This window comes from Leopardus geoffroyi, chromosome C1 (assembly GCF_018350155.1).
Source record: "Leopardus geoffroyi isolate Oge1 chromosome C1, O.geoffroyi_Oge1_pat1.0, whole genome shotgun sequence".
Taxonomy (NCBI): domain Eukaryota; kingdom Metazoa; phylum Chordata; class Mammalia; order Carnivora; family Felidae; genus Leopardus; species Leopardus geoffroyi.
Window position 1 is genome coordinate 217936151 of NC_059328.1, and position 71060 is coordinate 218007210.

Genomic DNA, 71060 nt, shown 5'->3' on the forward strand with positions numbered 1-71060 from the left:
GTGTCTCCCTCTCTCTGCCCCTCCCCCTCTCATGCTCTGTCTCTCTCTCTCTCTCTCTCTTTCCACAATAAATAAACATTAAAAAAAAAAAATCCCTAGACTACATAGACAGGTGCCAATCATATGGATGGTTCTCCAGACCCTTGAAATTATGTCCTTTTCCAGAAACCCCCCTCTCCCTTCCCTGCCAGATAGATGCCTCTGGCTCTCCCCTGGCTCCTCAAACTCCTGCTCCAGCCCCCACCCCTATCTCCGGGCAGATGACCTCACCCACCACACCCTGGAGAAGGCAGGGGTGGAAGGAAGGGAGTGCCCTTAATTCCCTTCCCAGCATCCACCCCACATTCTGCCCTCTCCCTCCCTTCTTCCCAGGAAGCTCACTTAATGCCTGTGCTCCTGACCCTCCAGTGCCATCAGGGGCTTTGCTCATCACGTTCCCTGAAGATGCTGGTTAGCCTGTCCATCACCCTGTAGCAGCTTCCCAGGGCTGCTGTCACAAAGTACCACAAAGTGCACGTTAAAACCGCAGAACCTTGTTGTGTCAAAGTTCTGGAAGTCCGAAGTCAAGGTGCCAGGAGTGCCGTGCGCCCCCTGGAGATTCTAGGGGAGATTCTGCCCCTGCCTTTCTCTTAGCTTCCATCCTTGGTGCTCCTGGGCTTCTGGAAGCATCCTTCTAATCCTGCCTTTCCCCCGTGTTCTCCCTGTGCTTCTGGCTCCACACAGCTATCTTTTCCTAAGAACACAGGTCATGCTGGGTGAGGGCCCACCTACTCCAGCACAACCTCGACTAATTATATCTGCAAGGACCCTATTTCTAGATAAAGTCACATTTTGAGGTAAGGGGTAAGGACCTCAACGTACCTTTTTTTGGGAAGACACAGTCCACCCACAACATCCTCCAAATCCATGATCCCCTCTGCTCTGGGCCCCAGGCCATGACCCCCGTGGCCTGGGTCCTTTGCTGCGCGTTCTTGCCCTCGGTCTTTGGCTGGGTTTGTCTACAGGAGCCTCCAGGAGATGGGAAGTGAAGGGAGACCAGCATCAGGCCTTTCTTTCCGTCCTTCCCTCCATCGAGGCTGTGGTTCTGGGAGCAAAACCATGTCCCCTAATGCACGACTTCTGCTGGGCACCCACCCCTCCGAGGTTCCCACTCTTGCCCAATGGGGATATCACGGTTTCTTGCTCTCTTGCTTTCGGGTCTGAGTGTTTAATGACTTTGCCCTTGGGTGTCTCAGTGGCCCTTCTAGTTCCCTTGAAGCCGCCCAGAGTTCTCTCAGTATATCCCCTCCTTAAGTTCTGTCCACAGTCCCAGCTGGGTGAGGTGGATCTTGTAGGAGACGTCATATTTCAGCCACGCTCTGTGTCCCCTCTTCCACCAAAGCAGTCTTGAGTATCTCACAGAGTAGACATGCTCCTTACCCCAAAACAAAAGAAAATTTTAGAATCTTCCCTGATACCCGGTCCCTCTGACACTGCTGTCCCCATCATTTCTGCCCTTCACCCTAAGCCACTTGTAGGGCTTTTTCCTCCTGTTGTGTCCGCGGGCCGCCCTCCCACTGACCCCATTCAGTGCAGCCCAGGCTGCGTCCCTACAGCTCACAGAGGCTCGCTTGCTTCTTGCCTGTGAATGGCCACCCCCAGTCCTGCCTCCCCAGGGAGAACCTGCTTGCCGAGGTGCCTCACGGAGGTTTCCTGATGCTTCTGTGGTGCTTCACAGTGGCCCTCATCCGTTGCTTTGATTTACACTCTACCTGCGTTCTGCTTTCCTGCAGAATCCCTTGGCTGTCCGTGGGGGACGTGTCACTCCGCCCGGGCTGCCCGTGACAAAGTACCGCAGACTGGGCTTGACTGACAGAAACTCACTTCCTGGTTCTGGAAGCTGGAAGTCCAAGGTCAGGGCGCTGCCTGGATTGGATTCTGCTGAGATCTTTCTCCTCGGCCTACAGGTGCCTGTGTTCCCGCCCTGTCCTCAGCTGGCCTTTCCTCTGTGCTTGTGTGTCCCTGGTGCCCTTGAGGATGTCTACCTTTCTTCTTCTAAGGATGCCGGTCAGACTGGAGCAGAGCCTACTCTAACGGCCCCCTTTTAACTTATGTTCCTCTTTGAAGGCATATAACTGTCCCCAAATACGGCTACATGCTGAGACACTGGGGCTGGGGCTTCAACTTACGGCTTTGGGCGGAGGCACAATTCACCTGTAACAGATGATCGTGTTGTGTGTTGGTTCTGAGTTCCTTCTATGGGTCCACGGACCCCTTGCTCTGTGTGTCCGGTCCAGACCTGCTGTCCGACACCCACAGCTGTGTTCCTACCCAATCTCTGGCCACTACGTATGATGCCTTCTCAGGAATTCAATCAAAGCAGCCTGCCCACGCCGGCCCCCTCCCTCCCCCTGCCCCCAGCCTGAGGAGTTGAGATGTACCTCCTGCCCCCCTCCTGGCACTGGCCGGAAGAAGAGGGACAGCATCTGTGACACCAAAGGCACCTTTTGGGGCCTGACTGTCCAAGGAGGCTGTTAGGACGCCGGCTCTGCCCTTGACTCTGGGTCCCTTCTGAGATGGCCTCTGACCTGGCAGGGCTGGCTAGACTCTCGCGGCATCGCTGAGTAAGGTCCGGATCTCCAGCTCACTTTTCCTTGGGCAGGAGTGGGGCCCACTGCCTTGCAGCCTGGCTGGGTGGCCCGGCAGTGGACTCTGCCCCAGATGGGGAGCGCCGGGCCCGGGCTTTCCACATGTCCCTGCTGTCCGGCCCCAAAGCGGGCCCCTGCACGGAGCAGTGACTGCACAACCCCACCCCTGCCTGTGACACGCATGCCTCCACTCTTGTGGGCTCTCCTTAAGAAAGGGCCCTCGTCCTGCTTCCTGGACACCCGCCCTTGACCTTCTAAGGCCTTTACGTCCAAGTCAGCTTGGGCTGTCCTAGCAAAACAGGCAGACACGGGGGCTTAAGCAATAGTTATTTTTCTAGGGGTGCCTGGCTGGCTCGGTTGGTAGAACATGCGAGTCTTGATCTCAGGGTCCTGAGTTCAAGCCCCACGTTGGGTGTGGAGCCTAGTTAAAAAAAAAAAAAAAAAAAAAAAAAAAAGAACTCTAAGGATAAAACAATAGTTATTTTTTTCAAGCCAGGAGTCAGGATCAAGGTATTGGCAAATGTGGTTTCTGGTGAGAGCCCACTGCCTGGCTTGTGGACAGCTGCTTTCTGTGTCTCCTCACATGGCCCTTCTTTGGTACACATGGGGTGGTGGGGGTTGAGGGAGAGAGAGAGAGAGAGAGAGGGAGAGAGATTATCTCTGGTGCCTCTTCTGCTTGTAAGGCCACAGCCCTATGAGATTAGGGCCCCACCTTGTGACCTCATTCAACTGTAATTACCTCCTTGGAGGCACTGTCTCCAAATGCAGTCATGTCTCGGGTTAGGTTTTCAATGTGTGAGTTTTGGGGAACGCGATTCGGCACTTAGCAGAGGCATTGGGGCTTGGGGGCTGTGGAGGGGGTGCCCGGAGTGGTGCCCTGAGCCAGGAGCCCGAGGAGCCGCGTTCTAGAACGAGCTCCATCACTTCTCAGCTGGGTGACCTCGGCCACGACCATCCACCTGTCTGACCCGCCGGGAGGTGCCCTGCCCATCTCGTGGGGCTGGGGTACCATGGACGGAGGCTGGCTTACAGCGGGGGCAGGGGTCGCCTGCATGAAGAGTTGTTACATATCCCACATCACTTCTGAAAGTGAGGTTTGTTGTCAACAACGTGAATATGGTGAAATCACCAGAAACACAGACTTTACCATAATAGCACTTCTTTCAAGAAAACCCTGTCCCTAGAGGTAGGGCCTGGTTGCTGACACTTGAATACCTTCACATTTCCAATGAATACAGTTCTTTTTTCCATTTGACTGGAAGCTTAATAATCTTACAGTTTAATGAATTCCAGATGAGAGGTCTGAAACACCAGGGCTGCGAGCCCGTCCTAGACGTTTCTCGGGTTTGCTTGGTCTCACAGGGTACACGTCCTGACATTTCTGCACACTAAACAGGAGATAAAAACCCCAGTTTTAACCATTAAGAGAAGTCATAGTCTCCCGTAATGGATGTGACTGACATTTCTGGGTCTTGCCATTACGTGGAAAGTCTAGCAGAAATGAAAGGCCTCCGAGAACCCAGCAGATCCCAAGGGCCATGCTTCTCCGTAGGCTTGTTTGTTTTGCATGTTGTTTTCTGAAATAATCTAAAATAATCTAATATATCCATTTTCCATCAAGTCCTATGAGGGATATGTCAGGTCTGCCTGGATTGGGTGATTCTGCTGTGATAATACAAGTTTATATGTTGTGATAATAAAAGCACCCAATGTGACGAAGGGCCAGCCAAGGACGATACGAGTGAGATCGATTACAGAGCTGCAGGGCAGCTCAGATGTGTGGTGGCTGCCCGATGTTTCAGTATGGGTCTCAGGTTAGGGTTAAGAGCTGGGTCCTGGGATTGCCTGGGTGGGTTAGTCGGTGAAGTGTCTGATTCTTGATTTCGGTCAGGTCATGATTTCATGGTTGTGGGATCGAGCCCCACGTCAGGCTTTGTGTGGAGACTGTTCAAGATTCTCTCTCTCTCTCTCTCTCTCTCTCCCTCTCTCTGCTTCTCCCCTGCTCGTTCTCTCTCTCTCTCTCTCTTTAAAAAAAAAAAAAAAAAAGAGTTAGGTCCTGGGACCCGCCCCATCGGCGACATACCTATGGGCAGTTCTTGTCATTTATTACCCACGGTGGCACCAATATCTTCCAGCTCAGCTACAGAATTTCTCTCCTATTTTCAAAGAAAATTCAATGGGAATTCTTTGTTTTTAATGATAATTCCCTTAAGTTCATTTTATTATTTTATTATTTTTTAAATATAATCTATCGTCAAACAATCAACAAAACTAGAAGGCAACCGATGGAATGGGAAAAGATATTTGCAAATGACATATCGGATAAAGGGCTGGTATCTAAGATCTATAAAGAACTCACTAAACTCCACACCTGAAAAACAAATAATCTAATGGGAATTCTTAAGGGTGGAGGGGAATGAAGTCCATGGGCTCCAACTGCCATCTTTAAATGCAAGGCTCAGAGCCAGGTTATTATTAATCCTGGTCATTTTCTTAGCGCACCTGACTACTTTCCTTTCTCATTTCTGCTTGGTATTTTTTTTCTCAAATCAGGTTTATTGTGCATGTTTGAAACTTTGGATTTGTTGTAGAAAGAAATGGAAACATGATGAGAAACAAAGCCAACATGGTTCCCCCATTTGTTTGTGTGATGGTGATTTTCAAAATAAAACGAGGTTTGTAGATGGCACCTCCTTCATGAGATCTTTAAACCAGAGACGTGTCCTGAGTGCAGGTAGGAAAGGCCTGTGCTCCCAGGCATAAAGAGAGGGGAGAGGGTGCCGTTCCTTTGGGCCACCAGGCCCCCGGGGATGACAGCCTTAACTCATGGGGTACCTGTGGTGTGCTGAGGTGACTTGTCACTATTGTCCCTCACGTTCTTGGGCCCTTTGCAAGATGGCGTGCCTCTGATTTCTCCACCAGCGTGCCTGGCATGATGCTGTTAGCATCGGGCAACACGTCTGCTTAATTCCAAGACCTTTGTTTGTTTCTGGTAGAATGGGATGGGTTTTCTTTTTGATGGGACCTGGGACGAATTAGAAAGAGGTGGTTTGTGACTGGCTGATAAAGGTGTAGACTTACAGGGCACCTACTCATGGCCAGGCACTCTTCTATGTGCTTTAAGGACGAATACACACGATGTCACGTGAGAGTGGAACCCAGCTCCTCCTGTGGATGGCATTAGCACATGACGCATGTGGAACGCAGGTTGGCGGATTCCATTCTTCGCGATGCATGTCCAGGGATGTTCGGGAGCTTGGAACTCAGCCCTGTATCACACACACTCATTTTAGAAATTAGCGCCCAGGGCCAGATTTCATGTTCTCGCAAACAGAGCACACCCACAAGTACACAAGTAGAATCCACAAGCCACGGACCACCTGTGGTCTTAAAGGGGCAGATTGAGGGAGACAAGTTCAAGGGGCTTTCTTCTGGTCGCCGTGATAAAAGCTACTGGTAACTGCAACAGCTGATGGGAAGTAGGGCTCCGTGGACGCATCAGTCTTAACAGTAACGAGACAAGGAGCCGTGAAGGGCCAGCAGCAGCTAGAAGGCCGCACTAGAGGGCCAATGGGAGAACCAGCCAGCGGAAAGTGTCCCCCCCCCCCCCCCAGATGCAGCTGTTCTCAGTCTTGGACTCAGCATTGGGGTTTTTCTTTTTTCTTTTTTTAAAAAAAATTTTGTATGTTTATTTATTTTTGAGAGAGAGAGAAAGAGACAGAGAAACAGAGAGAGAGACAGAGAGACAGAGCATGAGTGGAGGAGGAACAGAGAGAGAGGGAGACACAGAATCTGAAGCAGCTCCAGGCTCTGAGCTGTCAGCACAGAACCCAATGTGGGGCTCAAACTCACAAATCTTGAGATCGTGACCCGAACCGAAGTTGGACGCCCAACTGACTGAGCCAGCCGGGTGCCCCAGCATTGGGGTTTTTCAATAAAGAAATCCTCATGTGTTGTGATTCCACCAAGGTTTTATTAAAGCCACGTCAAGTTGACAGTGAGCCTCTGGTCCTGGACTTGGTTCGAAGGCATGTGGGAGCACGTGGGAGTTCAACGATACCTACTAGCCCTTTGAAAGTAAGCCTTCCTAATGCTCCGGTCTTGCGACGTAAGCTCCGTGGAATTACCGTTCCACTGCCCAAAATTATGTAACTCATTACCTCCAGCATCAGTCACCATTATGAATCAGCCCGGGCCTTCTGGCCTGTTCCTTGGTGGTAGGTGGCTTGAGCGAACCCATTACGTCCAAATCTATTTTGCTAACAATCTCAGGCGAGCAGTGCCCTGGGGCCAGACAGGCCTCTTTTCACACGCTCAGTGGTGAGTCGAGAGGGACAGAGGCTGCCCTGCTGTCGGGGTCACTGTCATCTCGAGTTGGAGGAACTCCTCAGGAGTTGGGCCATTCACTTGGGTGAAGCTGGGGAAGTGAAGCCGGCTGAACAGAAATATCTGTAGATGGGGAATGAGCGTGTCGCATTGCCAACACCCTTGGTGGTGGTTTCACGGCTTATCCACCCTGGTTCTCTCCGCCACGGAGTCTGGCAGGCTTGGCTTGAGGTCCCGACCCAGTGCTCACAGAAGCTCTGCCAACCAGCTGGGGTTGGCTCCAAGGGTGAAACTCGTCAACCACCTTGCCCTTAGGGGTCCAGCACTAAAGCAGTCTGAACTTGGGGTGCCCGGGTGGCTCAGGCGGTTAAGCATCCAACTTTGGCTGAGGTCACGATCTCACGGGTTCGTGAGTTCGAGCCCCGCGTCGGGCTCTGTGCTGATGGCTCGGAGCCTGGAGCCTGCTTCGGGTTCTGTGTCTCCCTCTCTCTCTGCCCCTCCCCCACTCATGCTCTGTTTCTCTCTCTCTCTCTTTCTCTCAAAAATAAATAAATGTTAAAAAAATTAAAAAACCAAAGAAGCCTGAACTTGGGGGTGTTTCTCCCATTGGGTCATGTGAGGGCGGGGACTGGGGACCAGACGGCTTGGCCATTGCCTGCTGATCATGTTAAAGTCTGGTCTTAGAAGCACATGTGGCCGAGTGTCTGACTGGTGGCCACGTGCTGTGGTTCTCCTTCCGTGTTAGACTGCATGTTCCCCGAGGGCAGTCTTGCGCCTCGCTCCCCTCTCCACCAGCCCCAGAACCTGCACTCAGCATGGGGGTCTCAGGACACACACATTGAGGGAATGGGCTGGAACGGGAGGCCCACGGAGACGCGGTGGCCAGTTTACTCAAGGGAAGGCCTCAAAGGATCATCATTTACTGAAATTCCCATCTCCTTTTGTGTTAAAAAAAATGTTTTTTTTAACAGTTATTTATTTTTGAGGGACAGAGAGAGACAGTGCGAGCAGGAGAGGGGCAGAGAGAGAGAGAGGGAGACACAGGATCCGAAGCAGGCTCCAGGCTCCGAGCCGTCAGCACAGAGCCCAAGGTGGGGCTCGAACCCACGAACTGCGAGATCATGACCTGAGCCGAAGTCGGACGCTGAACCAACAGAGCCACCCAGGTGCCCCATCCCCAATCGTATTTTGATTGTCCCCTTTCAGGCCTCCCAAACGTAGCTTCCTAGTTAGACTCTGCTTCCTGGCCAATAACCGGCACGCCTCTAATTACCAGTACCTGTTTTCTGCTGGCAGGTTAGTCTGCGTTCCCAAGGCTGATAAGGAAAGCTTTACCAATCTTTGTTGGAGGCCAGTGTCCCGATTGGCAGGCTCTCTGCGTCCGTGCATCCTCTGTGGAATCCCTCTGGGAGGGCTCCGCCTGGCACCCTCATGCTCGTGGAGTGCACGCCCGGGGAGGGCTGATGTCTGGGCCTCCAGGTGACGGAGTTTGGGGATGTGTTAACCGCTTCCTGCTTAGGGACAAGCCGGTGCTGCTTGAGAGCACAGGCGATGAGGCGGCTGTCGGTAGAAGGCATCCGACCGCAGGGCAATGTGTGTCCGGTGACGCTCAGCGGGGGAGGCCCGGGCGTCAAGACACGTCGTGTCCTTGCAGCGATCCGCACGGAGATAGCACGGAGGTTTCCGCTTTGACCAAAAAGGAGAAGAAATGCTTTTCTGATGACACACAGAGGACAGGGCTGTGGACGTGTCGGATGACCTAGGTCAGGGGAAATGCCACGTCGCATCTAAAGTGATGGCGTTTCACAAGCAAAAATGACAGCCTCGAAAAACCAGTCACGTAGGAGCAGGGAGGGTATGTTTGATGAAGGCAGGTGTATTAGAGGCTGGGGTTCCGGGAGGCTGGGGGCACGGATTCGGGGGTGAGGGGCTCGGCTGTGGATGCATCCACAGAGGGGTGGTGTGGGGAACAGAGGCTGTGTGGCGATCCTCTCTGGACACAGCTCACTTCCTCAGAACTCAGTGGAAGAAGTGATTTCCAAGGAGTTCCATTCTATTGAAAGAAAGAACTTTCTCTCTCTTTTTTTTTAATGCTTATTTTTGAGAGAGAGAGAGAGAGAGAGAGCACAAGTCGGGGAGGGGCAGAGAGAGAGGGAGACACAGAATCCGAAGGAGGCTCCAGGCTCTGAGCCGTCAGCCCAGAGCCCGACGCGGGGCTCGAACTCACGGACCGCGAGATCGTGACCTGAGCTGAAGTCGGACGCTTAACCGACTGAGCCACCCAGGCGCCCCCTCAAAGAAAGAACTTTCTAACAGCAGGAGTGGTCCTAGGATAAAATGGGCTTCTCTGTAAGGGAGTGAGCTCCCTGTCACTGGATGTGTGCAAGCAGCCTCACGGCAGGGAAGCAATTCCACAAGCCAGGCCCGGGGGCTGTTGCTGCCACCCGTGCTCCCCGCGGCAGCACCACGCCTGACTCACACGTGCTGCAGGATACTTGCCCCGGCAGTGATCTGACGAACAGCACATATCTGGAGACGCATCTGGTGGCCCGGGTGTCCCTTCCCGGCCCGCGTACTCTGGCACCGTGAAATCCAGCCCCTGACAGAAGAGGCATGCATTAGTTCCCTGTGGCTGCTGCAACAAATTACCGCAAACTTAGTGGTTGAAGCAACACACGCTGAATGTTCTGGAAGTCACAGGCCTGCCATCAGTTTCATCAGGCAGAAGTCAAAGTTCAGGCAAAGCGGCCGCTTCTGGAGGCTTCGGGGAGAGTCTGTTTCCTTGCCTTTTCAGTGACTAGAGGCCCGTGGTCCCTCCTTCATCTGCAGAGGGCATCTCTTCAGCCTCTCTGTCTGCCCTGCCCTGGCACGGTGACCTCTCTCCTCTGTGACCAGACCTCCTCCTGGCTCCTTCCGGTAGGAACGCTGGAGGTGACATGTGGGGCCCACGCAGACGGTCCGGGAGAATCTCTCCATCTCCAGAGACAGTCACAGATTACAGGGATGAGGACGTGGGTGTTCTTCTTGGGGGAGAGCCTCGCATGTTGTTTAGCTTGCCGCTGGGATCCCTGACCACACGGTGAGCGGCGGTCCCGGGGCCGGGGTGGGTATGGGAAGGGGACGCTGGTGGCTGGGCTGGAGAAAACTCAGGGCTTGGCCTGACTTTTCCACCGCGGCCGTCCTCAGTGCCTCAGACGTGGCTACAGTGCCTGGCGCGACGTAGGCATCCAAGTACTTTTTGAACGAGTGAATAAGTGAAGGAGAAAATAAGGAGCTTTCTACTTACCGTGGAAGAGTGGACCGCTCAGCATCTTCCCCGTGCTGGGCTCTGTAAATCCCCGTGGGAACCCGGGGCGGGGGGGCTGGGCATGACCTGTGCCAGAACTGGGAGCTGGGCCCCGGCAGAGGCCCCTGCACCTGCTCTGTTTCAGAGGCTCGGGGCCACCCCCCCCAGAGCACGGGCTTTGTGCAAGGTTGCATTGAACCCAGAGAAAAGGTGAGGCGTGTGGACCGCATACTGATGGGGATTTGGCAGGCAGAGGGGACAACACTGTGAGGTTCAAGGCTTTGGGTTTCGTCCCACTTTCTGAAGGAGAAGACGAGAGCCTTGGTGCTGAGCATTCATTCCTGTAAACCAAGGAGCGGATTCCACGCCAACAAGCAAACTCTTTACTATTCAGAAAACAGTCCCCCTCTCCGAGTCCTTCCTGCTGCTGAGACACAACCAGAAAGTCCCCGCGTTCCAGCTGTAACCCACGCCTTGCCGCTGAGGAAAGGGCAGACCTGGGGCCTCGCAGGGCGAGCTCCGTTCCGAACCGTCTTTCCTGCGCTCTCCACCCAACAGGCTGTTTATTCACTGGAGCCGCTGGAGCCCTTCACATTTCATTATGTTTGCTTGCAAAATAAACGCACAGGGAAACGTTCAGCCGTCCCCTGAGTTGCCCCTGCGGCAGGGGCCCCGATGAATGGCAGCACTGTCCCCGCAGAATGTTAGGAGGGCTTTGAGGCTCTCGCAGACCAACGGATGCTGTGAGACCCAGGGCTCCTGAAATTCCTCTGTCCGGTCAGCAACATGCACGTGTCGGCCCCCCATTCAGGGCTCTGATACTGGGTTTCTCAGAATTCCGAGAACATTATTTATTTTTCAGGGCCTGCAAGTTAGTGCCAAGTAAGCTGTCTGTGAGACTTCGTTTACTCTCCAGCAGGGGAGAGCCCAGGCTGTAGGTTCGTTCACCGAATCGATGCAGTACCTGGGGGTGTCCCCCATGTGTGGGGCCCTGTGAAGGCAGAGATGGAACGGGTCCAGCCTCTGTCGGCCGCCGCTGGTGGGTGCACGCGTGCAGAGGGTGCACGCGCCCTGGGTGCGTGGAGAACGGAGTGTCTGTCTCCCCGGGCGAGTGCAGGAAGCCTCAGATCTCAGGGCATTTGGTGGGATCTCGAAGGAGGAGACACGGTTTGGCTTTCCAGGAAAGAGGTACGGGACGAGTGGGGCCTTGGGCCCAGTGGGAAGGCAGGAGGACCCCTGCCCTCACCCAGAAGTGTGTTCCCCGGTCCCTGGAGGGCGCCTGGTGGGCAGGGAGAGGGGAGAAGCAGATGGGGAAGAGCGCCAAGGGTCGGCTTCTTGCAAGAAACAGGCGGTAGTGGAGATGTGTAAACAAAGAGTAGCCTGACTGACGGGGGTGGGGGGACAGCGTGGCAGGTGAATTGGGACAGGAGAGCCTGGAGGCTGGGAGGCCCCGGGAGTGGTGTTCCAGCTGCCGGCTGGTGCTGGGGGGGAAACCACGGCTCGGCAGGGGGGACGCGGGACAGGATGGCCTCTCGAGGTGCTTGCTTGGAGGGTGTGTTCCGGACTGCATTGTGTCCCCCCCTTGATTTATACGTTGAAGCCACGATCCTCAGTATCTCAGAATGTGACTGCTTCTGGTAACCGTAAAGAGGCAATTAAAGCACGGCGAGGTCTTCCGAGTGGGTCTGGGCCAGTTTGACTGGTGTCCTTGTAAGAAGAGGAGGGTAGGGCGCAGACACACGGGGAAGATAAGCCGAGGAGCCTCCGCGGGATTGAACCCCACTGGCGCCCTGATCTTGGACACTCGGCCCCCAGGACACTCGGCCTTCATCACATTCAGCCTCCGGGACACTGGACCTTCAGGACACATGACTGTTGTTGACAGCCGCTGGGGTTCTTTGTTTCAGCGGCTGAGCTGACGAGCGCAGGGTGGGGGGGCTAGACTTGGGTCCTGCCTGTGCACCGTGAGGGCACCTCTGCCACTTCTGAGACAGGTGGTGAGCTTTGCTGTCGTCTCAGGGACGCAGGGAGAGGAACAGGGTTTAGGGGGGAGCGTGGGGTCAGGTGTGAGGTCTGGGAAATGGATCTAGGAGGAGAAGGAGGCTCCGAGAGGCTGGGGGGTGTCGAGAGGAAAGGGCTGCAGGGGGCAGGGAGTCACGCAGGGAGCTGGAGTGGCCCAGTGACGTTGGGGCCGGGCCGGGGCGAGCACCGAAGGCAGCACAGCCGTGGGTCCCGTCTGCAGAGCGGCAGGACGGGCTGAGACCGGGCAGCGAGGTGACCAAGTGAGGGCATCGGGAGCACTCTCTCCTTCCAAAGGAAGGAAAGGGAACACCGCAAGAGCCCTGAAGGAAACAGGCCACAGGAGGAGCCTCTCCAAGGTGTTTGCCCCGGGCTCTGTGAATAGGGCTGAGGGGGCTCAGCTCAGCTCCCTGGCCCCATCCCCCCCCACCTCCTGCCTGCCAGGGGCTCATCCCCCGGCCACCGCCCTGTCCTCTCTGCTACCCAACCCGCAGGCCAAAGCCTATCTTGAATCCCCGCCCTCCTCTTCTGGCCAGTCCGATTTTCCCTCTTTCAGGCCTATGGCCTTTACGCTTCTGTCTCTGATTTTGTCACCTTCCTGCCTCCCTGCATCATCACGGCCCAGTCTCCGGGGGACTCAGCGCATCTGGTATTCTCACTGCCACAGCTCAGACGCCTGGGCGGGAACGGGCCCACCAGCACCTGAAGCTTCTCTGGTCGGGAACGGGGATAAAGGTCATGCACTTTCCCGGGCATCCGTCTGAGCTCTTTCCCGCATGGCGTCAGTGCTCCCCCGGGGAGGACACAGCCTCCAGTGATGGGATGATACTTCCCTGGAAGGGGCCTGGGTTCTATCTCTAGTCGTAACGACAGATGCCGCCTCTTGTATCTAGCTCGGGTAGGACTCGTGGCAGGGCGTTCGCAGGTGGACTCATTCTGCAGCGAGTGTGAATAGACTGTGCCCCACCCCCCCCACCCCCCATGCACAAATGGGGAGCGGGGCTCAGAAGGGCTCGTGTTGTTGCCTGAGAGCACACGGGGGCGGGGAGGAGGGAGAGTTGGCACGAACAATCCAAGTCTGCCTCGTCCTGCAGCCGCATGAGATTCCGAGATTCATCGCCCAGTAGGTGCATTGACACATGGACAAGATGGGGAGATACAGGCTGGTGAGAGGGCAGATCCGACCTCGAGAGCTGCCGGAAGCACGCCGGCTGGAGGGTTTCACGAGGCCTGACCGATGTCCCCTGAGCTCACAGGCAGAGACCAGGTGTAACTGGATTCCCTCTCAGAGACCACGTGGCCCCAGATCGGAGACCAGAAGCACGGCTGCCCCGGCAGGACCCACGTACTACCACGGAGCTGCTTCCTCGTGGGTCTAGAAGGTCATTGAATCTCCCAGGGATCCACCACTGAAGGTGCCGGAGGCTTCATCCTGGGAGGGGAGGGATGGAAGGCTGTCCGGGGGTGACGGGGGAGAGTGTCCTCACCCTCTTTCCTTCCCACCTTCCTTGTAAACGAAGAATAAAAACACTAAAAATAAGGAGCAAATAATAACTCAGAGAAACACAAGAGGAAACTAAGCTTGGAGGAAAGCCGTGGCAGGGTGAAAGCTAGGAGAAGGAGCTGGAACAGGACGGCTCCAGTGATCTAGGATCTACTCAATACTCTGAGGTGGTCCAGGGGGGTCTCGGGGGGCCCTGGAGCCTCCGCCTGGTGGGATGCAAAGCCAGCTGGAGGCTCGTGCGTTCAGCTGCAGCCAGTTCCGAGCGAGGGACGGGCACCTGGGCCTGGGCGTCCCCTCCTGGCCCCTCGAGGCTCCTCTCTGGCCCTGGTGGCTCGGCCTCTGCGGGAGGCCTGCTTTGTGCTTGGCCGCACAGACGCCGGTCAGTCTGAGGCTGCTGCGGCAGGGGCACAAAGCCCCCGTCTTCTGGGCCAGGTCGCACTGTGCCGTTCCCTCCGGCCCTGCCCTGTTCCCTGCCGCCGACGTCACCGGGTGCAAACTCGGACAGCCGATGGTTTACGCTCTCCCGTGACACAGGCCGTGTGGGACGTTCAGTTTGCTGCACACGACACCGGACCCAAAAAGCTTCGGCGGGCTGGACCATGCAGTCCCCTGTGTGTGCTGAAATGCGGTCTCGATAGGGGCCAGGGTTCCCCCTCCTGTTACCTAGTGGCACTCGCATAAGCAAGTAGGCGAGGCACATTTCTTTCATTTGAACTCCCACCAGGAAAAAGTGGGTCTTGACTCTTTCCCACTCTGCCTCCTTTTGCCTGCCAGTGGAAACCTGTCGTTTTGCATTGTCTTCTAGGAGGCGCTGTGCAAAGGCTTGCTCGGACGTAAACGTCATCTTACCTCTAGGAATGGGCTGTGCCTTTCTTTTATATTCTTGCAACTTGTCCATTATGCTCGTGGTGTGTGTTGTTTCACGTGTCTGTTCGTTATAGGATACTCCGCTATCTGGAGAGATAGACAGCAGCGGTTATTTCAGAGTCTTACGCTAGGGGATGGAAAAGCCCAACTGGGTGAGGACAGGTGGGAGGGTCATGTGGCTGTAAATATAGAGGGAGTCAGGACAACAAGAGAGGCGGCCCAAGTGTCCTTGGGCCCCGAGACGGAAATAGCCCATCACGTCAGGGCCCGGGCTCCCTGGAGCTGCGCCCTGCTCTGGTCACATTTGCCGTGTGACCTTGGGTCCCAGGGCTGGACGTGACGAGGGGACGGGAGTGGCCAAGCTCATGGGCAGTCCTGTCAGGGAATGAGAAGCCTGCCGGAGGTGGTACATGGGGACATGGGGTTGACTCGGATGAAGGGGTCCAGGACGAGGAGCCAGAGAGGCTGGCTCAGCACAGAGGTGTCCCAGGTCATCATTCACATGCCTGATGTGAATCAGCGGTGACGAGCTCCCAGTCAAGGGAGGCATCCAAGAGGCGGCGCTGACTGGCCCATCTATCTTGGACGGTGAACAGGATGTGCACGGACTGGGGCTGAGCGTCCAGCCTCGAGAGTTGGTTGCGCCGTATCCTCAGGACGTGGGAGACCTCAGCAGGTCGGCCTGGCCGCTCGATTCCCAGTGTCCAGCACGCCACCCCTCCCCCCACCTGCCCTGTGTTCTCCTTTTTTGGGGAATCAACATTTTGCCCCGCAGCCTGCTGTACCACGGCTCCGTGCGGGCTGGGGAGCAGGTTCGAGGACTTGGAAAGCATCCCGGGGCACGTTCAGGGGCAGGAGGAGGCGTGCAGGGGCCGTGGAGCTGGCTGGCTCCTTGGCTCTCAAGTTGAGCCTTTCTTGATCTGTGGCGATCGTGTCTGCGGGAAACGGCAACCTCGGGCGTGTTGTGTTCTCCAGCTTTGTCCTAAACGTCTTCTGGATGGCTTTGGCCTCAGAAAGCTTTCTATTTTTTGTATGTTTTAGTTTTTAAATTTAAAAATTCCAAAAAAATTTTTTAGGGGCGCCTGGGTGGCTCAGTTGGTCAAGCGTCCGACTCTTGATCTCAAGGTTTGAGCCCCACATCGGGCTCTGCATTCAGAGTGCAGAGTCTGCTTGGGATTCTCTCTCTCCCCCCTTTCTCTCTGCCCCTTCCCCGCTCATGCTCTCTCAAAATAAATACACTTAAAAAAAGCTTTTTTTAAATTTATTTTTTCCAATTCAAGTGAGTTCACGTACAGTGTTAACATGGTGGCCTATTCCAGTTGGTGACTTTGCCTTACTGGCTCCGGTTTGTAGGGGGTGAGGAGGGAGCGCAGTGGATTTGTGGGTGCCGAGTTCAGGACCGGGCGTCTAGGGCTCGAGGTGCACCCAGGATGTCACTGTGACATTCCACAGCTCACTGTCACAGACTCTGAGTGAGCTCCGAAGGTTCAGAGCTAAGGCAACCATAGCCCTTTGTCCCCAGGGAGGCCCCAAGGCCTCAGGCTCAATGGCAGCAGAAGAAAGGAGGAGTCCCATAATAGAAAAGTTGGGGGCTGGGGTCCAGACAAGCCCTGCTGAGCTCCCACTGTGTGCCAGGCTCAGGTAGGTATTGGGGCACGAGGGCGAATAGGACGAGATTCCTGTGTTTAAGGGGCTCAGGTTGAGAGGCTGGGGCATTGCAAGGAGGCAGATGTGTACCCAGGTAACTGTAAGGTGTCTCCCATTCACCCACAATGTGAAAGGTCCCTTGGAGCTGTGCCACCAAGGAGCCCCAGCGGCTGGGATTGCGGGTGCGTGGCATGAAGGGTTGGGGACAAAATGAGGACGGCGAGTCTGTGTGTGTGTGTGGGGGGGGGGGGTCTCAAGGAGGAGGTAACACCTGTGTCCAGCAGGAGAATCAAGACCATCCAGGCAGCTGGCCACCTGGTCACAAGTGTCCACTGTGCTGGTAAGGGAGACAGACGCCTTCCTTTGCTTTCGGCCTCCCTAACGCCGGGATCCCCTCCCGTTTGTTAACAACTGGAAACCAGCACAGACGGAAACAGGCCTCCTGACACTGATTTCCCTTTAACAGTTTCCAGCTTTTTAATCCAATTCATCAGCCATTGTAGAGTGAGCGCTTCAGGCAGTCCAGGAAAGGAGCTGGTGGTGATAAATACAGCTCGGAGGAAGGAGAAAGGGGGCAGAGGGACGCCAGCTTGCGGACGTAGGCAGGTTTAGGTACACCCACGAGGGAACCGAGGCAGGTGGGGAGCCCTCAGATGGGGTGGGCTTCTTCCTGGCAGCGGGCAAGTGCAGAAGAAGGGGTGTGCTCCTGGCTGCCTCCCCTAGCTCGAACCCCTTACGTCTGTGTTCCGCCGCTCAGCCTCCAGAGAACGCAGGATCAAAGGCTTCCCTCAAAGTCCCGAGTGAACCCGCTGCCCACTGCTCAGGAGCCAGCCTCGCCTACCTCGTTGCCCCTTGACTGGCTCTGTCTCCACTGCAGGAAGATAATGGATGTGTGAATAGAGGCCGAGGGAGGCGGTCCGGACGGCCCCCTTTCTCAGGACCCTGCTAATGTGGCATGGCCCGGGTGCTCACCATTATGGGCGCCTGAGCCTCCTCGTCAGAGGGCCGTTTGTCACCGTCACGGGTTTCCAGGAAAGCACCCTGGAGGGGGCCCCCTTCCCTCACGGGGTGCCAGGATCTGGGTGCCTCCCTCTTGTATGGAGGCACCTCCGAGTGGGTAGAAAGGTGGTCGCGGCGGGCGGGGGAGGTGGGGGACAGCCCCCGCGGTGTCACTTAGGGAATCTGGCCGGCTTCCGAAGGGGGGCCTGCACGGCGGTGGGCCTCAGGGACTGCCAGCCTCCAAGGTCCTCCTGGCCAGGCTCTCGGTGGCCAGCTGATGTTGGGGTGGGGCCATGGAGTAGAAACAAGCCACCAAGCTGACAATAGTCCCAGCCACTGGACTGAATTTCCCTCTGCGATCCACAGATCCTGATGTTCCCCCCGACGGGCCTGTGGCTGGGGGTGGGGGGTGCGAGAGTACAAGGAGGGGCACGGACAGGACCCTTCTTCTCTCGTTACCGCTAGAGATCCCTTCGGGGCAGTTTTACCTTTGCAAAAGGAAAAAAGGTTTTTGGGGGTCTGTGCCAACTTATCTTTGCTCAAGGAATGTTTGAGACCTTCAGGGTAGCAGTCGAGGCACTCGAGCGTTTGCACCTGCTGAGGGCTTCGTTACCACCCTCGAGGAAGGCTGCGGTGAGGATGAACTCTTTGTCCTGGTTTGCCTGCTACTTGGCTGGGTCAGAGCTGAAGGTTTTGTGTCCCGGGAGCCCCTGCAGCCCCGGGCTGGCTGCGACGTTGGTCGCGTCCCCTGCGCCCCCTGGTGCGGATAGCTCAGTGCTCAGCTCCGAGCTTCTGGATGTAGCCGAGGGGACCTTCGTGTGAGGAGCTGGGGACAGAATCCTTGGCTGCAGGAACCCGCACCCCGGGAAAGCTGCGAAGACCCTTTTCCCCAAACCCGGTCACATCCCCGTTCCAGCATGTGGACGTCACTTTTGGGGTACCCGTTTGACCCACAACACTCAGCCGCACGCAAGAGTTGGGGTGTTTTTGGCTGGAGCCGCGGCCTGCCCGAGTGAGGACTTGTTCCAACCACCCAGGAGAGCTGGGCGCGTCCACGGTCCCCACTGTCCTGCCTGCCTTCCCCAGAGTCCAGATGCTGGGGTCCCCGGCCTGACCTTCAGCCTGGCCGTGGTGCGTTTGCTGGTGATTGAGAATCTGACAAAAAGCTGTCCTGCTGGAATCTGGAGCGGCCTGTCTGGTGACACTGCTATCTTAGGTATTTGCCTAAGCCAGCATCTCTGGGCAGAGGGAGTGATTCTTTCTTTGAAGCTCTGAGTTTAGAAGTCAGGCAGCTCGGTGTGTCCAAGGGGGCCCTGGCCCAGGGTGTTCAGGGCTTTGAGACTTTGGCCCTGAGCCCCCTGTCTTCACCTGCAGGCTGAAGGGTTAGAAGCAAGGACCCCCAGTGTTCCCTCTGCTCCCACGATCTCTGGCTCTGCTCAGGCAACATGGGCTCGGGCTTGGCGGCCGGTCACGGCGAGGAGCCAGCTGTCCCCAGCGAGCCTGTGCGCACACACCGGGCAGCAGCACTGATCGACCCTCACGGAGAGGGATGCCCCCACATAGCTCTTGATTGCCGTGCACAAGGCCCCCTTGCATCGCAACGATCCTTCAGGAACGCCCCAGCACCCAGAAACAAAGCCGTGCCACGTCTCTCCAGCAGGGCTAGGTTCTCTCCAGGCCTCTGTGCCCTTTTCTGGGGCAAATTGCTGTGTGACTTGCCTTTTGTTCCTGGGCCCGGTGGTGCCAGGCCCGGTGTCCCTATTCAAGGCCTCGCCTCCGTCCCCAGTGCGTTTGGGGGACTTCAATCTCTCCCCCTTACTGCACGCTGTCTCCCCTGGCAGACGTTTGTCCTCACGACCATAAATTATGCTCTTCCCACCGTGTTACATCGTTTTTGGGTAAGTGGTGTAATTATCACTAAGAAAAGGGCTTTTTCCTTCTGCAGCGTGGCCAAGGTAAGCTGAAAAGCCGAGACGGGATTGAGGGCCGAGCTCTGTGGTCTTAACTTCCGCCCTCTTCCTCCTCTGTTCAGGTTCGCCTTCTCCTCCGATCCTTCCTTGGACCCCAGCCTGCTTGCACGGGTGACGGTGCCGCTACCCTTCCCCTCGGGGCACATTCACAATTTACCTTCTATTTTCTAACAGCAGCGGGAGAGACGTGTGCTTCAGCCTGTGTTGTTATAATCTTTTCAGAACTCAGAATACGTGGGAAGGGTAGAAAGTTAACATCTTTTTTTTTTTTTTAAATGGGCTGTTTGGCATGACTTAGGGTAGAGATAAAACACGACCGTGGTGGAGTTGGCTTGAGACAGGCTTTAAACAACGCACACTGTTGGCTTAGCCATATCTTTAAAAAATTAGGGGCTAAGGAGCACGTGACTCCGTGCCAGACATGGTCTTTGGGTCTTTAAGTGCGCAGTCTTACTTAATCTTGGCAACCTTACGAAGTGGTGTCTTTATCTGCTGTTTAACGGGGAAGGAGGTTCTGCAGTAGATACTGTGTCTCAAAGTCCCACTTCAGATCCCTGCGTAACCGGCACCAGAGTCTATACAGGCTTTCCGTGACGCGTATCCGCAGACGGCATCGTGCCTTCGCCCCTTCCGTAAGCATCTGGGAGCCGTCCGACCCTGGGTCTGCTGAGATCATCTGTGATCCCCGCCTGCACGGGGCCTAGGGTTCGGTGGGGCTGGCGGTCAGCAGGCAGGACATCATAACTGAGGGTGGCAAAGCCCCGCCATTGGAGGGACGCCAGTGTCCCCCGTGGGCAGGGCGGCTGCTCCAAGGGGGATTCAAAAGGAGGCCTGGAGAGTCAGAGGAACAGGCGTGCCAGCCCAGGGGAGGCGCAGGGTGGGGGGTGCCTGAAGGATGGAGGGGGTTCGGCGTGGCTGGCCACGGCAAGGAGGGAGGGGAGGGAACGTAACTTGGAGCAGCCGCAGGGCCATGTCCAGCAGAGCCTTTTGGACCAGAGTGTGGACCCCGGGTTTCTTTCCAAGGGTGGAGAGGAGCACTGGGAGGTTTTGGACGGGGAGTGGCATCCAGTGACTCGGGCAGCGGCGGGGGGGGGGGGGGGGGGGCGGGGAACAGGAGGCAGCTGGGTGGCCACACTTTTCGTGGTCTCTACCCCCTCCCCATGCCAGAGAGTCCTCACAGCCAGCTGGCCCGACAGGACGGAAATCCTATCCTGGCCACAGGACCAGGGTCCAGGCTCACTGTGGACATTGTCTCCCTGTCCTCTTCTGCCTGGGGGAGGACTTTAAGGCCCCTGTCGGGGCCTCCGTTTGGGTTCGTCTGCTGGTTCAACTGGGGGTTTGGAGGGAGCCCACAGAGCTGGAGTGCCCTTCTTATGACGTCGTATCTAAGGTGCGTGCCATCAACATGATGTGTCCCCGAGGCAGGGCGGGGGGACTGTGGCCCACACACACATCCATGCCCGGCAGAGCAGTGGGCTCTGGGGTTTGGAAAGGCGTGAGGCAGGCATTTCTCGAGGAGCTCCCGGCCATGGTGTTGGCAGACGACCAGGGCAGGTGATGAGTGCAGGGGCATATGAGGGGGAGGGGCAGGAAGGGGGGCAGGGACGAACTGACCGTGGGGGGCGGGCGCTGTCCGAGAAGGCTTTGTAGACATCCAAAAGGGTTTTCAAGGATGAAGTTGGTCAAGCAGGCGGTGGGGAGAGGGGCTGTGAAGGGGGCTCAGCACAAGGGCAGGTGCTGGGCCGGGACTGGCATGGCTTTGCGTTGTTAGGGTACAGTGTTGAGGTGGCGGTGGGCACGTGGGACTGCGGATGGCCTGCAGGTCACATGGGGACCCGCGTAGGCTCAGGGGCTGTGGAGGGGCTCAGGCCGGCATGCGGCCACCCTCGCAGAAGCAGCTGTCGGGGGGGCAGTTAGGAGCACACGGCCAGAGGCTCCACAAGGGGCGGGGAGGGTCTCAGTGAGGATGGGACAATTGGGAGGAAAGGACCAGATGAGTTAAGACATTAGGAGGGGGAGACACACAGGGGATCAAGTGGACACCGGGCCAGCCTGAGACCTGAGGGGTAGGACAGAGGACAGGGCGGCTATACCCCTGGGGACCACAGCCAGGGATGGGCTTCCAGGAGACGGGAGGCAGAAGGGATCAGGTCCGTCTGTGGAGCTGGACATATGTGGCCAGAGCTGGGACAGAGACTAGAGTGTGTGGGTCGTCCATCTGAGCGTCGTGGGAGTGGGGGAGGGTCCTGGGGCGGGAGCAGAGGCCCACGGGGCCCGAGTGTTGGAGGGTTCACAAGCTTACACCAACAGTACTAGAGGTTGTAGATAAATATCATTATCGTGTCTTTACATTTCTGGAACATTCGATTAGTAGGATTGGAGTCTGACTCCAGGATGTTAACAACCAGCTTCTGGGCTCTCTGCTTCCTCATGCTGGGGCGTCTTTGCAGAAGGAGCTGTGCCGCTTAAACTGAATCCTAGGTTCTGTTCGACGCCCCTCGGCCCAGCCGGCCTAGCCTGGTCCCCGTGCTGACATCTGTATCCACCCGTCCGGTGGCCTCCCAGCGCTTTGGGAAGAAAGCGGTCCTAGCTGGCCACAGCCACCGGGGAATCAATGACGGCAAACCTGTGTTTTGGTGTGATGGGGTGAGCTGGGTCGGGAGCCCCGACCCCAGGCTGGCCTCCCGATTTCTCTGGTGTCACGTGCGCACGGCCAGCATCGGGACAGGGAGGGATGGCTCCTAAGTGCTCTCTGCACGAGGGCCGAAACTGTCCAGTGCTCCCCTCCACCCTTGGAAAGAAACCCGGGGTCCTCCCTGCCGCCGTTCTCTTCTGGGCTCTGAAACGCGGGTGAGGGATTATCCATTCGACAGGTTAATTAACTTTCCGTATTGTCCTCCCCACCTCCCCCCACCCCTTCCTCTAAGCGAGTGGCAAGGGTGCACTGACGTGGCATCCCGCCACTGTCACATCTTCTCCTGTAATTCCCTCAGTCTGGGATCAGTGGTCTGGAATCTCAGATGTCTCTTCCTCGATTTCTGTAATTTTTCCAGAGGTTGGTTCGTGCGCCTTCTCTCCAAGCATCAGGCTCAACTCACCGGAGGAGGAAAGCGAAGCCTCTGGGCGCTTGTGACAGCTGACATATTCCCCGCAAGCTGAGGGATGGTTCCCATTAAATGAGGATTTATGATCAATCCCCGCAAATTAAGGCTGCCTTGTGAGCTGCAGGTGAGACCCTCGCCAGTGAGTCTTTGTTAATTAGCATCCTGGCTCATTCGGGAGAAGAAAAGCCAGAGTGTGTGTTTGTTGAAAATGTGTCTTTCCGTTTCGGGGCAGCTGTCTCCGGTGCCGACGGCACAGATCGGGGACGGGTGGGCAGCTGCCTGCTGTGGGCCACACTTTGGGTGGCCCTTGTCCTAGGGTTAGACAGTCTGTTCGAGCATCCTGCTTCTAGAGGGATCAGAACCAATGCCCCTTCTGGGTACTCAGTTTTGCTTTGGGATACAATCAGAGATCAAAGACGTCTCTCTCTTCCTCTGCAACTCACACACACTGGCCTCTGCACACACCTCTGCTCTGTGCTCTGTTTCTTATCAGTTCCGTGCCCTCCTCAGCTGCTGAACTTTCCCTCGTACGTCTCCGTCTCTAAAGAGGGGCAGCACGGTAACACCCCTGCAGCTGGTTGGATCGTGTCTCACTCCCACCAAACCTATGTCGGTATCTCAACCCCTGGTGCCTGTGCATGTGGCCTGATTTCGAATTAGGCTCTTTGCAGTTGTAATTAATTCAGGACCTTGAGAAGAGGTTATCCTGGGTCAGGGTGGGCCCTACACTCACAGGCTGGTGTCTTTATGGGGAGAGGAGAGGACCAGCAGACATGCAGAGAAGAAAATGATATGAAGATTAGGCGTGAGGTGGCCACAAGCCAGGGAGCCTCCACGTGCTGGGAAGCCACATGAAGGATTCTGCCCGAGAGTCTTTAAAAAAAATTTTTTTTAATGTTTGTTTTATTTTTAAGAGAGAGGGACAGAGCGGGAGCAGGGGAGGGGCAGAGAGAGAGAGAGGGAGACACGGAATCTGAAGAAGGCTCCAGGCTCTGAGCTGTCAGCACAGAGCCCGACGCGGGGCTCGAACTCACAAACTGCGAGATCGTGACCTGAGCCAAAGTCGGACGCTTAACCGACTGAGCCACCCAGGCACCCCTCTGCCTGAGAGTCTTTAGGGAGAGCACGATTCTGCCAACAGAGTCCAAGATTTTGGACGTCTGGCCTCCAGAACTGAGAGAGGGGGAAAAAAAACAAACAAACAAAAACGCTGCTGTGTGAATCCACACCATTTATGGTGCTTTGTTATAGCGGCTGCTGGAAACTAATACACACTGTCCCATCCCCCATCTGGATGGTGTTTGATAAGATGATGTGAGACAGTGCCTCTGGTGCAGGGCCTCGAGCCTCCTGACTATTATTATTAGTTTTTAGTCTTCCCTCCCCTCTGCTCCCAAGCAAGTGCTTTGCCCCTGCCTGGGGCCTTACCGAGCGACTGGGGGCTCCCCTCTGGCTTTCCCCTCGGGGATGTTGCTGGCTTGGACTCTGGGTAATATGAACCAGGCAGCAGGCCTTCTGAGCCAGGAAGGAGAAAATTATTTTCAGTTCTTCACTATTTTACTCTTTTACTGTAAAAGCTTTGGGGGGGGGCATTTGATAAGTCATGTCAACTCTTTTGTGGGATGAACTGGGGTGTCTGTAAGTTCATACAGTAATTAATTCAGCCCCCAAGGCAGCAGGCAGCTTGAAACAATACACCACGCTGACACCTTGACATCAGCTTCTGTCTTGCTAATGTGCTAGAGTGATGTGCTAAGGTCATGGTTGGAGTCAGAATGACTTTTCCCGGGCACCTTTTATCAGAGCATGACCTGGCTGGACAAATGGGGCATTTTAAAAACTGTGGACTCCTGAGAAGTTTCTCAAATTCCACACACAAGTGAAAACATGGTATCTGTCTTCTCTGACTTATTTCACTTAGCATAACACTCTCCAGTTCCATCCACCATGCTACAAATGGCCAGATTTCATTCTTTCTCATTGCCAAGTAGTATTCCATTGCATAGATAAACCACATCTTCTTTATCCATTCGTCAGTTGATGGACATTTGGGCTCTTTCCATAATTTGGCTATTACTGATAGTGCTGCTATAAACATTGGGGTACATGTGCCCCAATGAATCAACACTCCTGTATCCCTTGGGGAAATTCCTAGCAGTGCTATTGCTGGGTCATAGGGTAGTTCTATTTTTAATATTGGGGGGAACCTCCACACTGTTTTCCAGAGCGGCTGCACCAGTTTGCATTCCCACCAACAGCGCAAGAGGGTTTCCATTTCTCCACATCCTCGCCAGTGTCCGTTGTTTCCTGAGTTGTTAATTTTAGCCACTCTGACTGGTGTGAGGTGGTATCTCAGTGTGGCTTTGATTTGTGTTTCCCTGATGACGAGCGATGTTGAGCATCTTTTCATGTGTCTGTTGGCCATCTGGATGTCTTCTTTGGAGAAGTGTCTATTCATGTGTTCTTCCCATTTCTTCATGGGATTATTTGTTTTTCGGTTGTTGAGTTTGGTAAGTTCTTTATAGGTTTTGGACACTAGCCCTTCATCCGATATGTCTCTTGCAAAATATCTTCTCCCATTCCGTCAGTTGCTTTTTAGTTTTGTTGATGGTTTCCTTTGCTGTGCAGAAGCTTTTTATTTTCATGAGGTCCCAATAGTTCATTTTTGCTTTTATTTCTCTTGTCTTTGGAGACATGTCGAATAAGAGGTTGCTGCGGCCAAGGTCAAAGAGGTTGTTGCTTGTTTTCTCCTCTAGGGTTTTGATGGTTTCCAGTCTCACATTTAGGTCTTTCATCCATCTTGAGTTTATTTTTGTGTCTGGTGTAACAAAGTGGTCCAGTTTCATTCTTCTGCATGTTGTTGTCCTGGACTGTCTTTGTTTCCATTGGATACTCTTTCCTCTTTGTCAAAGATTAGTTGGCCATACATTTGTGGGTCCAATTCTGGGCCATGCGGGAAAGGAGGGAGAAAAATAGTTTCAAACAGAGAGGGAGCAAACCATAAGAGACTCTTAAATATGGAGAACAAACTGAGGCTTGATGGGGGGCGGGAGGGGAGGGGAAATGAGGTGACGGGCATTGAGGAGGCCACTTGTTGGGATGAGCACCGAGTGTTGTCTGGAAGTGATGAATCATAGGAATCTACTCCCAAAGCCAAGAGCACACTGTGTATACTGTATGTTAGCTAATTTGACAATAAATTATATTTAGGAAAAAAACACAAAACTGTGGCCTCCTGAGTCCCACCAGACTAACCGAATCAAGATCTTCTGGATTTCAAATGCTTTCTGGGAGTCTTTGAGAGCTATGGGAGTAGCCTGGGTGAAGTTGACCATCAGCTCAGGTCACAGGAGCTCTCTGGAAGCAAGTCAGGGGTGGGTAATGCCTTCACACAGAAAGCAGAGGCCACGGTCTGTTCCAGAGAGAGAAAGGACCTGTATTGCTCCTGAGCCCACTGGGCAAGTAAGAAACCTCCACTTTGTAGACTTAAAAATATTTTTTAAAATGTTTATTTATATTTGAGGGGTTAGGGGCAGAGAGAGAGGGAGACACAGAATCTGGAGCAGGCTCCAGGCTCTGAGCCGTCAGCACAGAGCCCGACGCGGGGCTCGAACCCACGAACCGTGAGATCATGACCTGAGCCGAAGTCGGACGCTCCACCGACGGAGCCACCCGGGCACCGCAACCCCCATTTTGAAAAATTCTCTGGCAGATTCAAGCCTTGTAGAAACCTTCAAACAAAGAACGAATTTAAATGGGGATCGGGTCAAGGCTTCAGATCAAAGTCTGACCAGTTTGTTCACATAGTGAATGACATTGATTTCGGTGCAGGTGGCCCAGTATCACGGGAGCCCGGAAGCATTAGAATGCGGGCCAGAGCAGCACGGAGTCCACGACCACTGGGGCTCGGTGGGGAGGCACTAGGGTATGGCTACGTTATCCGTATCACGTAAGCACATACAGTTCTCATTCTCATGTGATGGCTCCTTTCTTCTTTTCTCGACAGACCTTTCTGCCACACGCCGAAAACCCTGCATTTCAAAAAGGCCTCCGGAAGGCACTTTCTGGGAGTGTGCTGGGGACCACTGTCAGGCCTGTGCAGAAGGCTATCTGTGAGAGAGTTCCTCGTTGCCGTGAGCACAGGCTTGGCTCAGGAGTGTCTGCTCTTGGTGAGGCGGGCGGGGTCAAGGGAGCCTGCGTGTCAGGAGGGCCTGGTGTCTGACAAGCGACGGATCTGTCTGGGCCTCATCGTTTTTGTTTAGGACGCAGAAGCCTAGCCCTTCCTCCAGGAGAAATCGCCGTGTATCCGGGGAGCGTGTGGGGTGATCTGGTTTTAGCACCGGGCGTGGCGTTCGGCCCAGAAGCGGCCTCCTCGCGGCCACGTCTGACAAGCCTCCTTCGAGCCCCACGTTTCTTGGTGCGCACCTCTCTAGACCCATCCTCCCCTCCATTTCCTCCCCTCTTCTCATTGCCTGTGTGCATTCCTCCGCTTTCTCTCCGGCTTCCTGATGGACTCTGCTCTTCTCCCTGCCCCCAGCAGCTCTGTCCGTCCTGAGCTCTCCTCCTGCTCTCTCGGCCACAGCCTCTGTGTCCTGGAAGGCTGAGCCCCACCATGTCTGTGCAGACTGTCCTGTCTCCTGAGCTCCAGACCCGTGCATGACCCAGGATTCTCCACAGCCACAGAAGACTCGACTTTTCTAAAATGCAATTCCTATCATGAAGCCAGAGGCCCTGGGAGTGACCCGGGCTGAATCCTCTTCTCTTGGCGTCTTGTTCCCTCCTCCCCAGGTCCAGCATCTGTTCACCGCCAGCGTGGCTGTTCTCAGGCACAGTGCACCGTCTTTTGTCACCTTCCGAAAGCGTTTTGCTGGGTTCCCTTCTCAGTATGGCGTGCAGGGCCTTCTCTGTTGGTCCTTCCTGGCCTCTGCCGCCATGATGCATTTATGTTCTACTCGCACGGTCATTCCCGACACCCATTCTCTGGTGCATCCTTGGCCTGGTGGACTTCTAAGCATCCTTCAAGACCCTGCTCAAATGCATCTGCTTTGGAAAGCTTTCCCGAGTCCCCGGCAGAAGCCATACGTCCCTGCACTCTGAGCTCCGCCTCTGCCTCAGGAACGTCTCCCCGTGCCGAGGTGTTCCCTCCTGGCCTTTCTCTTCCTGAAAATCGTGCACCTCTTGCATGGATACATTTTTTGCTTATCTTCTTGTCCCTTGCCTGTCCCCACTGCCCCACTCCAGCACCCAGCGGCACCCAGACAGGTACATCGGCCCTGGCTTGGTGGTCACCTGGCTGCGGAACACAGAAGCTTCGAGGTGGCTTGGGGCCAGGTGGAGGGGCGGGATGTTCACGTTCTGCTCACGTTCTCCACTCCCAAGTGGTGACGGCCACTCTGGTCACTCCCACGGCACTGCCACACCTTCTTTTCTCTCTTCCTCCAATTTCATTGTTTCCTCTCTCTCCAGCTAAGACCCAGGCGAGAGGGGAAGACGTCGTGGCCAGTTTGGGGTGTGGACAATGAGAACATGAGAAGAGGCAAGAGAAATGTTATTCTTCTTGCCTTCTTAGCCTGTAACGTAAGAGAAGATCCAGATACAAGTCACATGCTGTACAATTTACCCTTTCAAAGTGTACAAATCAGTGGGGTTTTTTGAATATTCACAAAGCTGTGCACACAGCACTATTCTGATTCCAGAACGTTCTCATCACCCCAAATAGAAAGCCATTAGCAGTCACTTCTCACTCACCCCTCTCCCATCCTGTTAACTTCTCATGTAGCATTACACACACACACACACACACACACACACCCCTACACTTTGGCCTGGATAGCATAAAATTAAAAGCAAATTTTACTTCTAGAAAATTTTCAATTCTACATAGAGCCTCATCTTCATGGACTTAACTCTACAAGGTTATGCTTCTGTACGTAGGGGTGTCTGCCATAGGAGCTAACATTTGCAGTATTTAGAACTGTGCCTGGCACTTGCTAAGTGCTATAAATGTGTTTGCCAACCAACTAGCTGAATGGCGGTGTTATTGGAAGAGGTAGGATTTCGGGATTCCAAGGTCTCTGTCAAAAATCTAGTTCACTTGAGGCCAAACACCAGATTTGAAACACAAGGATGTCCTTAAGAAGGGGATGATTCCTTATTAAATATTGGAAAATATTCCTAACTTCCCTCTAGAGAGAAGCCATGGCAAAAGACCAGTTACAAGAAAAATACAGTCAAAGGAAAGTGGAATTAGAACATTTTGCTATAATTTTAAGTAAGTGGATTCTTTCCATTTGTTATTAATTGTGTTCCCACTGGATGCCTCAGTCTCAATAATGTTTATTTACCTATCAACATCAGTACTCCCAAGGTATTCCGGACCCGCTGGGCATCTCCTCTGTAGGATAGAACACTTTTAACAACGCGGGCGTATCACACAAAGTTTTTAGAATGACGTAAAAATAGTACTAAACTCTAATTTAGCTTTTGGCATTAATTTCTCGATTGTAAGAAGGGCTCATGTCATAGCCTTTAAGGACATTATGCATCTAAAGACAAATCTGAAGTCCTGTTGAGAACGGCAGACCCAGCTGGAGGCTCTGGGAGCTGTTCCATCTGGAAGAAACCATGGCATGTCCAGAGGGCAGGGTGGTCTGATGGAGTCGATGCTGGAGAGGGTGCGTGTACAATAGCAAGGCTCTGGACCAGGGTTGGAATCCGGGCCAGCAGATGGAGAGGCTGAGGCTGAAGGCTTCCTGGGAATGAGCCAGCAGGCAGGAGTAAGGTCCAGGCAGATGCCTTGGGCACAGGGCAAAGGAAGCAGAATGCAGACCTCTATGGGGACCCAGTTTGCAGAGGTGGGTAAAGGTGGTGACTTGGTCACAGGAGGGGCTGGAGCTTGCCAGAGCAGGGCTGTAGCAGAGCCCCACTCTGGGCTCAGGTGAGCTGAGGACTGAGCAGCCTCCTTTGCACGCTCAAGCCCGGTGATGTAGACGCTGGCGGGGGGAGGCTGCGGGGGCCATGGCTGGCCGAGGTTGTGAGAATAGTCTGAAAGAGCCCTGATTGGCTTTGCAGTGATGAGGTTGTGGGTGCCCATGACCATGTGGTAGCCCTACTCTGGCTATGTTCCCACTTAGTCTCTAAGTAAGGTCCACGGGACTAGATATGGTGCATCAGCAGTGGCCAGACTGGTGAAAAGCCGTTCGATGCTGGCTTCAGCCTGTGGCTTCTGGAATAAGGCAGGTGTGGGCTTGAATGCCAGCTTTACCATTTGCCAATGTCATGGCCTTGGGGTTGTTATTGATCCCTCTGGGGCACAGCTCATTAAAAGCACTGTTACAAGGATGCAGGAAATAATGTATGCCAAGAGCATCCGTGGTTATTACCGATGAAGCCCAGGAAGGTCATTTTCACTGATTGCATTGGCTAAGTACACTCAATCCGATGACCACAGCCATCTGCTCCCCCATTAGTTTCCTGGCCCCCACACCAGTGTTTCTGAACTTTTAAAATGTTTTGAGTCACAAACTCCTTTCAAAACCCGATGAAAACTCTGCATACTTCCCCCCACTGAAATCCACTTGGACATTTTGCAAGGGATTTCAGAGGGTTCCCAGATACCCGAGTTGAGAATCCCTGCTCTTGAGGACAAGACTGATTTGTAACTGTCATTTCACCTGTCACTGTGCCATAGGTGTGTGCAGTCCTGCACAAATGCTTTAACGTTCCCATTTGCAAAACAGACTTTCTTTATCTGATACACATTGCCCCTTATGCATTGATGAACCTGCTGAGTAAGACCATGTCTTTGGCACAGCCCATGGAACCCTGCTACTCACTTCCGGCAACTGTCTGGACAGTGTCTGAGTCTGTAGAAAACCCTGTTGCTTGGACATTATGGGACTCCTTCTCTTTTTTGTCCTGCTGAAACCATCTTTCCACAGAGAGGGGATGCTGTATTGGATTCTATCACAGGTAGACGTCATGTTACTATCCGGACCTGACCTGCCTCTAGTCTCTGGTCTCCCTTCTAACCTCCTCTTTCCGCAACCTCATCAAGCCCCACGTTGTCCTTCCTAGTTGATGTTTTGTGGAAGTTTTGCATGAGGGAGGCAACGACGTGGGGTGGCTTGACAATTAATTGAATAACGTGATGGGTAAAATTAATAATGGGGCAGACCTTTAAGAGTTAAGATGATACAATTTCCAGATTAAGTGGGGACATATCGTTAAGACTGTTGGGAAGGAGGAATAAAAATATATGATTGTGTTTGCATAGTTCTGCAAAAAGAGACACAGAAATGATAATGTAGAGGTTAGTCAAAGTGGTGACCTTTGGGGATTGGTTAAGAATGGGGTAGAGAGAAGGGCTGAAGGTAAGTGGCTTGGGTATAATTTTATATATAATTGTGATTTTTGCACTGTATATATTCTAATGTTCAGAAATAGAGTTTAATACAAAATGGTAAAAAAAAAAAAAAAAAAAAGCAACCTCCGGTATTAAAAACATAAGTTAATTTAGTTGTGTGACAAACCGATCATTCTAACAGCACAAGAGAAATCTTAATGCAAATAACTTTGAACTTTGCTAACTAGATTTGTTCTTGATAATGGCATGGCTGCTGTCATTATGTCACTTTTCAAATATTTTCCAAGTATTGTAGGATAGATGAAGTAAGTGGCTGTATCCTCTTGCCGGGGTCCAGGGCTCTCACTGTGGAAGAAGGAGCCACAAAAACGGAATGGGGGAGGTGGGGAGGAGTCTTTGGTATCGGGTTGAGTCAAAGGAATCAGAGTGGAATATGTACTTATGTATTACCTGTCACCAACAGTGCTAAGGTGCAGTGACATCCCAGTTATGGTGGGTACACCTAGTGCCCAAACTTTGGTTCCTAAATACCATTCTTCACTAAAGGGAACGAGGGCTTTTGGAGAGACAGCTGATGCCTGCAGGGAGCCACAAATTGCACCTGGAACATCTAACTTTGGAAACCAGGGTGTCGCGTATGGGCTGGAGGAACACACAAAATGACACAAGAGCTGGCAAGGAGGGGCTCCCGGTGGACAGACCGTCTATCAAAACAGTAACTATGTGTGGCAACAACACCTGTGTGGCATTCTTCCCCAAATGTTAATAAAGAGGAAATGATCAGGCAAAGCAATGCCAGACATCCTGCAGGACAACCAGCCTAGGCTCTGTTCAATGTCACGCAAAACAAACAACTCAAAGGGTGGTAGATGGGGAGCTGTTGTAAAATAAAATAAAGTAAAAAAAAAAAATAATAAAAACAGTAAAAATGCAGTGAAAGAAGCTTCATGGGATCCTGGGGTAAAAAAAAAAAAATGCAACCTTTGTAAGAGGCATCGTGCTGGGACGACTGAGGACGGTGAGTGTAGCCTCAGTAGATGGGGCTGTTCCATTCTGGTTTCTATTTGCTGGTGTGCTCACATCTGTGGTCACCCCGGGAATGGGGCTCCCAGGGCTGAGCCTTTAGCCCGCTGGAGTCCTGGGGCTTCCTCCGTCCCCATCGGCTGGGAGGTCTGGTGACTGGTGAGGGTCCCAACCGCTGGCCGGAACCTGCCAGAACTCTCCATGCCCTGTGCTGCCCTGTAATCCTGCCTAATTGAGAGGGTCTAAGTCATTTTCCTGCTCCGTCTTCTGCTCCAGCTCTGGTGGGTGGGACGAATCTGCTGTATTCAGCTGTCCCCTAACCTGCCCCTCGGATCCCTGAAATCTACGGAAGGAGATTTTACTGGTGTATCTGCGTCCTCCTGGCCAGGCCACAACTAATTCTCAACGGGTGGGCTTCCGCCTCGTAAACCGCCCTCACGTGTGAGCTGGTTGTGCTTTTCTCATTTCCAAACAGCATCGTCTCTTCGCTTCCTCCACGGGGCTTGGATCTTTGTGCCAGGATGAATCAGGGATTCTGAATTCCCAGACACCTTGGTGTTGACTCTCCCCCAAAAGGGCCGTGGGCACGTCAGTACTTGGGGAGTTAGGGATTGGGGTCTTTGTGAGCTCATCGTGTATCCTTGGGGCAAAGCAGTTGACTGCCAGGGGGACTCCGTGTCCTAATGGTCACTTCGCGTCGGAGGATTCAATGCTTCTTAGGAAGTGGCAAACATCCGAGTCACTTGTGGAACATCGAAACAGCACGAAAATCAAAACCACCAAACACACGGCCGGCTCCCACTAGTGGGGGGTTCTCCTTCCGCAGGTCCGGGTGGGGCCCGAACACATGTACTTTTTAGAAGGTTCACGGAGTCTTCTGACACATGTGTTTGTTGGAGAACCACCCGACCAGAATGACGTCCATCAGAGCTCTTTCCAGGGGAGGGGCAGTTCAGTGGCTTCCAAAATGTTTCTGAGGTTCGGAAAAACAAGGCCGGAGGAGTGACTCAATGCTTGGGCCATGCACATTCTTGCCGAGTGAGGCTGAGCCACACCAGAGCCCCTGTTCTGCACTCACATCTGCTTTTCTCCCAGATGTGGGGCACCTCCTCCCCTCCAGAGAGGGATGTTTTCGTGTTGGCCGGCCGGCCGGCCCTGGGCCTTCTGAGGGGTCATTTGAACCCGAGTGGCGCAGTGAAGGAAAAACAGCCAGTGGGATGACAAATGGGCTTGATTTCAAAGAAGTGTGTTTCCAGCCGGAGGAAGGGCGGTCTTAGTGCCCCGGCTTTGCCTGGGAGTGCTGAGTCACGACCGCTCGGTCAGCAGTGTTTCGCAATGGGCCTCAGGGTTTGCTTGGATCATGCCCTTTCCAAGAAAAAGCTCAAGCCTGACCCAGCAGTGTGCTTTTTTGTGTGTTAAAACACAAAGAGGAATCTGTTCAAAATACGAGAGAAAACAGTCTTGGAAGTGTTCTGGGCTGGCTTCCTCAGGATTCCTTGGATCTTGGGGCCTCGTTTGTTTTCTATGGTTCCATCAGTTTAGGATACTGTAGTCCAACTAGTTAGCTGCCGAGAACACATTCATTAAGCTCCTAGCGGTTGCCTGCCCGGAATCTCATGTAAGCACCTAACATCTTCTCTCTGGGCCCTTCTCTGAGAAGCCCAGGTGAAGGTCATCACGTGTCTGGATGCTCCCATGGTCCCCGGAGTGACTTGGTCTCTTGAATGACACCTCCCAGCCCCCCGGAGCCTGCCAGTCCTCTTGAACAGGAGCCTGCAGCTGACGTTGACATCCATAAGAAAGAAGAGTGAAAGGTTTCATGAAAATAAGGGCTAAACAGGCATATGGGTTGAATGGCGGCCTCCACAAGGTATGTCCACTCTTTAATCACAAGTGTCTGTGACTATTACTTCAATAAAAAGTGTAAGAGAGGCGCCTGGGTGGCTCCGTCGGTTAAGCATCTGACTGTTGACCTCAGCTCAGGTCTTGATCTCAGGGTTGTGAGTTCAAGCCCCGCGTTGGGCTCCACGCTGGGAGTGGAGCCTACTTTAAAATACACACACACACACACACACACACACATAAAATAGACAAAATTATAAAATAAAAGAAAAGAAAGAAAAGAAAAGAAAAAATAAAATAAGATATACAAAATTTAAGTGAAGTCTTTGAGGTGAAAAGATCATCTTAGTCTCTCCGGTGGGCCCTAAATCCAGTGACAAGTAAGAGTCACAAAGAGGACGATAGCTTGGAGGGATGCTTGAGGCCACCAGAAGCTGGAAGAGTAGAAAAGACCCCCACCCAGAGCCTGTGTATGTGGCCCTGCAGTCACCTCCACCACACACTCTGGCCTCCAAAACTGTGAGAGTTTCTGTTGTCTTAAGCCACGGGTTTGTGGTAATTTGTTACAACAGCCACAGGAAACGAATACACACACACACACACACACACACACACACACACACACACACGCACCCTAGCAAGCAGGCTATACACACAGGGCCCGGACTCCTGATGGAAGCCGGAGGACAGCTAAGACAGCAGGCGCAGCAGACGCCAGGATCATTTCCTCCATCCAGGCTCTGCTGTTTGCCCAGCAGATGCCCGCCATTCGGCCTCGGCCTCCAGGTTGCCGCCCCAGAATGTCCTGCCCCCAGTTCTGCAGCTCGGCAGACCCCCACGGCTGGAGGGGTCAGCTGACCTGTCTGAAGTCCGTTGCCCTGACCCCCAGGCCAACCCTTGTGGGGGCCGCCATCCTACGGCTCCAGGGCCCTTCTCCTTCTGGAACCCGCTCAGCTGTTCTGCTGTGTCTGCCCCTGAGGACCCCAGGCGGCCCCGAGAGGCCCCGGCTCAACCCCACCCTCAATGGCTCATCCACTCCCCGTCCCTGTCACACAGCCATCCTCTGTGACTTTTTATTTTTTCCCCAGAAATACATTCTGTGACTCCTTTCTTTCCTGGTTGGATTTTAAAGATGAGTTGTGCCATTTTGGATTTCAATGAAGAGTCTTGACGATTTGCCTTCTCCCCCTTTGGGTGTGTGTTGAGTTTGAGACAGCGACCGTTTTACGGCACAGGCCATGCCAAAGTTCCTCTCCTGAAACTGAAAACATAAAGGTTTTCAGCACATTAATACAGCGAATAATACATTCCGAACATTGTTCTGAGGGGAAAAAATTCGAAATTTATCCTGTGTAACTTTTCACCATGACTATTATTGTGATCTAGAATACTGATGTTAATGTCAAGAGATCATGCATTTTGTCACTATTTTATCCCTTAGCCTCTTGGACATTCTCTGAAATGTCAATTTCTTTTATTTATTTATTAAAACATTTTTATTTTATTTTAGAGAAAGAGTGAGGGGGAGAGGGGCAGAGGAAAAGAGAGGGAGAATCTTAAGGAGGCTACATGCTCAGCATGGAGCCCGACACCGGGCTTGATCTCACAACCCTGGGATCGTGACCTGAGCTGAAATCAAGAGTTGGACCCTCAACCGACTGAGCCATCCAGATGCCTCTGAAATGGTATTTTCTTTTAATATAGTTTTTGATAAGACGGCCCTATATAGGACAAACATTTCTAAAGAAATATAGAGAAGTAAGTAAGCAAGGCATGACTTCACAAGGTATCAGATGACCTGTGACTGCCTCTTTTGTGTCTTCACATCAATTCCTATCGTGACCATCCATTGAGAAGAGGATGCTGGGGTTTTCGCTTTCTCTGCTCCTCTGTGATAGCATATGAGGTCCTGTTTTTGGCAGGATAAATCATGGTTAGCCTCACGATGCCCCTACTGTCCAGAGCAGTGGGGATTCTCTTCATTCCAGGCTGAAATTTATCTTCTGATTTTCTGCACACTCCAAAAGCAGTCCCTTCATCCCCTTCCCCATCCATCATGGTGGAATGCTCCCGTCATGGGCTCTGATGAGAAAGGTCAGACAGGACACCTGTTGGACACACGGCTTTTGTCAAATAATAACCAGAGAGAAAATAATTGACGGAAGACAGACAGGAATTCATTACTAATTACAGAGCCGGGCCATCTTGGCTTCGGATGCAGAGTTCAGGCTAAGTATATTTGCAAAGCGAGTAGTATTAAAAAAGTTTACGTTTTTATGGTGGCCATAGTTCGTATGTTCTGCGAGACGTCAGAATTATAAGCCATCGAGGAGGGGCTAGAAGAGACCAAAGATAATTTTACTTTTCATCATGAGTAGCTTCACTCTCAAAATAAAAGCTTCCCAGCCGTGATGTCATCTAATTACTAATAAAAGCAATTATATTCCCATCTTGCAACGTTCTCAAATAGTTATTATTAGAGCCCTAAAGCCGATGGAATTCACCGGGTTACTTTGGGCTGACTGCAGAGTCCTGACATCGACGGCCTAACTTGTCCTTTGAAACAAAAGTGCATCAACTAAAGGCAGGTCCCCCGCGGGCGGCTGTGGGGACAGGCTGGTGGGCACATCCAGAAAGACAGATACTACCTCTGCTCCAGACCCTTCCCTCATTTTATGACTTGCCCCCGCCCATGGCCAAGGCGTGTTGCTAATTAGCGGTTTATGGTGTGTTTACCTGCTTCCCCACTCCAGCTTTTAGGAAACTCAGAGGCAACTTTACATTATTTCACATCAACATCCTATGCTCCTCGAAGATGGTCTCTCTTCTGCTTTGGTCTTTCATTTTAGGAACGTTCTGCAAGGGCTTGGGGACCCCCTGGGGCCCCGCTAGGAGCTGGGCATCATGCTCTGACAGAGAGGGGTTGAAGCAGGCCAGCGGGGACAGGGAGCTTTGGCAGACAGGGCTGCTGCAGAAAGTTCTAGAGATGGAAGGGGTTGCACAGTAAGCATTGTTGGCAAGTCTCCCCCGCAGTAACCTCCAGTTCTTCCAACATGCCCTCCCCACTCCCACGGCACCCCCACGACCCCCGCCCCAGCCTCCCGCACCCCCTCCGCCCCCGTCCTGCTCCCAGGATTACACATGGAGACAGCTCTTGTCCCCCCCTGCGGAGGGGCCGTCTTGTCTCGCTGAGGAACCCTGGCTGGGCTGGACTGGGGCTGAAACAGAAAATAATGTGTGGTTTTATTACCAAATTCTTGAACAGTTTTATATATATTCATAACTGGAGATAAGGTGAGTAAAATAACCCCATGCCCATAATTCTTCTGAAACATCTGTTTTCAAAATATTGTTTTACCCAGAGGGTGCCACCTTCAAATAGTTGAAGCAACTTCTAAAAGGACCAGGCTGTCAAGCTGGAGTTTAATGCATGAATTGTACTTAACCCTTCAGACAACCCTTCAAACCCTTCAAACACCCAATTGCCGTTCTTTGCTTAATGTCTGTATTCTTTCTTTCTTTTTCTTTCTTTCTTTCTTTCTTTCTTTCTTTCTTTCTTTCTTTCTTTCTTTCTCTCTCCCTCCTTCCCTCGCTCCCTCCTTCCCTCCCTCCCTCCTTCCCTCCCTCTTTCTTTCTTTTTCTTCCTTCATTTCTTTCTTTCTTTCTTTCTTTCTTTCTTTCTTTCTTTCTTCTCTCCCTCCTTCCCTTGCTCCCTCCTTCCCTCCCTCCCTCCTTCCCTCCCTCTTTCTTTCTTTTTCTTCCTTCATTTCTTTCTTTCCTTCTCTTTCTTTCTTTCTCCCTCCTTCCCTCCCTCCTTCTTTCTCTTTCTTTCTTCTTTCTTTCTTTCTTTCTTTCTTTCTTTCTTTCTTTCTTCTCTCCCTCCTTCCCTCGCTCCCTCCTTCCCTCCCTCCCTCCTTCCCTCCCTCTTTCTTTCTTTTTCTTCCTTCCTTTCTTTCTTTTTCTTTCTTTCTTTCTTTCTTTCTTTCTTTCTTTCTTTCTTCTCTCCCTCCTTCCCTCGCTCCCTCCTTCCTTCCCTCCCTCCTTCCCTCCCTCTTTCTTTCTTTTTCTTCTTTTCTTTCTTTCTTTCTTTCTTTCTTTCTTTCTTAAAGGGAGAGAGAGAGCTCGAGTGGGGGAAAAGGGGGAATGGGGGAGAGAGAGAGAGAGAGAGAGAGAGAGAGAGAGAGAGAGAGAGAGAGAATCTTAAGCAGGCTCAATGCTCAGTACAGAGCCTGACACAGAGCTCAATCCCACAACCCTGGGATCATGACCTGAGCTGAAATCAAATGTCAGACACTCAACCAACTGAGCCACCCAGGTGCCCCTAATGTCTGTATTTCTTAAATAGCTTTTCCCAAAAGAGGTCCAGAACCACTTGCTTTAGGATCCTCTAGAAATCTGTAGACTTTTATCACTCAGTTACAAATTTTCTGGATAGGACTTGAATTTAATAGGCTCCAAAAAGATATTAGGTCAATATAAAGCTTGAGACCCTCTACATTAGGGCATTGGCAAACGTTTTCTTTAAAGGGCTAGATAGTAAATATTTGAGGTTTTGTGGGCTATAGGTCTTTGTGACAACTAAACTCTGCCATAGCAATACACAGATGGATGGACATGATGACTGTGTTTCAATAAAACTTTATTTACAAAATAAGTGGTGGGCTGGATTCAGTCCCTGGGCTGTAGTTTGCCAACTCGTGCACCAGACTGTGAGTTTAGAGAACGGAGACCCTGTCTATCTTGTTTGCCACTGCACAGAATCCAGCAAAGTCTGCATCATAAAATAGTCACATGGTAAACATAACCGAGTGCATAAACGAATGGATACTTAACAATGGACCTTGACTTTTTAAGGCTATTTGAAAATTTATATAAGGTGGCATTCATTCTTTTTGGTGTGCAATTCTATGTGTTTTGGCAAATGCACAGTCATGTAACCGCCACTGCAGTCAGGATAGAGACTTTCTCTCTCCACCCCGACCCCCAATGCCCCCCTCTTTCCACCCAGACCCCAAATCCCCCCTAGATACTATTCACAGTCACACAGATCTGTTCTCTGTCTCTATGGTTTGGTCTTTGAATATTTGCAACTCACTCGTGTTTTTGCATGTGTCAACAGCCTGTTCCTTTCATTGCTCAACAGTATTCTGTTTTATGGATGTACCACAGGTTTTTTTTTTTTTTTTTACACATTTGGCCATTGTGGGAAATTTTGGTTGTTTTTAGCTTTTGCCAATTAGAAATAAAGCTGTTCTAAACACTTCTATACAGGCTTTTTGGGGGAGGGCATATGTTTTCATTTCTCTTGGTTGAGAACTTCAGAACGGATAGCTGAATTATATAGGAAGAGTATGTTTAACTTTATTGGAAACTGTCGCATTGCTTTGGAAAGCTGGCCTATTTTGATTCCCACAAGCAGCGTGTAAGAGTTCTTGTTATTCTGCATCCGGACAAGCACTTGGTATATTCAGTTCAAAAGAATTGCAGTCATTCTGGCAAACACGTAATGGCAACTTATTGTGGTTTTAATTCACATTTTCCAAATGAGGAATAATGTTGAGCGTCTTTTCTTGTACTTTCTGTCTGTGTATCTTCTTTGGCAAAGTGACTGTTTAACTTTTGCCCACTTTTTAAAAATTGGATTTTTTGTTTTATGTTGAATTTTGAGAGTTGTTTATATATTCCTGATACAGGTTCAAAGTCAGTAGTATGACTCACAAATATTTCCTCTCAGTAGGTAGCTGGTCTTTTCTCACTCTGCCATAGGACAAATGTTCTGGAATTTTGATGATGTCCACTTTATCACCTTTTTATTTTATGGATTATGCTTTCATTATCTCATCTAAGACTTTTCTGCCCAACAGTTGGTCACAGATTTGTTCCCTACATTTTCTTTAATAACTTTACAGCTTTACATGATACTTTTAGGTCTATGATCCACTGAGTTAGGTTTTATATGAGGTGGCAGATGTAGATCAAGACTTAACATTTTGCATACGGGTGTCCAATTTTTCCAGCCCTATTTGTTGAAGATTATCCTTTCTTCCTTGAATTGCCTTTGCACATTTGTTGAAAATCAGTTGACCATATTCATGTGGGTCTATGTCTGAGCTCTCTCTTCTGTCCCATAGATCTATGTATCTATTTATTTTTTTACCCCTCTTTCATTCTTGGTATTAATTGTTGTCTTTCTTTTTTCCTGATTGGCCTAGCTAGAGGTTTTATTAACGTTATGGGTCTTTCCAAAGAACCAGCTTTGGTTTCTTGATTTTCTCCACTATTTTACTATTGTAAATTTCATTGATTTCTGTTCTCATTTTCATTATTTCCTTCCTCTGCTTGCATTTAGATTTTATTTGTTCTTTATTTTCCTAAGGTGAAAGTTTAGATTATTAATGTTAAATATATGTCTCTAAAGTATGGATTTAATGCTATACATTTTCCTCTAAGTGCCGATTTCACTGCATCAAACACATTTTTATTTTATTTTCATTGTCTCCTAGTTCAAAATATTTTTTCTGACTTCCTCGAGACTTCTTTGATTCATGGGTTGTTTAGCAGCTTATTGTAGAATTTCAAATATTTGGGAATTTTCTAGTTATTGTTCTTTACTGATTTCCAAACTAATTTTGTTACAGTCTGATAATGTATGAGTTCTTTGTATGAGTTCTGTTTTTAAAGATTTGTTGAGCTGTGTTTTATGCCCCAGAATGTAGTCAATATTAGTGAATGTTCCGTGCACTGTTGAAAAGAATGTATACTCTAATGCTGTTGGATGTCAGTTAGGCCAGGTTGATTGATAATGCTGTTCAGGTCATTTACTTCCTTCCTATTTTCTATCTGCTTTGTCTATCAATTACTGAGAGAGGGATGTTGAAGTCTCCAACTATGATTGTGAATTTATTGATTTCTCCTTTCAGTCCTGTAAGTTTTTGCTTTATAGATTTTGCCATCCTGTTATGTGCATACATGTTTAGGATTGCTGTCTTCCATAAGAATTGATCACTTACCATTATATAATGTCTCTCTTTGTTCCTGATAGTCTTCTTTGTTCTGAATTCGGCTTTGTCTGAGATTATTGTGGCTACCCTAGCAGTTTTTGAATTATATCTATGGTATATGTTTCTTCATTTTTTAACTCTTACTGTGTTTGAGTTTTATGTTTAAAATGTGTTTCTTATGGAGAGCATATAGTTGAGTCCTTTTATTTCCTTTAGATCTAATTTGACAATCTCTGTCTTTTATCTGTTGTGTTTGGACAATTTGTGCTTAAAGTGATTGTTCGTAGGGTGCCTGGGTGGCTAAGCTGGTTGAGCATTGGACTCTTGAATTTGGCTCAGGTCATGATCCCAGGATTATGGGATTGACCTGCATCAGGCTCTGCACTGAACATGGAGCCTGCTTGAGATTCTCCTTCTCTCTCTCTCTCTCTCTCTCTGCCCCTCCCCTGCTCATGAGCTCTCCCTCTCTCTCTGTAAAATAAAATAAAAAAATAAATAAAGTGATTGGGGTCACCTGAGTGGCTCAGTTGGTTGTGTCTGACTCTTGATTTCAGCTCAGGTCACAATCTCACAGTTTGTGAAATTGAGCTCTGCATCGGGTTCTGCACTGACAGTGTGGACCCTGCTTGGGATTCTCCTTCTCTCTCTCTTCCTTTCTGTCTCTCACAATAAACAAATAAACTTAAAAAGAAGTGATTGTTCATATACAGGCATCCTTGCTTTGTATAGTTGCATGGGGCTGTAGAAATGACCATGGAAGCTAAAACTACACAGAGCGATCTCGATAATCAATGGGAAAAATAAGATGGTTAAAAATATTTTGTCAAAACATTAAAAACTCTCCTGCTGTTGTTTCCTAATGTATAGGAAAATGAAAAATAGTAAGACTAATATTTACTTAGAACACTATAATGTAAAACATTAGAAACGTTCATTCTTTGTAAAAAAAAAAATATCAGGTGTGTGATCATTGCTTGCCTTCTCCTCATATACACCTTCTGTGGGTACTGGGCATCCTCTCTGTGCTTTGGCAGGCCGCCATTTTGATCAGCCTCCAACATTGTCTCCTTTGCTGTTATAACGTCATGAAATATCTCTGGGAGTTCCATTAGTGTGAAGTTGATCCGGCATCCCTGGCACTAAGGAATCTTTCTCCTTTTTGTCAGAACAAATCTCCCCATGTGTGTTGGGCAGGGTGGCTCACGAAGGTCCTGGTTCACATGTGGAGCCTCTTCATGGCAGCCGTGTCAGTATCGCCATGGTCATCCACTTCATCTACCAATCTGGTTATGTTCAATTTGAACTTTTCCTGAACAAACCGCTTTTCATTTATTGCATGCATGCTCATGTATGTTGGCCAATGCCCTTTTCTGATTATCCATTCATTGTAAACATCCCATGGTTTTATTGCCAGGACACAAGGAGGCAACAGAAATAGACATTTTGCTGTCCATGACACCCTAAGAGGGTGACCATCCAACAACAGACTCTGGAGGAAGTGATGGGATTGGTGACTGAAGTGATGTGCGTCATTACTTGCCTCATGGTCTGTGGATTGCAGAGCCAGTGGTGAAGCTGTGCCTTATGCAATTCCTCACAGTTAGTGTGCCATGGTAGCTGAACCCCGAAAGGTGTTGTTGGGGGCACTTTCATCACTGACCTCAATTGTTCTTGTCTCCCTCTGTGCTTCTCCTCAGAATCTGTCTCTGACAGTAACTCTGTTGTCGTCCAGCATTATTGTGATTGGAGGCCTAACCAGGTGGTGTAGAGAGTGGGGAAGGAGTTGGATCACACATAGTTCCCTTTCACTGGCTGGATGGGGTGTCACTGCTACTATTTGGAAATGTCCTTCCCAAGATGAAGGCTTTGTTCTGTAAGGAGGATTACACAATGGTTTCTCCTTCTTTCCTCCTATCAGGACCATGGGAAGTGTTGGGGGGAGGGTATTCCCTTTGCATTCACCCAATCCTCTGTTAGTTGGAGTTCCTGAAGGAAAAGGCTGAAGAATTGTGGGGACTTCTCTAAAACAGTGGCCTCTAAGAGGTTCTCACTCAGTATCCCACACTCAGAGTCTAGCAAATTCCTCAAAATTCCTACCTTAATGTTCCTATTGGCTTGTGGCATCTGGTGATTTCTGTTTCAGTTTAGTAAATATCAGGTCCTCTGTCTTCTCAGGTCACCTATTTTTTCAGATGTCAAGGTGGTGGTCTGCCTTGAGACCTCAGTTTTCTGAAGGGCCCAACAAAAGTTTTCAGTATTCAGTTCATCTGGCTTTTCTCATGGCAAGGATGGAATGCTGACATCCGAGTTCTTTACAAATCCAGCTAAAACCAGAAGCCCAGCAAAGTCATGCTGGAGTTTCTGTCTCAGCTGTCCAGTTGTGAGAGAGGGAGGCCACAAGTGGAAAGCCATTAGTTGCAAGTCAGAACAACCTAGTTCCCTTGTCAGATCCAAAGGGTTCAAGAAGGGCTAGAGTCATTCCCTGTCACAAAGCAAGGTTGTCGAGTCTTTCCCCAAAAGGGATCGGAACATCTACAGGACATTCAAGCCAAAGAAGAGACACTTGGGGAACAGAGCAGACCCATTTTCTAAGACAGAGTACTGTGTGGGTGTCAGACACTGTGCTATGTCCTCTACATGGATGGGGCAAGTATAATACTCCCAATCCAAATTCACATGCCTTGTTAAACACCTACAATGATTGCATCTCACTATATCTACCTTTCCAAAAGTGTGTCCTGAAATGCTGTTTTTTTGGAAGATGTTAATCAGAGTCAGGGGATGTTGGGGCAGAGAAGGGTGCTGTAAGAAGCTAGTTTGGGAAACCGGGTTGCACCTTGCAGAAAACTCTGATTCCAGGGCTCTAATCCTTGTACAGAGTTGGATTCTGGGACTGAAGGAGGAAGGTGGCAGAGTCCATGGAGGCAAGTTTCCTCCAAGCCATTAACGAGGGATTGATCATGTTGGTGAATCAAAGGGTTCTGAAGCCACAGATTGATGTAGCCAAGTTAAATGCCTAGTTAAAAGCTCTTGAGGAAGAAAGAATCCAAATGTGCACGGATTAACTGAAGCAGATGAAACAATCGATGCCCTTAAAGATCACGCAAGAGGTCGCTACCCTGGGAGAGCTTTGCCACAGTTAGAAAATCACAGTCTGAAGGAGGAGGCAGCATCCTCCTGAACTGCATCAAGGAAAAGAAAGAGTGTTTGCCAAGTATCTGATTTGGAGAGGGTTTACCTTGTCGGGGTTCAGGAGAATCTTCCAAAGCACATGATAGGATCAGTCGCACATGCGAAGGTGTCTCATATGACACCTATACAATACAAGCCAAAGTTCTGTTGGAAAAATTTGAAGGACCACTGGCTATTATCCAAGACAGCTTATTTTCCACGAAAGTAAAAGCTCAGAATAATGCACTGAGTGCTCTTTTGGCTGAGAGACGCCCACACAACTTAAAAAATGAGAGTGCTTATCTGGGACCAGAAATATTGAGGAAGAATCTTAAAGGTTTCCAAAGTATCCTTTTGTCCTTGCTGTTGCCGATGGACTTTTGGCAGACCCTTGGCCAAGAGCCTCCACGAGGTCAGCCCCATCCCCACATGGCGGCCTTACACTGAGCACGAGAAGGAGGGGCTGGCTTTGATCCAGCCTTGCCAAGGAACCGAATGTGGCTGGCCTGGGCTCCATCTTGCTTTGTCAAATGGTGTAGGTTCCAAGGGCTCTGGGGTGAGGGGCAGCTCCTGTGAAGTGACTCTGTCCTTACCCACATTCTAGAATGAGAGGAAAAAACTGCCTAGAGGTCTTCCTTACCTAGGGGGTCACCTCGCCCAGCACGTCTTCTCCTGAGGTGCAGAGAAATATGTCTACACCAAGCACTGGCCACACAGCCTAAAGGCAGAAATGAATTGCTTCTGAGTTGCCTCTGCTTTCAATGAGGCTGCTTCTGAACATCCAGAACCACAGCAAGACACTTTTGTCTCTACCAACATAATTTTTATTTTTTTCTTTTTTAGTTTTACTTCTGTTAGTTTTTATTGGCCCAAATGGAAACTTGATAGGATTTTGTTTTTCTTAGATAATGTTTTATAACTGCAGATTATTTAATGTGACTCATAAATTACTTGATTCTATTTTATTTTATTTGTAGATAGTGCAATTATAGTATCTCTACTGTTGTTAACAAGTCCACTAAAATCTTCCAAAAACATGGCAAGAATTTTGTTTTGTCTTTCTTCTAGAATGATTTTGAAATTTTTCTACTTTGTTTTTACCCTGGTTAAGGAATTATACAACATTTCAAATGGAGACTTGATGCCTAATTTTTAGGTTAGTGTTTTATAAATATATTTTATAGAAGTGTGAATCTTGTTAGTCAATTGTTTCCGTCCTATCTGATTGGTACAACAGTATTTTTATTACTGCTATTGAACAATATCTTCCGTTGATCCAGAAGATCTTTGGTAAACTTTGGTCTCTGTTTGAAAGTAATATTGAATTTTTCTCATTTGATTTTGCTGCGATAGTTGAGTGATTATACAAATGCTCAAATGGAAGCTCAATAGAATTAAAATTCTTCAGATGGTGTTTAATAAATGTAGCTTATTTAAAAGTGATTTCCCTGAGTGCACAGACTCTTTCCCCTCTGAGTACTTCAGCTGCTGTTCAACAAAGCCCATAGCAGGAGTGTGTGAGAATTTTATGTGAGCTAGCTTATGTTTGGAGATACTTGAAACTCAAACATTTATTTTTGTTTACCAAAGGAATCATTCACTCTAGTTATAAGATTAGCTAAATAAACTTTGGTTTTAAAAAATAGCTTTGGAAGCTTTGAATATGGCCAAAGATCCCTACTTTAGTATTCATTGTGAATATTAGGATGTATGTGAGGAGGGGCATGGGCAGGGTTTTGGGGGAATCTACAAAGGGTGGGAATTTCTTCCCCAGTTTCACCCTTAAAACTGATGAAGAACAACCTGAAAGAGTCAGTGCTCAAAACTAGAAGAATTTTGGCAATAAAATAGATAACGTAATATTGAATGATAAGATACAGCATAAAGTAATCACATATAACTCCACACTGATGGAAATGGACCTGCAAATTCTCTAAAAAAGAAAGTATGGAGAGGAAAAATCCTAACACTCCAGTAGAGAGGCCTCACGGATGCCACCTTAACCAAGTGATCAAGGTTAGGATCTCCTGTGATAAGTCACACTGATATTGTGTCCCTCCTGATATGAGAAGGTCACTGCATCTCCATAGATTCTACCCTCAAACCTATGATTCCAGTCAAATCATGAGAAGCTATCAGACAAACCCAAATTAAGGGGCCCTGCGAAGTCCCTGACCAGCATTCTTCAGGTATATGAGGCCGTTGAAAGGAAAGATGTACTGACAGAGGATTGCAGACCAGAGAAGACTGGAGACATGATGAGTAAATGCATTTAGGAAAAGGGTATTAGTGGAAATACTGGTGAAATCCGATAAAATCTGGAGTTTTGGTGATAATGGACCAATAGTTGGAGTAATGCAGCAGTGGTAATTTCTTGATATTGTTTGGACAAATGAGTCCTAGTTATGAGAGATATTAAGAAACTAGGTGAAGGGCATATAGGAATGCTACTGTATTGTCTTTTCAACTTTTCTGTGGATCTAAAATTATTACAAAATTAAAAGTTTCTTAAAAAAAAGTTTGTTAGGGGTACCTCAGTGACTCAGTTGGTTAAGCGTCCAGCTCTTGATTTCGGCTCAGATCATGATCTCATGGTTTGTGAGACAGAGCCCCTCGTCGGGCTCTGCACTGACAGCACGGAGCCTGCTTGGGATTCTCCCTCTCTCTCTCTCTCTCTCCCTCACTCAATAAATAAGTAAATGAACTTTTTAAAAAAAATAATAAAAAAGTTTGTTAGACTTCTGAGTCTGGAAAAGATGGTGGAGACTTAGTTTTCTGCTACTCCTGCTAAGTACAGCAAAACCCTGGACAGAGGCAATAGACAATTGATCCTAAGATGACTCTTAACATCAAAAGGACTGGCTAGGACCCTCAGGGCTAGAGGGGTAACATGGCGATACATTCCCTGACTTCTTATTTTTTATTTTTTTTATGTCCTATTTTTCCCAGACTGCATGCTGGGGGAGCCTGAAACCAAGAACTGCCGGAAGGAGTAGACAACAAAAACACCAAGACAATCTTGCTCTTTATGGTCCAAAGACATTTCAGTAGGACAGAAAACTTTTTTGGCAACATCCCCATGCCCCAACTCGATGCCATGGATGTCCCATGCCACCCCACCCCAAGGTGATGTCAGCAGAGCCTGAGAGGGGAGTGCAGACACCCACCCCTCTCCCCTACATTGGGCAGAGGCACTCCTTTCCTGTTTCAGTGTCAATGAAGACACATAGGAGACCCTGGGCTTCCTCTCTCAGGGCAGCTGGTGCCCCTCCCACTCCCAGCGTAGAGATTGACAGGAGAATTTCAGATGGGAGAGGGCTGAAGAAAGGGATTCTTTCAACTCACATAAGAAGTCCTGGGCAGACACCTAACTGCTCACATGTGAAACTGACCTGAATAAACATGCTGTGGCCCCTGGGCAGTATACAAAGGAGACCAGAATAGCACTGCAAGGATTCCAATCCAAACTGTCACCGGACCTACAGCCCACACCTGTAGCCAGGACCTGTGCTGGCTGTAGCCTGAGTGACCACTGTTTAAATGGAAGATTCATAGAGGATCCAGATTGCCTAATATACCACCCAGATGTCCGGGGTACAATAGAAAATCACTCATCATAACAAGGGGGTCTCTGGAATGTTCACTGCACGGACTTACACGATCACACAGGCAGCCCTGAGATAGGGCACCTACCTGTACATCAATGTTCTAAAGTTTCAAATGTCTGTAAAGAGTGTCCTTTGGGCAGTGAGGAGACCCTCATGACTCTTTGTGGGGTATGGGGGGCAGAGGACTGGAAAGGGGGAAAGAGAGTCAGGAGGGAAGGGAAGGGCGATTTGGAATGGGGAACACACACCAACACCTTCCAACGACGTTGAAATAGGGTCCTTTTCTTGGGTTCATCACACGATTGACCATTTTCTGTTGTAAGTACTCTGGATTTATGTTCATGGCCAAAGGCAATAAACAGACACTTGATCATTTTCCGAGTTGGTGGAAGGATGAATGATTCGTTATTCCTAAAGAACTAAATTCATAGAGCTCCCTATTAAGTTTCAGGCCAGAATGATGCTGTCCCGCTCCCGCACAGTACTCTCTCACAGTAAAACCTGTGACTCGTGCCACTTTGACTTGCGCCATCCATTCTGTACCTGCCTCAGCTTTGCCTAAGAAATGGGATATTTGCAAGACAGATCTTGTCTATTTTCTTTTAGAATGAGCAGACTCGCCAAACACTGTTAGATCATCAAGAAGCAAAATGCCTTGACCACATGACCCCAGTTATCCCCCTCAGAAATGTTTCCATTCAGTGATGAGAACAGAGGGGCAATACAAACAGTGTGGAAACAGAATACGGCTTTCGGTTTAGACTACCTAAGACTGGTTAATGCCCTTTATGGTTTACAAAGCACTTTCACGTATGACAGTGTCTTGTTTGAGCCATACATTACTCCGTGTCGTGCCCCGTGGACTTGCAGAGAGGTTCATTAACGCCCTAGTCGTGATGAATGGGTTTCCCATCATTAAACAAGGATTGAGTCAAATCCTTGGGTGTAGCATCAGCAGCTCTCTCCAGATGTGTTTTCACGGCACCTTTTGTTTAAAAATTTCAGTTGTGCCCCAAGTGTTTCCCTCTTGACTGGCTTTTAGGAAACTTATAGCTAAAAGTAGTGTTAACTTGTTATAATAAGCTCATATCGAGACACTGGGACACTCGCCCCTTCTGCTTCTTTAAGATGGTCTCTAATTGTACTACTTTTCATTATGTTCCATCGTGCTTTTAGGCATGAAAGGGGCTTTGGATGTTATCCAAATGGCAGTGGGAAGCCATAAAAGGGTTTGGCAGGGAGGTGACCTGATTGAATAAGGATGTAAACGGATCATTCTGGCTGTCACATGGGGAATGGAGTGCAGCGGGCAAGCGTTGGGGGTGGGGGGGAGACCAAGCGTGAGATGAGTGCCGGGGCCTGGAGCAGGTGGCCGCAGAGGAGATGGACAAGGGAGACTTGTCCGGACTCCAGGCGGTTTTGGAAATAGAATCGATAGAGATGTGGTAGGTGGTGTGGCAATGGGGATGAGGCCACAGAGACTGTGTGATGGACGGCTGGATAGCAAGAAGGGAATGGAGGGCAGGAGAGAGTGGGTGGAGAGAGGGAGCAGCAACCATGGGCGCCCTACTTTATGTCGATATACTAGACGTCTGTTACCTGTGAAATTGCAGGGAGAGGAAGGCAATGGATCCGAATGGGAAGGGAGTCTGAATTTTTCAGGGACATCAGGGACCCACAGACAGAATAGTGCTGCTTGTCGAGTTGCTCTGGTTAACAGTGTGTGCCCCTTGGTGAGGGATTTCTTCTGTTGAGTTGTGGCTGGGGATTCTCCCACTTATGACCCGGAAAGAAAACCCCTTGGTGGTGGTGGGAGGGTTGGGGCAGGTGTTACCCTCTGAGGTCTATCTTGGTTATCAGTCATCACTCCCTTCCTTTTCCCTCCCAGGGTAAGAAGATAAGGGGGCCCACTAACTCAGCGTCTTGAATGTTGCTTCCTCTGGCTTATCCCATTTCCCCAGCATAGGGATCCCCCTCTACGACTTGCTCCTCTTCTAATTAAATGGGAGAAAGTGGCATCTTGGTTGGAGTTAGGGATTGACCGCCATGTTGCTTTGATACGAGGATGGCGGCTTCTCTTTCCCTGTGACGATGCTGCCTCTGCCAGGTTCGTTCTGTGGGAGACTCCTGTCTGTCTTTTGCCTGGTGTAAGTCCAAGGCTGCAAAGGAGGTGGGAAGAACAGGGTGCCAGGCAGCCATGACCTCTCGCACCACATTTGGCTGGTCCCAGGGCAGTGCAGTCGTCTGCCATTAGACAGAAACCTCTGAGTTAACAATTAGGCAAGCGAGTAAAAGGATGTTCCAGACTCGAGCATCTCAGGGCCACGGCCACGGCCACATGGCACTCACCCAACAGCATTAGTTGGATAAACATCTGTTTCTATAAGAATCCGTCTACGGTTTCACTTAGAGAGCTTTTCTAACCTAATTATGTGTGTCAGCTCCGTGGCTGTAATCAGTGCTCTTGGGTTAACCTTCATAAACAGTCAAATTTAGATGGCTTTATGGGCTGTCTCAGGGAGTCCTTGGGTTACACTAGACATGACGGATTACCGTGCGGTGTAACTGAACTATGCAGCCCACTGACCTTTAATATGCACATTAATGGTGATTGAGTCTCGGCACCACCTTGCCGTTTTGGCTCTTGGGTTGCCTTTGTACATTAAAGTATGGATAATAGCGGACACGTCTAGCAAATTAGAGTGACCTGAACTGGTTCCAAGTTATGAGTGCTCGGTGAGTTGGCTTAAGAAGGAGCCCAGCAATTAGCTCTGAAGTCATTCTCATCTCCCATTGCCCACTCGTCACCTCCCCCCTGCCCCAGCCCTGGGCTAAGTAAAGGGATTGCAGATTTAACCCAGTTGGGTTGGCCGTCAAGATAAAATCACGCACCTTGTCTCTCCTTGGAAATCCTGAAGAATGAATGGCCATTGTTTCTTTCCCCCAACTCTTTCCAGCTGTTTGTCATTTGGAATAAACACGAAGAAACAATGTGGGGGAGAAGGGGGCTTCGGGTTGCTCTGGATGTTTATACGAAGCTCTCTGATGTGTTAGAGTCAAGGTCTTTCCTAACCTTTCCAGGTTACTACTGAGTGTCTTTTATGCTCATACAGCCGTCTCTCTTCCCGATGATTGGCGCTGGAGCTGCCACTTGCTCAGCCCCTCTCTTTGCCCAGGGGGATTCTAGCAGAGAACACCCTGCACGCCTGTGGTCACCATGTCATCAGAAGTGGTCAGTTATTTTCAAATAAGGAAGCGATGATCCTAATGTGGCGAGCCAATCTGTGAAGCTATGTGATTTTTGTTCCTCCGGTCGCTAAAGGGCAATCTAAAATCATAAAATCGTTTTAGGAAGGCGGGAAAAGCAGAACGAGTTGTTTTGGGAGACACCATTAATATTCAACCGTAATAAAAGATTAGTGGGTAAAAGCAATCCTGATATATAATAAAGATTAGCTTCATTTTATGAGGCAGTCTACTCCCTAGTTGAGTAGAGTTGAAGAAAAATAAATCACCTTTCCCTCTTCTGGGAGATAAAAATCTGCCTGCGTTTGATGTTGGGTACAGTGTGTGTTCTTCAGGGTTCGCGGTCGAGAGCATTAAACTTTCTTACTCTCTTTTGCAGCTACCATGCCTCTTATAAAAAAGGCGAACTCGAATTTACTCAAACTCCCCTTTGTCTTTTCCAGAGCCAGATTGTCTGGTTCTCGTGCCAAAAATGTTTTTAATTCTTTGGCATTTATGAGACAAGACTAAGTAAGGTACATCGGAGCGCTAAGCGAGGTGGTGTTGCAAAGGGGAAACAGCCCCAGACTCCGTGGCATGCCAGAGGGGCTCGCGCTTGCTTGCAAGAACTGACTGTTGAATTTTCAGCCATTGGGAGAATTAGCTGAGTGCATGTGGGTAGCTTAAAATTGGCCATGAAGGGATTATTGACTTGGCAAGAGCTGCAAATTAGGGCTCTCCACCCCAGCCACCTATGAGGCCGTTAGCACATACCTACAAAGCACTGCTTCGTCTAGAATAGACCACAAGCTGGGTGCAGAGCCCTCCTCCGCCACTCGTGGCTCAGATGGCAAAATGGGTCATTTATCAGGTGCTCTGGAATACACTGAGGCTCCGGAGGGAGAGGTCTGGGACTGGGGATCTGGGCTGTTTTATCGGCAGCCTTCACAGCTGGGATTCTCTCGCTCACACCCTGGTTCCATTGAGTTCTGGGAACAGAGAAGCTTCTGGCTGTCTCTGCTCGGACTTATCAAGCATTTAAAGGACACAGGTGAGCTCCTGGGCCAAGAAGCCGTCCCGAAGTGCAGCAGGTGTGGAAGCCGGACGGCGCTCAGTCCTGACGCCTGGTCCTAATTTTCCCCCCTCTGTGGCTCTCACAGACAAGGTCCAGGCATATCTGTTTTAGGAGTAGAAATAGTGTAGGAACTCATTTAAAAGCACTTGTTTCCATCCTAGCCACCGATCTTACCCATATTGAAGAAGTCAAGCTAAAAAGATGTTTTCAAGAGACCTCAGGTGGGCGCCAAGGGGAAGGAATCACGTCCTCGGCGTTATATGCAACGTTCAGGGCTCTGATAATGAAATGCTGTGATGTACCAGATGTGGGAGGCATGGAGATTCTTCCTGTAGATTTCTGAGTGCCCTGCAAACCAGAATCAGACGTTCTGAAATCTTGGGTCAGGCTTTCCCCGGCACCCTTAAACCACTCTGCAATTCTGGCCGTCCTACAGCTGGCAGTGAGGCGTCCGAAGCCCGGCTCTCAGTTTTTTAAAACCGGCCTTGTTTCGGCTAGTTGGCCACTTGTTTGAAGAAGTCAAGCACCAGCTATCGCATTTCGTTTCATTTAAATGTGGACTCGTTTAGCTCCTCCCCTTCCAGTGGCTGGAATGACTGGAAACCGTCATCTTCAGGCGGAAGGAACATTTTGTGAAGTTCATTTATGAAGCTGTCTGCTGTGAATGCTCTTGGCCCAGAAGGAAATCCCAAAGGAGCCCTGTTTCTGTGGCCTCCCCTCTGCCCAGCTCACTACCCTCCTGTTCCCGCATCGTGCGGGCACTGGGCATGTTTGCAGCCTCACTTTCGCCATCACGATCCTTGTAATACTCAGCGAGGACTTCCAAAACCCCGAGTTTTTTGTTGCTGTCCTTGCTGTCCCGGTTAAATTCGTCTTAGGCTCTTAGTGGGTTCACAGTCTGAACGGAGCCGATGATCTGGGGAAAGGTAGGAAATTAATGGAATCGTTAAGGTAAGGATCTTGCAGTTGGAAGGATCCTCATCAGTATTCCACCCCGGTGCTTCTCAACCAGGTGACTTGGCCTCTCAAGGGACATTAGCAACGTCTGGAGATGTGGTTTGTCTGTCACTATTGGGAGGAGGTGCCACTGACGTCTGGTGGGTAGGGGTTGGGGAGGGAGTTACACACATCGTACCGTGCACAGGGCACCCCTCCCCTCCCCAGTACAGAATGAGCCAGCCCGGAGAGTCCATAGTGCCAAGGTTGAGGCACCCCAGTGTCTCCCCAGTGAGTGAATCCCTTTGATCTTGGATTGGACAGCTCCAGGGATAGAGAAGTTCAGGAAACTGTGCACAGGAGACGCCCCCCTCCCCCCGCCCCGTCCCACCCACGTCTTAACGAGCAGGTGGCCTGCTGTGAGAGCAAGAAGGGCCAGGAGGCCCCCGAGGACCCACCTGCATGCAGGGAACCCCCGGGGGGGGGTGGCTGTCTTCTGCACACAGAAGGGCACACATGCATTCGTTAAAAGAGAGGGGCCTTCGTCTGTGGTCGCAGAGGGAGGTTTGGAGCGGTGACTTGGTGAGGTCAGATCTGGCTCCACGAGGATGGCTTGCTAAGTCTCCCCGGAGGAAGTTTCACGCGAGCCCTGCTGTTGCCTCTGCCCGAGTTCACAGTCAACGAAAATCCCGAGGCTTCCTTCGTGCGTCTTGTTGACTTACGTCTCTGGTCCCTGCTTCATCCCATTCCTGTGCAGTTGATTTTTTTGGCCTGAGCGAAGTTCATGCTGGGCCGGGGGACAAGAGGGGACAGTGAGGGTTGAAATTCCAGGAGCAGACCTGTGGGACGCTTCAAGGCCCCGAGCACCGTCTCCCTGGCCGTCCTCCCGCTGGAACGGCCTCTGCGCCCCGTCAGCGGGGACAGGCCATCGCGGCCAAACCCCCGAACCTCGCCTGCGAGGGAAGAACAAAGAGACAAGTGGGGGAATGAGCACGTGTGTGCGTGGCTTATAGGATGTCCCTGGCTCTCCCGGAAAGTCTGGATGGCCCTGCGATCCACACGCGGAGCGTCCCGCTCTGGGCTGAGGCGGGCTTGGAGTGTCTCCTGGGGGCGTCTTTGAAAGGCTGCCCAAACCGCAGCCCTAATCACCAAGGCACGTGGCTGACGTTTGAGCAAGGCTGCCAGGACCCCATGCTCTCCCAGAGCAGAGACTGGGGGATCCTGTCCCTCCGGAGAGCCGCACAGCTCTCCCTCTCCTGCCTCGGGTCCACTGGCTTGTCAGCGGACACCCTCTTTGGGCAGTAACTGTGTGTGACCACACACAGCAACGGGATGTTGCTCACGGACAGCGTCGAGCTGAGGGTTTCAGCGGAGACCCGGAGAAGCCCGGCCTTGGCCTAAGCTGGAAAGTCACGGGGGCCGACGCTGTTCCGTTGTACACGGAGTGAGCGAGGACCGAGATGAACTGATGGGCCCGGTGAATGGTATCATAGGTGATAATCAGAGAGGTCTTGTGAGTGGTCTGAGGTCACACAGCTAGCAGCTGAAGCAGGACCGAGCTGTGGCCAACCAATGGCAGGGCCGAGTTCAGAGAAAAGGGCAACTTCCTCGGGACCAGAAGACCGGCTTTCCAAGGTTTTCTAAGGAAGGCCACTTCCCTCTTCCCCTAAGCTGAAAGATGGATCCTGAGTGGGACGCCTGGGTGGCTCAGTCGGTTAAGCGTCTGACTCTTGATCTGGGCTCAGGTCACGATCTCTTGGTTCATGGGTTCAAGCCCCGCATCTGGCTCTGCATTGACAGCACAGAGCCTTCCTGGAATTCTCGCTCCCTCTCTGCCTCTCCCCCACTTAGGCTCGCTTGCTCTCTCTCTCTCTCTCTAAATAAATAAGCTTAAAAAACAAAACAAAACAATGGATCATGAGCAGGGGGGAAGCAGGAAGTGGTTTGGGCCTCTGCAGGAATGACGTGGGCTGAGCGAGCCCTGGGGACAGTGCAGAGTTGAAGTCCTCTTTTGTGGCCTCTGTGGCAAGCCGGTCAAACCCGGTGACCATCGTGTGCTCCGCACAGCTCCAGGGCAGGGGCTAGGTGAGGCACCCACGCGCCCCTTCTCTTCCTCTCGCCACACCCCTGCGAGGAGGCCATTGTCATTTCCGTTTTGCTGCTGAGGAAGTGGAATTTTAAGGAAGTGGAAGGATTTGCCCAAAGACACCCGCCCTGGAAACTCTGCCCTTCCCACTGCCCTCCCACTGGCCGGGGACAGAGCGCGGCTTCCCCGCCAGCCCTCACGCGCCCCTCGCACGGCCGTGGTCCACTTATCCTCTGACCCCGAGCCCCCATCACGGCACCTAACACGTGGTGAGCGCTCGATGAGGGGCCTTTGGCCGGCACTGACAGCATCCCGTCTGCCCTTGAAGACTGACCTTGACTCTCTGGTTTGACGTAAGCCGTGATTGCATTTGCTCCGGGGAGGCGTCACCAGGATGAAAATCCCACAGGGGGGACTTCCGTGGCATCTCACCACTCCCCGGCCACATGCCTGAGGCACTTGTAGGAAGACGCCCTCGAGGATGTCCCCATCCTCCTCCCTGGAGCTGGTGAAAATGTTAGGTCACATGGCGAAGGAGAACTCAGCCTGCTAATTAGTTGACCTTAACTGAGGGAGATCATCCTGGGTTATCGGGGGGTCCCCAGTGTAATCACAAGGGTCTTCGAAGAGGAAGTGTGGGGACCGGGCCAGTTCTGGTCGCTGTCGCTGCTGGCCCCAAGGATGGGCTGTGATGGAGGGAGGACCCTGTTGGCCAGGGCAGGACCTGCCCAGGGCGAGCTGGCCACTGCCACCTGTGGGTTTTAGCTGATTTCCCAGCGGATTTGATGTATGTTTTTTATAAGTGAATGGCCCGAGACGTGGGAAGGAGGCTGAGCTAAGGGGTTAGCCCAGGTGCCTGACTCAAAGGCTCAGGATGTTTCTCGATATCAGTATTCATTCATTCATTCATTCATTCACTAGGCAAGTATTACTGGCCTCCCCAGGACTGGACATGATTCTAAGTGCTGAGGCTGGGGTTCAGGTGCCCGGATGCATTCCTATGTCTTCATAACACACACCCTCCACCCAGGGGCCACGACCTTCGATGTCCTGGGGGCCAGGCTCCATGTGACTGCTTCCTCGCAGGGGCCAACACCCGGTGGGCTGGGATCACTTGAACTTCCAGAGGAAGCCAGATATCTGGAATCTCGAAAATGTGAAATATCGTATAAACATTTAAGATGAGATGACCTTCGAAATGTCGGGGACGAATTCAGTTGTAAAAAAAATCCCGGAGGCAAACAGCACCCTGGGGGGCTGGATTCAGCCCGCTGGCCGCTGGTTTCGAGCGCTGGTCAGAGCTGGGTTGGCTCACACTGGAGCGAACTGCAAATGTCCCCGGGGAGGAGAGGTCAGGGGTCGTCGGAACCAGTGGGCACTGGCCTTGAGGGAAGGCTTTGTGCGGCTCCTGTGCAAGGGGCAGACGCAATTACAGACAGACACAACTGCGTGGCTGGGAGTAGTGCCTTGGCGAGGAATTTCCACATTTACTGATAGAGCTGGGCTGCGGTTCTCAGTGGAAAGAACAAAAAAGATAACGGCTCAAAACGAAGGAAATCTTGCTCTGTTTCCTCACTTACGGACTTCTCCTTAGGAAATCAAAGATGAGTCATTTTCTCTTGAGTTGAAGTTAGAGTTGCCGTTGCCTGTGACCTGCGGGTCACAGCACACGGTCTTGAGTAAATCCGCCCTCCCCGGGACCAGGCGGCAGGGTTTTCTGCTCTGGCTCAGCCAGCCACGCAGCGTCACTCTGTTTAAGGTCCCTGTGTCCTTGGAGGAGCCCAAGCTCCGTGCCCTGGGGAACCTGCCTCTGCTTTCGGATGGCGCTGTCCTCTGGAGGTTGGCTTTGCCTTGTCCCTCTATGGGTTCAGGGCTGGGAGGAGCTGGGTGGCCGGGCACACGCTGGGCAGCCTCTGGCTGGAATATGGAACAGGTGTGTGTGTGGGGGGGTCTGCCAGAGGAATCCTGCCCCTCTCCGGGGTCCCTTAGGATCACATTTCTGACACTCTCCCATGTGACTGGTCTTGAGTTGTCAGCGAAAGTGCATTCTTTCCAAGTGGCGCCTTTATTGGCCAGGGTGAGACCTGCCAGGGCTCTCTGTCCCTGAGCCCAGATTGAGGCACAGGCTGCTCCATTAGCCTGGTTCTCAGAGCCCCCAGTTGTCCTGCGTGTGAGAAATAACCCTTTGTTGTTCAGGCTCTTAAATGGGATGGTTCACCAAGAGCATAACCTGGTCTGTCCTGACAGACACGGGGACCGGCTCTGTTTTCCACTGCACCAAACTCCCTGGTCAGCGGCCCATGAGACGATGGCAAGATCTCCCAGTTCCTGGAGCTCCTGTCCCCCCCCCACCCCCCCCACCCAGAGCCACATACTCAGGCCACCCAGGTGGCCTCTTAATGACCAAATCACAAGACATTCATGCTTGTGATACAGTGACCGTCCTGGTGGTCACTTGCATGGAGCCGGCGGTGTCCCCCTGAGCCTGGGCTCACTGCCGCTGCAGGTTCCATGTGAGCATCTCGAGTCTGGCTTCCTGTGCACCCGGCCTCTCCCCAGTATAGACGCGGCGCCGTCTGTTAATTGCTCAAGGTACAGCAGAAGTGGAGTGGTCATGACTCGCACGGCCTGACTGAAGCCCGGCTGGCAGGGAGATTATGATGCGGGAAAGTCCACTTAGCAGGGACTTCCAGCCATTCTTTTCCCCATCGGGGGCCCCGCTGGCTCCATCTGTCCTTAGCTCTCTTTCTGCTGCCTCCCGCTTCCCGGACACCCTCTTTTCCCAGAGTCCACGCTCCCAGGCACTTTGAGGGACAGCCGTGCTGCCTCCCCTCCCCCATGGCCCCCCTGGTATCCCCGCCTTGACATCTCCCGGTGACAAGCACGCCAGCCACAAAGGCAGCCTTCGTCATTCTTCCTGCACGCGGCAGTCTGGCTCCCGGGTATCTCCCGTGTTCCCGCCCAGGAGGATTCTGGCTTTCTCTTGCACAGTGATTATCAGACCGTTTTACCGTTATTTTCCCCCAAGCAGAGTAGCAGTCTGTCCTCAAAGATGAGGCCAGATGGCCACCTGGAGTGTCAGGGATGTTCTGCCACCTTACATGGCTTCCCCACCTTTCCAGCTTGTCAGGGCTTCCAAAGCTTGGTACTCGCCCGACTCTGAGCGACGTGTACCCCAAAGTTGTCACGTGCTGGCCATCTCCTCGGTCATGTCACACAGCTGAGCTTGGCGGGGGGGGGATCCATCACACCGGGGTCCCCATCCTTGAACCAGGTCGCGGTTCCGTCATCATCGGGCAGCAGGTGGGGTCCCCTCACCAGCCAGGCGGCCGTCATATCAGGCAGATGCTGATGCCATTGTGCTGTTCATGGTCCCTCACGCCAGGCTGCTGGCCCACAGGAGGGCCTAGATTTTCATGACACAGGACAGTCCTGGGCCGGAGGGAGAGCGTCCAGTTTTATACCTCATTGCCTTTATCCAGCACGTTCTACTCTACGGCCTGAGGACAGATGTCCTGCTCCTGGACCAAGGATGCCGATGCACAGACAGCAGGACCCCAGACCTCCCGGATCTCCTTGTGCAGGTGACTCAGTTGTGGGAAGACGGGGCACCTTTGCCACCCCAGCTCCTCCCCGGAGCAGAGGTGGGGCCCCCGACCATGCACATGGCATCTACTGTGCCTGACGCCCCGTGGACACCTGGTGGCATTTGCAGCCTCTCGAGAACGAAAGGATTGTTTGTGTGGCCCTCAGGTTGCTCTCAGTGCAGGGGACAGGTGGGGGCCCCGGCGTCCAGTACAGTAGAACACTGCACATCGTGAATGTGATGGAGCCTCACCAGATGACACTTGGAGAGCGGCACGAGGACAGGATCCCTGATGGACTTCTGGCCCGAGCGCACGCCCTGTTCTCATGTCTCTGTATTTTCTCCCCGTCTCCTCCTATATGTCATTTCCTATCACAACCCAGTCATATCGACGTAGAATGTTATTCGCCACCTTCTAATGGCTGGTAAGTTACCACGACGGTTGAGAACTCTGTGTGGCGTGCGTGTGCACCTGTGTGCACTTGTGTGTGCGTGCACTTACGGGCCTGCATGTGTGTGCACCAGTGTGTGTATGTGTGTGCGTGTATATGCCTGCATGTCTGTGCATGTTCTTCTTTAAAAAATTTTTTTTTAGTGTTTATTCTTGAGAGACAGAGAGAAACAGAGTGCAAGCAGGAGGGAGGGGCAAAGAGAGGGGGACACAGAATCCGAAGCAGGCTCCAGGCTTCGAGCTGTCGGCACAGAGCCCGATGCGGGGCTCGAACTCATGAACGGCGAGACCATGACCTGAGCCGAAGTCGGACGCTCAACTGATGGAGTCCCCCAGATTTTTCTGTCTGTGCATGTTCTTGCACATGTGTGTGCAGACACGTGCACTCTGCTGGGCGGGGACCCAGGTCTCAAGGTCCGAGGGCTCAGTCAGGGTCACCCTCTGCAGCAACAGTGACTCCAGGCCGGCCCGCTGGTGGGGCTGGCTGTGGAAGGCTGTCCGGGCCAGACTTCTGTCCTCCACAACCTCATGTAGCCAACGGGGTAAGTCCGGCGACGTCAGGGACAGAGTGGATGATTTCTTGCCCAGTAAGTCTGTATGTTGTCAGCAAAAGGCATCCACGAAAAAGCTCTTCTGTGACCTTATTCACAGAAGGTTCCACAGGCTGTGGTGGTGATGCCCCTGGTACTGGGATTTGGGCAGGAGCGCCGTGCCGTCAGCTGGCAGTTGTATAGGCTGGCGGTGCATGTTCGGGCGCGTTTGTGTTTGCACGTGTGTTTCCGAGTATGAGTGTGTGCAAACCTCTGCCTGAGCGTGCGCGTGTGAGTACATACAAGTGTAGGTGTGTACGTGTGTTTGATTGTACACACGAGCGTGTGAACCTTTGGCCGTGCACACCTGTGTAGTACAAGTGCGCGTATGCCCGAGCGTGAACGTGTGTGTACGTGATTGTGCACCTGGGTGTGAGCGTGTACGTGTGAATGTGGGAGCTTGTTGGTTGTAGGTGCTGTGACCCCTCACCGCCCTTCCACAAGAAGGAAGAACATTCCAGGTTGTAGTGTCTCGCATTCCTCAAAAGTTCAGACGAGGGCTAGAAATCGCCATGCCTTGGCTTTGCGACGAGGACCCTCTGACCTTTCTGGGCAAGGATGTGGAAAAGGGGATAAGTGGTATTTACGCTGAGATTAGCCCACGCCAGGACCGGTGGGAACAATGAGGTGGATATTCTACATTTCCTCCGGCGGCCCGGGGAAGTCGGGAGGACAGGATGCTCTCGGGAAGGCTTAGCGCACACAGGGAAATGGGACAATTTCCTCCTCATATTTTAGAGTTCTGATTGCTTACCGCAAAGCTCCTTGAAGGAACTCGGGTTGAGAGTTTAACGTGAAACCTTGGTGGGTCTGCTGACGCGAGTAGACAGGGCTCCCGGATTATTCTGCAGCTGCTTCCCGGAGCGAACCCGGGACGCCCTGCGAGATGCAGCGATGTAGAATGTTTGGGGTGGGGGTGGGATCACAGAGGGCGCGGGTGAGAATCTGCATCTTTAGCCAGACAAGTAGGCCACGTTGGCCCAGAGCTCCTTAGGGCCCAGTGCTGAGTACCTGAGTGTGTGATCTTGTTCAGTGCTCACTGTGAGCCTCTGTCAGAGGAGCTGCTGCTCGGGCAGGCTTTGGGTCCAGCAGAGCTGAGTGTGGCTCCCAGCCTGCAGCGGGGCCCTGGGGAAGGGTGGGCCTCCGGAGGCCCCTCTTCTTCACCAGGACCCGGGATGGGACTCAGCCGACTTTCGACTCTCCTCCGGCAGGAGGGTGACGCCTGCCGACCTTGGTCATTTCCTCAGACCTCGGCTTCACCAGGCAGAGAGCTTCCAGAAGCTTCCCAAATTCGAGCACCCACGTCCGTTTTCTCTTGCGGATGGTGCGACTCTGCAGACCGCAGCCAGCAGGATTTCCCGAGCCTGGCGGCGCGGCCCACGCTTGGACCCCAGTCCCAGCTCAGACTTGCCGTGTCCCATCCAGTCCCCTCTGGCTCGGGGCAAAGGGAGCTTGGAAAGTCCGGTGGGTGCGGTGAGGGGCTGGTTGCGTGTGAGGCTCCAATTCCCGTATTTTGCCGAAGGCCGTGTTGGCGGGTGTTTATTTCCCATCCCGAAGATAGACTAGAGCGTTCAGACGGTCTTCTCATTTGCTGAAAGTATGTGTTCAAGACGAAAACCTGAGTGTGCCGCTTTGTTCAATCGTCTTTTGGACCTGGCATTTCCCCCCCACCCCCTGACTTAACCACCCGGAAAATATGCGACCCATATTTTCAATCCAGAGGTCTTTCTCTGGTCACCGCTGCTATCCATCACGGGGGAATGTAATCTCCTGGTAAGCGTATCTGGAAACATACCGCCCAGGATTTACATGCACTCAAGAATATGTGCTGAGTTTAAACACAAGGACACACAGGCAGTGAGGTCTGCTGCTGAGCCTGTCCAATGGTGTCTCAACGAACATGACGCCATTTTCCTTCTGCTTGTTAAGCAGGTGAGGGAGGAAAAACTTAGACATGGGGTCTGCTTAAAGAGTGTTGTCCCCAGACCTTTGTCCTTGGGTACGCATGAGGGTTTGAGCGTCAGTTTGGGGCAGTTTCCTTCCGGACACGTGTCCTTCGACCGCACCCTCACTGTTCCATGCTGTGGACGGAAGTGGCCATGAGAGAGGTTGTCGAATCCATGCTGTCATGTTACAGCTAAGGACGCAGAGGTGCAGGGTGGGGATTGACTCTCCCACACAACTAGTTCATGACAGAGGTGAGGCCAGACTCCAGAAGTCCCGACTCCAAGATTGGTCGGGGTTTTCTCTGCACCCTGCTATCTCCCCTGATTGATCTCCTGATGGAGACTGAATGCCCCGCTTCTTAGTAATGGTAATTGCCTCGCGTGGTGTCTTTATAAAGACTCCAAAATCATGATGCACACTTCAAGGCAATGCAGAAGTTTTGAATTTGCAATTCTCAACTTCCTTCCAGCTCGTGGAAAATCATGATTTCGTTATAAGATGCGAGACTTTAAAATACATCTAATTTGATGGTGCCCATAGCTTTCTCTGATCAACTCAGAGAAAATCGTTATTGCCATGCAAAGGGAGTTTAGTACCGCTCTAGTTTTTGCTGTGGGAACTTAAAAAAAGGGGATCTTGGTTTCTATCCATCTCTGTCAATCAATGTGGGGGCTGATTCTGTGATATTTAAACCAAATTACGTTCAGTCACATTAATTGTAGGAAAATGCAAACAGGCTTAGGGAACTTTTATTTTTATTTTGTGCTCCTTGCTTTCCTCTATACTGCAGCAATTTAAAGACTAGAACACATAAATGAACGGTATGGAAATTTAGCTAAACAGTTGGCTGAAAATAATAGAACCCTTTCATGTTCACTGCGGAGATCACTATTCATGTATTGTGATGCCAACTTTTGGCAAATAAGCCAAGTTTGGATTAAGTTACAGCCAAGTATGTTGGCTTTGCCCATTCAATTTATTCTTGGCAAACTTCAGGGAGTATTTATAATAAAGTCCCATTTCGAACATTCTATTGCCCCAATGGAGTTCTAATAACACTGGGTATTTATTTAATGTCTAACTCAAGGAGTTCAAAGCGCTTTATAGACATTCTTTGACGGATCTTAATATCCCTGCAAGATTTTACAGATTGGGAAAGTCAACTGAGGCATGGAAACTTGCTTGAGATCACCCAGGAAGACCACGGAATACTTCAAATTAATCACACACCTCCTGACATTTAGAAGTTCCTGTACCTCAGATGGTGATGCATTCCCAACTTCTTATCTAAGTGTTGTTGAATAGAAAGTATTTGTTTGTTTCTCCATGGAGATCTTTAATTAAGGAAAGTAAAAACCCCACCACACTTATGTTTGTATGTCACAGCATTCATTTGGCAAACCATCTTTTAAATACTTTGATTCTCTGGCAATGAAGTTAGCATTTTGGTAGCTAGAGAAGAAACAGTTTGGGAGGCGTCCCGTTTGGAGAAGGAGCGAGCAGTGATTTCTCCATGGCTTCTAGAGTAAACCCGCACTTGCCTCGGAGGTGTGTGCATGTGTAGTGGGGATCGCAGGGCTGCGGTGTGGACGGTATCAGAGGGATCTCTGTGACATCTCCAACTAGTAAAAGCATCAACCTGAATGTTGTTACCGTGCAGCCGTCTGCTGTTCTCGGGCCCTGGCGGGAAGATGGCTAGTTAGCGTTTTCTTCGCCTTTCTTACCTTTGCCAAGTTATGCTTCTGTTAATCTTTATATCGTGTTTGAGATGGAGACCATGCCACGTCGAGCCTGTGTAAGATGATTAAAAGAAGGAGCGACGTTCCGGTCCGTGTGCTGGCTGACGGGCCTGTGCACAGGCCAAGAGGTTGTGATGTGCTCTGGGCAGAGAAGCATCGGTTATTCTGCAGACGCTTCTGTGATGCATGATGTGGAAAGGCCGGCTCACGGACTTGCCCTGATAACCGCAGACTGGGCATCTGCTTCACCAGCCCTGGCACAGGGGGGCTCGTGTAGGGATGCCTCCTGCCCCTGCTATCTGTTTATCTGACAGCTGACGTGTGGCCCGAGGTCCTCGCTGGGACTGCTGGTGGGGGCCAGAATTCAAAGGTTTTTTTTAAACATTTATTTATTTTTGAGAGAGAGAGAGAGATAGTGCGAGCAGAGAGAGAGGGAGACACGGAATTGGAAGCAGGCGCCAGGCTCCGAGCTGTCAGCACAGAGCCCCACACGGGGCTCGAACCCACCAACCGTGAGATCATGACCTGAGCTGAAGTCGGATACTCAACTGACTGAACCCCCCCCCACCCCCACCACCGGCGCTCCAGGTGGGGGCCAGAATTTAAGCTGGCGTGACCGTTTCCTGTGTTCTCCCTTCTCTGTCCCCGGGAACAGCATACTGGAGTGGTCGGCAGTTGGGGCAGGCTCCACGCAATCGATGCATGAGACGCAGACTGAGGCTGGACTCAACGGGACTGTTGGCTCCACCCGCAGCCGTGTGACGGGAGAAGTCATTCCGATTTGGTGTGCCTTAGTTTCCTCATCTGTAATGTGGGAATAATAATATGCCTCGTGACGATTGGGTGGGTTGGTATATGCCAGATGCTCAGGACTGTTCTCGGCCTCATCAGAGTGCTGGCTGTTCTTACTATCCCTAGAAACATCACGGAGTAAGACTAACCGCCCAGCTTCTCTCTCTCTCCTTGGAACCGAAGCCAAAGGTTGGCAGTAAGACAAAAATAGGTGGGGCAGATACCATCGGTGCTGAGGGTCCCTGGCCGAGAGTGGTGAGGGCATTCTGCTGGATGTGGTGTAGGCGAGACAGCAGCAGAGGTCCCGGAGGCACCTCATCTGTCCCCAGAAGTCAGTGAGGGCTGTGGGTGTGGTAGGTGGTCTTCTGGAGAACCGTGCCACAACCCGGTCTCGGGATATAAGTCTCAAGCTGACCCTGGGCCCAGGCAGAGTCGCCTCTTGTCTTCCCTTCGCCCTGACCCCTGTGACCCCCAGGGAGGGTGAATGGAAAGCTAGTTGATGTGGAGCTTGTCTCTGAGTGGCTCCTCCTGTCCCCAGGAGGATCACCTGATCTCTCGGGGAACGTTCGTGATCCATAGTCTCATTTGAGGTGGGAGGTAGCAGTCCTCCAATTCAGCAGGTGTAATGCCCACCAGCTAGGAGGCCAGCCAGAGACACCCTGGGTGCTGGAGCGGTGCCCTGGCTGGACAGCCAGCCAGGCGTGGACACCTGGGTGTTGATGTGAGGGTTTGGCCAATGAAAGAAGACGTCAGGCAGAGACCAGGGGACGAAGCAGGGCCACACTCACTGTCAGCCCCGGAGACCCAGCACCTTCCGTGGAAATCTACACCTGTCTGCTCTCCAGATCGGGGTGGGTGACGTGTCTGGAGGAAGGAGGGCCCAGAGGTGCCGTTCTGGTCAGATGGCATCCTGTGACGGCCCAGGTCCATGCACGCACCCATGAGAGGAGTCTGCAGAGTCACAGAAGGAGGCAAACCCATGTTGCAATCGATGGGAGAAACACATTTAAAAGAACTTACTACAGGAAATGGATGGAGGGGAAATTAGGGGAAATTTAGACATCATCTTCTTTCCCCTTTTCCAGACTCTGCACAGGCAGAGGGGAGTCATGACACGGTCCGGCAGAGATGAAAAAAGAAACGGCAGACGTCAGAAGAAGTAGTTAGAGACAAAGAAAATGGCAACAGAGTTTAAAATGGGTTAGAAAAGGTAAAAGCCAGTAACAATTCTGAAAATTGAGTTAGGCGATGTTTAGGATCTTTTCTTAGAATGAGGTAAAAACACGGTGGAAAGACGTCAGAAAAAAACATAATAGCTATGGATGAGAGACGGCGGTGTTTCCATGCACTGATGCCCTCTGTTCCTCGAGAAAGATGTGTAACATTTGGAAAGATGGGCTTCAAGCGGATGGTACAAGTCACCTGCCGTGGACCTTCAGGCTACACCCAATGGCAGCCACACAGCACTGTGACTTCACATTAGTGAGAGGGAACTTGCCGGAAATCAACACTAGTTTATTAATACACATTAGGTCCTTCCTTGGGTTTTAAGAGATCGCGTAAGCAAAACACAACGAGAGTGAGGACTTGAATCCTGTAATAAACAACTTTGAATCAAGAGTTAAGAGTCCAATGGTGTGCTCTCCAAAGGGAGAATCCAGCACTTTCTAACTGCCCCGGGGACATCTGCCAAGACTGACCTCACGTCTTAGCTAATTTTTTTAAACAAAACTCCATGAATTTCAAAGAGAAGACACAGTATGAGCCGCATCCTTTGACCGCAACTCAGGAAAACTTGAGAGAGGTAATGGAGGCATAAACAGGAAACTTCAAACCCTGGAAAATTAAAACAAAGCAGGACAACATAGAACAGCCCTACGTGACTGAGGGGTCAAAGATAAAAATCAGACCACAACTACAAGCTATGAAAAGATTTCATGCTTTGCAAAAATTCAGCATCAGTGATGATTGATGCCTTTGACAGCATTGATTACAACAGGGAGAAAATGGGACGTGCAGAATAGTGAACAATGAGTAGGCAGTGCAACAAAACACCATGGCTCGCCCTGACGGTAAAACGCCATGTGGCTGTGAAAACATCTTTGCTGATGTGGAAAGATGCCCATGTTTTGTGTAAGAAAGCTGGGGGCTATAGAATCCTCCCACTTAAAAAATTCTCTTAATGTTTATTTATTTTTAAGAGAGGGAGAATGCAAGCAGGGGAGGGGCAGAGAGAGACAGGGAGACACAGAATCGGAAGCAGGCTCCAGGCTCCGAGCTGTTAGCACAGAGCCCGAAGCGGCGCTCGAACCCAGGAACCATGAGCTCATGACTTGAGCCGAAGTTGGACGCTTAACTGACTGAGCCCCCCAGGTGCCCCTAAAACCATCCCCCTTTTTAGAACTGTGCTTATGTTTTAAATGTGGGTGGTAGAGTAATACACATGCTTTTCCCTTTCTGCTTATGGCTACCTTCCACTTTGTCTCGATGGGCATGTATTTATTACGTATCAGAATAGACAAACATACCGACAAAAGCGGGGACTAATGTGAGGATTTGGCATACGACAGCCGAGGGACCCATCCAGTGATTTTATGTGGGGCTGCGACAGTATGGAATTCACCATGTGGACTTTGCCTCTCTAAAATCTTCAGAGAATTTATATTTAGCACACGATCATTTGGATACATTTTAATGAACAACTTTATGGCGTTCTGACCAAGTCCCGGTTGATGATTTCCACTATTTGCATGGTAACCATAACCCACTCACTAACTGGTAAATGGTTTAAGGATCCTGAGACCAGTTGGTAATGTTTAACTTTATTTCCAGAAATGCAGTGGCATGTGTAGACAAGACAAGTTGCTCTGAGCCATGTGTCACATGATGGCTTCAGGGTACAATCGCCCAAGACACCCAACACATGCTTCAGTCCAGGATGTCACTGCCAGAGATTCTGACTGATAGATTAGGTGCTTCATATCGATTTGGAAGCTATCCTCCTCCTCCAACCTCGTTTTAATAATTCTCGTATCACCCTTGCCCATATCCAAGGTTACTGCTGTCAACAATTCAGAATAGTGTCGGGATTCCGCTTCACATACCAACCACTGAACGGCCAGGCCAAATGCTTCGTGCTGGAAATTGAATAAACTCAGTTGCCACACTGAGGAACACGGAGCAACACGCAACAGCCTAGACATGTCGGTGACACGTTAGCACTCCTCAGGGTTTTCTTCTCAAAAGTGTAACCTTATGGGCAAATTGGGAAAAAAACACACCTTTGTATAAAGCACAAATAAAATGAAAAACAAAAACCCCAAGAATAGGGTAGATTTATGGGTTTATACAATTCAGCAATTATTTACGGGACCTGATCACGATGAATCGCTGATGAATCATTTCTGGGAGGGTCGGTGTCATGAAGCAAAAAAGCTGACAACAGAGGCATCGAGTTGGAACTGTAACACGTACGAGGCAGCAGCTTAAACTGAGAAAAGATTGCCCATTCGTACAAGGAGCAGTAAAGTGGCTGGATCCGGGGAAAGGAGGTTACTCCAAGATGCTATTGTCAGAGGCTCCACCTAGGGTCGTCAGCAAATAAAAATACAGGGCACTCAGAGGTGCCTGGGTGGCTCAGTCTTTTAAGCGTCCGACTTCGGCTCAGGTCATGATCTCACCGTTCGTGGGTTCGAGCCCCGCATCAGGCTCTGTGCTGACAGCTCAGAGCCTGGATCCTGCTTCGGATTCTGTGTCTCCTTTGCTCTCTCTCCCCTTCCCCACTTGTGCTCTGTGTCTCTCTGTCTCTCAAAAATAAAGAAATCTTAAAATAATTTTAAACAAACACAGGACACTCAGAGACATTTGATTTTCAGATAAACATTGACTCAGGTTTTTTTTTTTTTTTAGTGTAAGTGTTCAACCTGTTACCTTAGCAGCCCAGCTCCTTCGCGACCTGTCGCATTGCCGTGAGAAGACGCAGCGTGTAGTTTCCGACCGGGACTTGGCCCCTGGGCCACCCGTGCCCTAGGAAACCAAGTGGGGTTACGGTTCTAGGATTATTTTCTTCTGAGTGGTTCTGGGATTATTTTGCGCAAAGACTTTGCTTCGCCTTCCTGGTCCTTATTTTCTGGACTGTGCCAGAGCTGGCTGTAGGCACTGAGACGCCAGCCAGGTCTTTGGGGCTGCGAGGGCAAGGCCAGGGCCATGAATTGCATGCCATGCTGTGTGATGAAAAGGTAGCAGTAAAACACCTTCCTCCAGGCAGTGGAGTCCAGTGAAGGAGGCGCTTGGTTTAAGGGCCTGGGACACATTGTGTCCCTCCCGTACCTACGTGTCTGTCAATCCGTGTGCCCAGGGAAGGACACTTCACTTCTGTCTCGGGCCTGATCATCCCTTGGCAGCAAATGTACCCGTGAGCACTGCCCCCCCCACCCCTGCCTCCCTGCCACCAGCCACTCTATAGCTGCTCACTCCTCTCTCCCATCGGAAGCCACACTTGAGTCAACGCCAAGCCAAGTGGTACTCAGTCACAAAAACAAAATGGAGGTCCCCTTTGACTGGGATGCAGGCCACCACTTCCTCGGGCTGGCAGAAGAGTCCGGGAGGGAGATCGGATAGCCAGTCAGGGTCGTCATTTACAGGAGGCTCAAGACCGATGCCCCGTCTCCAGCACCCAGGCGGGTCCTGCGCTTGCCCTGTTGATGTGGGAGCTCACTGCACGGGACACACAGCTGAGGAGCGCCACCAAGGACCAGAAACCCATCTCCTGAGGCCGGGAGACAGGTTCAGAGGGGGAAGGTGGTAGAACTTCACGGCCGCAGCCCTGACGTTTCTTTCTCTTCCTTTTCAAGTCAGCCCAAAGGATCCCTCATCCCCAACGTAGCGGATGGGCGTAGCAGCTCGTTGCTAAGAATCGCTGTAACTTCCCCAGGGTGATAATGCTCAGAGAGGTCAGGCTGGAGCTCTCTTTGTCTCTGCATCCGAGCTACAGGAGATTCTGGGATCCCCGGGCCAACGATTTTGGAATTACATGGGCCATCATGGGATACGCATTAATTGGAGACTCTATTGTGTTTTCCCCATGTGGTTTGTAGCTAAGAAAATAGAGGTCTCCGAGCTGTGGCTCTAAGGTCCTCTGTGCTCCCTGGGCAGTTACAAGAAGGAACTCACCCATGGGACACCTGCTCTGGTCACCCACCTGGTCCTCCTGCAGCCCCACTGGCAGCATCTGCCTGATTTCTCGGGCAAGGACCAGGAGGAGGTAGGTCAAGGGCGAATCAAGGTTGCCACTATTCGCAGCAAGGCTGAAGTCCGGGTCCTCGTGGCCCTCCGTCCCGAGACTCCTGGTGGGGTTTCCAGCACCACTGAGACCCCAGAGATCTGCAGATGGTGTGGTTTCTGTAATCAGAGAATTCTGTAAACCAGCTTCTAGAACACACCAGAGAGAGAGAAATAACCAAAGAGCACTTTCAGGCCATTATACATCTCAAGCCCGTCAGATGCTGCTACTTTGGGGCATATTGTTATTTGGTTTTGGTTTACTGGAACTGACCAAGCAGAAAGCGGATGTGGATCCCTTTTAAATTTTTTAACATTTATTTATTATTGAGAGACAGAGAGAGACAGACCGTGAGTAGGGGAGGGGCAGAGAGAGAGGGAGACACAGAACCCGAAGCAGGCTCCAGGCTCTGAGCTGTCTGCACAGAGCCTGAGTTGGGGCTTGAACCTATGGACCGTGAGATCATGACCCGAGCCGAAGTCGGACACTTAACGACTGAGCCCCCCCACCGGGCGCCCCCAAAAGGGGATTTTATTCTTGTCTCCTTGGACTTGAGAAAAAAAAAAAGTGGTTACAGAGACACCTTGATCTGCCAGTTTCTGGGAAGCAAGTGCCTATAAAACTCAGTTGGCCTTGCTTCAAAAAGAAAACAAAACAGATTCATAAATCCTGGGCCTCGGGCTGGGCTTGTCACGGACGGGACCGCGCTGCTCCCCACCAGCCGTGCCAAGTGCCAGAACCTTCCGCTCAGCGCGGGCTGGAAGCCGGTGGGGGGCAGTCCTCACCCCTCGGTCCCGTGATGAGCAAGTTTGGCCGGAGCGGTGAGGCCACCTGCCTGACGTCACGTGTGCGGTGAAAGGCAGTCTGGGAGGCAGTTAACAGAGGGGCCGTCTCCAAAAATCTTCTTCTAACTGCTCCTCAATTAGAGGCAAGAAGGTGAGACGATGTATTCGCACTCTGCCTTTAAATCTCTCCCCAGTTATGAGTCTTGCCCACCCAGCTGCCCCACAGCCTGCGTTCCCCAAGCTTTTCTGCCACAAGAATAGAATTAGGGCTCTCTGGGTGCCACTCCCCGAGCCGTGGACCCCGGCGCATTACTCATTCCCACTCACGTGGTGGAACGTGGGATCTGGGGTCCAAGCAAGTGTTTGAACCTTATCCCTCCTCTTCAGAGGTAAACCCTCTGAGCTTCTTTTCCTCCTCCCCAGCAGAGGGGAGGTCAGGCTATCCACCCCTTGGCGTCTCTGTAGGGATGAGATGAGAAAATTCTGGAGAGGGGCGCCTGGGTGGCTCAGTCGGTTAGGCGTCCACCTTCGGCTCAGGTCATGATCTCGCGGTCCGTGGGTTCGAGCCCCGCGTCGGGCTCTGTGCTGACAGCTCGGAGCCTGGAGCCTGCTTCGGAGTCTGTGTCTCCCTCCCTCTCTGCCCCTCCCCCGCTCACGCTGTCTCTCTCTGTCTCTCAAAAATAAATACATATAAAAAAAATTTTTTTTTTCAACGTTTATTTTATTTTTGGGACAGAGAGAGACAGAGCATGAACGGGGGAGGGGCAGAGAGAGAGGGAGACACAGAATGGGAAACAGGCTCCAGGCTCTGAGCCATCAGCCCAGAGCCCGACGCGGGGCTCGAACTCACGGACCGCGAGATCGTGACCTGGCTGAAGTCGGACGCTTAACCGACTGCGCCACCCAGGTGCCCCTAAAAAAATTTTTTTTAAAGAAAATTCTGGGGAGCTTGGGCATGTACCAGGCACACAGAAGAATTCAGTGATTGCTAGACATTAGTGATAACGCAGCCATTATTTTGCCCCAACCAGACATATGCATTTTGAACCTCTCTCTTCTACCAGGGTCAAAAGACCTTCCGCATATGACCTGTGGGCACTGGCTACCACGTATGAACAGAGGGGCCCCAATATCACTCTATGAATAAGGCCAGTTTTGTGCTGATAGTCCAATGGCCGCATGGCACCATCACTGACCTGGCATGGCCC

At 51.2% G+C, this 71060-nt stretch overlaps 1 long non-coding RNA gene across 1 annotated transcript; it reads left to right on the forward strand.

Annotated features, from left to right (window-relative positions):
• The first annotated feature begins 20344 nt into the window (after positions 1-20344).
• LOC123599681 lies at positions 20345-47735 on the forward strand. The gene is made up of 3 exons (XR_006713260.1): positions 20345-20635; positions 22299-22473; positions 46701-47735. It is a non-coding gene; the product is annotated as an uncharacterized LOC123599681 (long non-coding RNA).
• The last annotated feature ends 23325 nt before the right edge of the window (positions 47736-71060 follow it).